Here is a 72089-nt window from a genome sequence, read left to right on the forward strand (position 1 = left end):
TTGGAAGGCGATAAAAAAAGGATTCTTCCAGGAGTGCGCCAAGGCCCCTGTAGTAATAAGCTACTGTATTATCAGCCTCAGTCGAAAGGACTCTATTATTCTCTATTACGTTTGTTAGAGACAATTCTATTTTTAATAGCAATTCAGCCTACCATGGCCACCCAGACAAAGGTTATTAAAGTTCCATCGGAAATTCTAAACTACCATCGGAACACTAAGCTACGGCCTTCCATCGTTTTTGAAAGATTTGTAAACCCATGATTTCATTTTGCTATAACTGTGCCCACCCCTTCCCTTTGTGTTTATATTATAGGTGGTCTGAAATAAGCTTTATAAAAACGTAAATTCTAAAATCCCAAACTAAAGCAAATAGCATCACTCAAGAGAAGTTTGTGAATAATTTCTGTGCTTCTGAAAAGTAAAATGAAAGCTGTGAGGCAGGCTTTAACATACTCATCATTAGTCCACAGTGCCGTGTAAGGATCCCAGGAATCAGAAACGTCGAAAATAAATCAGTTTTTAGGGGAAGCTAACGAGGTAGTGTTCCACTGTTTTTTCTATTGCTTCTGATGTAGACATGACAGACACTGGTGTTTCAGTTAAAGAAAATAAAACCTTTATTAATAAACATTTTTTTTTTTTAAATCTAACAAGAAAATCTTTGTCAGTGAACACCAGGTGTTTATTTCTTTCTCTAATGGCATTGTTTTCCTAAATATTATTTATTCTCTTTCCCTTTAAAAAAATGGTTAAATACCTCTTACTGTGCTTTTTCACAATGATGATAATCCCAAGAATGCTGGTGCTCAGAACCCAGGAAAACTCTTGAAAATACACTGTTCATAAGGGAGACGGCTGATAAGAAGCGATTTCAACAAATCATACTAAAGGCAGAGAGAATTTTCCATTTGTATCTTAAGGCACTTCTTGGTTTGTAACATATCATAACGCACACATATGCTACAAATTAAATGTTCACAAAGAGTGTTTAAAATAACAAAAAAACAAAAAAACAACAAGGTTAAAATTCACCGTTGACACCAGAAGTGAAGACAAGTTTAGCTGTTCATGATTTCATTTTCTTACTCCTCTGGCAGTCTTTTTTAAATGAAGAAAAAAACAAGGCATTGTACTGCTTGGTTTAAACTAGAGCCTGGAGATTTGTATTTGTCTTTTATAATCATGTGACTTGTACGTCCAGCTAAAACAAACTCAAGGCATTAAAAATAAGGAATAACCTTCCCCCCCCTCCACTAGAAATAAAATTGTCTTATGGTAAACTAGAGTTGTATAGCTTAAAAAGGACATTTACATTGGAGTAAATTCATCCTTGTAGGGTTTTCTGCCTGTTCTTTGTGTTTAACATTATGCTGTTCAACTGTCATTATTGAACTATAAAATGAATCTCTAGGTGTTCAAGAGCGTACAGTACACTATTTTTTCCAGCTTCCTTTTTATGGTGTTTTTTTCTGGAAAAAGGAACCAGCTTTCTCCAATGCGAGTACAGTGCAATTCTTTGTCATTGTTTCTCCTAGAAGTATTAATCTATGTCAATTAATGTGCCAACAGCAATCCCAGGAGCTTGTAGTGTTACCTGTGAGGACAGACTCCTGTTCCAGGTGTAAAACAGAGGATGACAGACAGTGTGGCAGCTGTTGCTCTTTTTCACTTTGCCGATACAAAGGGTGTAGCAGTAAAACTTGAGCTGATCAGGAACTCGTAATTCCCCCACCGCAGTGTGGCAAACATTCGCCACTTCTAAAGGCAAGACTAATGCATAATTGGAAGAAATGATCCCCAACTGATCACTTTGATATCACCACTTCCACAATGAATATGGTACTGTCTCCTAGAAGTAAAATAATTCACACTGTGCCAACCTACAGGCATCCTAATGCCCACATTTGACTTCAAAGCCAGAAAGTGCCTGTTTATCAGCACCAGAATGGATGAAATACCCACAACACCCTGCAAATGTGACAACTTGAGGGTCAGGGATAGGAGCTGGTTTGGACTGAGGAACCCCAGGCATGCAATAAAACGAAGACAGGCTTCTCAGGGGAAAAAAAAAAGACACTGCAAATAGTTATTTTTTATAAATTAGAAAACTACAATTAGTGTCCTGTGCTTCAAGCAGCATCTATTTCAAGTTCCAAAAGAAAGGTGTTCGGATCCTTCCGGGTCCACTGGGTTTCATTTCATTCCAGCGCTGGGGACTGGGGGTTATTCCTATGAAAGCATTCAAGAATCCTGGAGCCAGAGTTTTCCCCAAAGGCTTTTGTTCAGATTTGTCTAGAAATACACTTGCTGCTGGCAGGGGTCAGTCAGTTTGAGCCAAAGTTAAGTCTCCATTTCTCATAGAGGCACCTTGCCTCCTATAATGGCACTATATAACTCCTCGTCCAAGGTCTTGTAACCCCCGGCTCGTGCGGCCAAGAAGAAAATCCTATCAGATGAATGACGTGGGTCGAATCCCTCCTTCTGCAGCCTTGTCTTCTGGATTTTGAAGGTACCTGAGAGAGACACACTACTGTGAAAAAAGCTGTAGACACCCAATATGAATAGGAAGGTTTTGACTACTGTAACAACTTTGACTCTTACTGCAGCATAGGTTCGAAACCATGCTTGTCATTAAGGAGCCTTTAACTGATCTTCACAAGCTTAATCACAACTCCAAGGAACATTACTCACGAGCAGTCATATGAAGTGTTGTAGCAGCTACCATCACATTTTCCAACCATATTTAAGTGTCAGGTGATCATCACTTCTCTGTACCCAAGCATAAAGGCTACTTTTTGTTCTACAGAACACAGATCAAGTGTCTAGATTTCATTAGGAAAGCACCATAGAATTGTAAAACAAATCATTTTAAATGATCTAATATTCACTTGAGTCATGTCATTAAAATAAGCTGATTAAGCCCAACCAAACCTAAGGTCTTTTCCAGTTTTGATCTAGGGACTTTTTAAGTTTCAATGTTTCAAGTTTCAAATGTTTTTAAAACAAGAAATCTACAGTACCACTAATAAAGTACTGTAGGCAGTTCTAGATGGAAGTCTCAAAGGGTGGTGGGAGTGTGGAACAAGCTACCCAGCCATATTGTTGAAGCGATACCCTGGCTTCTTTTAAGAAATGGTTGGATGAGAACCTCTGATCAATATCTACTATCAATGGAGCTGGCTGGGCCAGACGGACAATTCATCCATTACTAGGAAGCTGTTTAAACCTGGCAAGGGCAACAAAAAGACTTTTTAGAGCAAATCAAATCATTAGGTCAATTAATTTGAGCTGAGCTCAAATAAAAAACAGAAAAGGGCCCCACACTCCAGGAATACTAGACTATGGTGGTTCAGGTGGGTAGCTGCATTCCTTTGCAGCCTACACATGCAGAAAATTTAGAAGCAAAGTAGTCTGTCGTTAAGAGAAGGGGGAAGTGTGTACCTGCAAGTACATATCTAACACCACTCTCATTCAAGTCCCCTCAGGACAATTCTGGATCACCCAGATGGCATCTTGTACCTCCAGCAACCTTATTTACTGCATCTCCTGCAGTAAATGCCCAGCCATCTACATTGGAGAAACAGGAAGGAGACTTGGAGACCGCTTCAGAGAACACGTCAGGGCTGTGAAGATTAAAGATCGCTCCAAGCCCATTGTTTCCCATTTCACCTCTGACGGCCATGACCACTCTAATCTCTCCGTCTGTGTTCTCAAAGACGGTTTTCCGAACTCGTACATCAGAAAGACTACAGAAACCAAAATTATCCTGCAGCTAGGATCATACCTTCCCCCTTCTCTTAACGACAGACTACTTTTCTTCTAAATTTTCTCCATTCATTGAAGGATTCATTTCACACCTCTCTACACCTATTCTGACTTCACACCTCTTGATTGGCCTCTCTTTCTGTCCCCTGCTCCTGCCTCCTGCTCCTCCTCTCTCCCAGGCTTTGTTCTCCCACTACATTACCTTTGCCTACTGCCTTGTCTCTCTCACACCTGAAGAAGGCTCCACGGCCGAAACGTTGTGTTTTCTTTCTTCTTTTTTTTCAGCATGGAATAAACCTATATTACTTGTTCCCATACTAGACTATGGACAACTATATAGTTGGAAAACCTTGATAGTCCAGTGTTCCAGCTCCTGATGAGCTTTCCTCCGCTTTCCTGCATTGCCATAGGAGTCCAAGGAGGAGGGTGGCTGCTGGGCTCTCCCTCACCTGTAGTGTCGACTTGGGGGGAGATCCGCAGGAACACAGGTCTGGCGTAGGGGGGCAGCACCTTCAGGATCTCCCTGTAGAAGCGTTCTGGGTCAAAGCGCCCATCTCCGTCAGCGATGGCTGCCATCCCTGCCTTCCCTTCCACTCCTGAAGAAAAACAGTTACATAGATTTCAGTCAGACATGTCCAGCATAGCTATGCATCCTCCAAAACTGCCCCTTCTGTCTGTGAGAGTTTTGGTTTCTACCTTCGACTCTGACTAAAAGAATTCTGAGAAGCAATGTGTATTATAACTTTGGTCACAACAAAATAAGCTCAAGCGTTTTGTGCTAGTCAACGTCCCTTCTTTGAGGCCAATGGAATACTTCCCAGTTTCTGCAGAGAAAGCAGCTGACTCGTGTAACACTGCCAGCTTCTTAAAACAAAAGTCTTCTTTGACAAGACTCTCATTAAAACTCAAGGAAGTACTGGGATCCTCACCTTAAATTGACCTTAAACTGCTTGGAACCCTTGGTAGCATTCCAAATCTGTACAACTACACTTTCCTTAGGAGACCTCACTTCTCACATGAGATATACCGTCACTATCAGCCATTTTCTAACAGCTTCTCCCAGTTCAGGGTCACAGGGGAGCCAGAGTCTATCCCAGTAAACAGCGGGCACAAGGCAGGGTACGCTCTGAATGGGACTCTAGCCCATTGCAGGGTACGCACAGTGCCAAATACATACACAGTCACACCAGGAGCAATTCTCCCCGAAGCCAATTAACCTACCAGTGTGTCGGGGCTGTGGGAGGAAAACCATACGAACACGATGAAAAGAAACAAACTTCACGCAGAGAGCACCCCAGGTCTGGAACTGAACCCAGGGCCCAGCACTGCGAGGCAGTAATGATAACCACTGCATCACTGGCTGCCCATCACTGTCGTTTTGTGGATTTAATAAATACAGGATTTGAAATTTCCAGTATTATTTAAATAAACACCATCAAAACGTACAGCATTTAGAAAATTGATATTCTAGGTTTATAGAATGGTCAAACTCCATGATGGCTAAACATTTTAACAAGGTTAACAGTGCACTAGAACTTTAAAAAAAGTGATATTCAAAATTCTAGCAATGTACAAAGACTGCTGACCAATCACCAAAAGGTGGACAAGGGATGCAAAGCAGAAAGATTATGGCAAAGAAAAAACTTAAACCTGTTTGTAGTTACTGCAAATCTGCAGTTCCTGTGGTTTCTGGAAAAACTGAAGGATGGACTGCCAAGCATGTAAAATTGATCATTTTCATATTATGAACTATAACATTATTATTTGCTTGACAGCAGTACTAAAATAGTAAAAAGAGGTGCTCGGGCTCAAGAAGGGATTTAAATTTTAAACATAAATTTGAATGAGCAGGTATTATTGCTATTACCTTTTTAGTCACAATTTGATATCAGTATCCAAACGTTGAAGCATTTTTAACTAAAATACCCAATGAGAATTTGATACCCACACTGAAAACAAAATGAAAACAAACTATACCTAAATATACATATACAGTTGTCTTCTATACTTAAATAATTGCAATAACTGTTCAATTCTTTGCTGATGTCTGGTCAATTCCTGCGGGCGCACTCCTGCAAACAGACTGGTCTCTGATCCTTCAAGCTGACTCTACGCTACTCCGAAGAGGACATTTGTACTTGGCGGGGCAGCAGGAGGGCCCTGCTGAGTTTGAAGCCCACCTGGCACGGGTACACCGTACACAGCCACGTCGGTCTGGCCCAGGATGGTGCTGAGGGTGCCCTCTACCTCCGTCGTGGAGACGTTCTCCCCCCTCCAGCGAAACGTGTCCCCGCTGCGGTCCTTGAAATACATGTACCCCAGCTCATCCATCTCCAGCACGTCACCTGGGGTGAGGGGGGGGAGAGATGCCCTCAGGTTGGGCTGGCATTGAAGCAGCTCTGCCAGTATTATAAGGCCCGCCGCCTTGTGGCTGGGCCTGAGCACAGCCCTATCTGCCTCATCCTCTGCTAAACGGAGCTTGTGTAGAGTTTGTACTGTACAGATACTTTCAAATCAGCCAGTTCCATAAACTCCTTTCTCCATCATTCCACTATGTGAATGATGGAAAAACAGAAAACACTTTTTAACTTTGAAACCTTGTTCTTTTCTATCTTCTGCTGTACACTTTTTTGTCTGTTTGCTAATAATTATGAGAATAATGATGGGAGTAATGCTATAATGAGCAAAGGTGTCGCTGAACGGCTTCCACCATCTGCAAGTATTAAGTACTGGATCTGGCTGGGTATTATGATGTAGTGGTGAACAGTAAATGAGAGTCTATACAGATGCAGCCATTCAAAGTGCGCGTCACAGACACGTACCGCAGGTGACGTCGCTCAGTATGACGCAAGATGACGCGTGGCACCGCAGTAAGTGATTGGTTGACCAACAGGGGCACTCGTGGTTCGTTGGTCTGTCGTAGAAAGACTTACAGTAAAAACGTCTTTGCTGTGCCCGTTGTAGATATTGAATTTTACCACTGAAGGGAAATCTTAGTAGCTGAGCATAAAAAGAATAGGAGCATACTGTAACGCGTGTGAAAGCCATAAACGATATTAATTTTGGAACATAAACATACAGTATATAGCTGGTCTTGGTACTTTAAAGAAAAAAATACACACCGGTATTCCATTTCTCCCTAAACATTGTAAGCTTCGAAGTCTTTAACTAACGTGATACCGGAGTCAACAAGCATACTTTTAGAATTTGATTAAAAGGGAATATAATATGGAATCGCGTGTCTCAAGAATTTAATAACGGTATGATTATATCCGTGTACTGCGGCAGGGCTGTGTAGGGCTGTTTCGCCTGCCTGCTCCAGCGAGCTGACTGTAGCCGACTGGTCTAGGTGCGTGCCTGCCAACGGGCAGGCTGTGTGCTCGAATCCAGCTGGACCTTCTAGTTTTATTTATTTATTTTTTAATCGCGTAACATAAACATATTACCGTATGCAAACTGTACTGTATACAGTATGTATATGTATATTTAATGTCTTAACTGTGCCCGTTTAATTGAATTTAAAAAAATTATTTAACACGAACATTAAGCTGTTTACATCTTCCGCCTGAGAACAGTCACCCGTTGCTACCCAACGCAGAATGGTGATTGGCTGACACCATCTGACACCCCTCTGATTGGAGAAAAAAGACGTGCTGGTTTGCTATACATACTGTAACAGGAAGAGGATTTCTTTCTATTCAAAACGTGTATTTTAAAAGTTTAAGTAAAAACCTTACAGCGTACACAGATTTCTAAACTGATCAGGATCGTTATCTTTGTCTTATGCATAATAATATTCACCGCTCTGTGCAGCAAATTAATAATAAACTTTATTTTATATAGCGTTTTAAACGAATAAGTAATTAGATTGCTCATAAACCTAATCACTTGCTTTTTCTTTTTATTTAGGCTCAGATTTCAACTATAGATCGTATTATTAATAACCATAATAACAACCAACCAACAAAAACAACCATATAAACATAATACCAACCAAAAACATAGATAACAACCACAATACAAAATCAAATATATCAAACCATTTTACTCTCGCAAAGTCCTCCAATTATCATAATCCCGCCCCTTATGCAAAACCAAACCTTCCTCCCATCCCAGTTTATCCTGTTTATCATAAACAAAATCCACCTCAATTTTCAACATAAAGCATTACACAAAATCAATACCTCAACACTCCATACTCAACAACGATAATTCACAAACAGCCAGAACATGTAACTACACATTCCCAAACAGACCTAATTTCCATAGCCCCGCCCCTTATGCAAAACCAACATCCCTCCCCTGTTCTCTCTCTCCCCTGGCGGTTGTAATTGTTTTTATTTTCAAATAAATTTTAGCAAAGTCATGCATTTTAAAAATCTTAAGATTTTTATATTTATGTCTTTCTTTAGTGGTTTCATTAGTGACAAAGGCTAAACTTTCTTGGAAAAATGTCTTTTATGTAAACCATGTTTGCTATTTATTCATTCAGGGCTAAAATATGTTCATTGTATTCTAATGAAAGAAGGGTTCCTTTCGCCGTAGTCGGGAGCCTAGCCTTTAACTAGTAAGTACTGTACTTACTGGGTTTTTGAGGGGGGGGGGGAGTGTCTTTCGCTGGAAATCTCGCCTCCTACTTTGAAAATACCCGTGAGACGGTTCAATTCGTCACAGCCAGCACTCCTGCAGAGAGGGGGGTTGTACTTGGAGTGTATACAGTACACGCGTTATGCTCTTCGTTAATGTCTAAGCCGGAACATATCATTATATCTCATTTTGTATTTCTTAAAAAAAATCGTTTTCCCAGCCTAACAGTATTGTTTTTAACCTGTAAATTTGCTGGACAGAGAGGTGAACATTATTACACAGAAGACAAAGATAGCGATTTACGTTGCATTGTGTATCGTGCTGCTTTAATACAGTTTTAAATAATTGGAAGTCTAAACAGTATCAGCTTTATTTATGGGTTTTAAATAAAGGTGATTTAAACGCGATTTAAATCAATATAAATGTTTATATTGTAACGCATAGGTGACTATTCATTGTTATTAAAATGACTTAAATTCGATCATGTTGTGATATTTAGAAATATACATTTGTTTGGTGCGAGTGAAGTTTTATTTAATCTCTGAGCCATACTGATTCTTCTGGAAGCGAGTTTCCGCCAGGGAGTAAAAAAAAAACACACTATGGTATTCTCTCCAATGCAGTGCAGTTAAAAACATACCTCTGATGCTGCTCCTAAATGAATATCGTTTATGACCATCAGAGGCTTTATGCTCCTTTTCTTTTTTCCAGTGGATTGAACAGGGAGAGGCATTTCATGATGTACTTTTCACTGATGAAACAACAGTGGCTCTGGAACAGTTTTCAACCATGTTGTTTTATAAAAAGGGGAGATATGTACACGTTACTGAAGCTAAAAGTTTAGCCTTTGTCACTAATGTAAACACTAAATAAAGACGTATAGAAATCCCTACGTTACAGACTGTATATGGCTGGTATTGGTAGTTTAAAGAAAAAATACACACCAGTATTCCACTTTCTCCCTAAACATTTTAAGCATCAGAGTCTTACATGTGGTTATTTATTGCATAATTTAATTTTGAAAGCCACTGAGACATCAGGTACTACTGTTGTATTTATGAAAAAGAAACAAAACAAAAAACATACTAACAACTGTGCCATCCTACTCCTTAGTTAATACATTTTATTATTCATAAACAGTTAACATTGTTAGCAAAATATTTTGAATTATATTTATCCCTATTTTTTCTTTAGTTTTGTATTTAACTTATTATATGATAGTCAGACTTAATGTATATTTGAACAATGAAATGAAAATATATTTTTACAAGATTTTACATTAAGCACTTAAAATTAATATGGTTAATAAAAGTAAACTGTAACATGCTGTAACAAGATCGGTTAAACTGCGAAGAAAATGCTTTCAGAGAAAATGTTTCAGGTGTGAAGAACATAGATCTCTAATGCAATTTCAACCAAACCTGTTCCCACACACCCTGCCCCCACTACCATTAGAATATACACAAACATTCGCGTTTCATTCTGAGCAGAAGACCCTCACACCTGAAGAGTGCTGGCTGTGACGAATTAAACCGGTCTAACTGGCTTCAATCACAGACCATGTGACATGGGACTCAGTAAACTAACAGCGCCACTGGATTTGATAATACCTAACCAAAATCCGCAATATGGAAACAGAACCTGTGTGATTGTTGATAGATGATGTACTCGTAACATTTTTTCAAGACGAACTACAACATTTAAAAAATGACTTGTATGTACTTGATCTCTAATCAATCCACGGGTCCCAGCACAAAACGAAAGTAAAATGCATACCGTTTCGCGCTTCTTATTAGTTGCTCAAAAGTAATTTGACCGTATGAAATGCATAATATAAACCTAGAAACATATACGTGAGCAGTACTTAAGCACTGTAGTATCGGTGTTAAGACATACCTCTCAAATACTGTAAATCAAGTTAAAAATATCTCAAGACCGATTCTGGTCGTAATGAAACCATGTTTCGTGTATGTTTTCTTTTTCATCTTGAAATAACTCATTTCTAAATACCTTTTTCACTGTTAACATCTTGCAGCAACTTTGCGAGCAAAATATACACTCTGACAGTTCATCCTGCTACCAACATTAAATAAAACAAATCTTAAGATTTCTATATTTATGTCTTTATTTAGTGGTTTCATTAGTGACAAAGGCTAAACTTTCTTGGAAAAATGTATTTTATGTGTTGCAGAAAAAACTGACTTGCTTTAACAAAATATGTTTACAAATCCTTTCACCTGGCATTTTCGTAGTTAGAAATTATGGAACGCTCTGTTAAAAGCAAGGGAGTTTTTATGTCCGTTGCAGTTCTTTTGCAACATGAATATAATTATATCGTTATTAATTTCTTGAGATACGCGATTCCATATTATATTCCCTTTTAATCAAATTCTAAAAGTATGCTTGTTGACTCCGGTATCACGTTAGTTAAAGACTTCGAAGCTTACAATGTTTAGGGAGAAATGGAATACTGGTGTGTATGTTTTCTTTAAAGTACCGAGACCAGCCATATACTGTATGTTTATGTTAAGATTTCCCTTCAGTGGTAAAATTAGATATGAATATTCAATACTTAAACGGGCACAGTTAAGACATTAAATATACATATACATACTGTATACAGTACAGTTTGCATACGGTAATATGTTACGCGATTAAAAAATAAATAAAACTGGAAGGTCCAGCACCTTCCACCTGGATTCGAGCACACAACCTGCCCGTTGGCAGGCACGCACCTAGACCAGTCGGCTACAGTCAGCTCGCATGAGCAGGCAGGCGAAACAGCCCTACACAGCCCTGCCGCAGTACACGGATATAATCATACCGTTATTAAATTCTTGAGACACGCGATTCCATATTATATTCCCTTTTAATCAAATTCTAAAAGTATGCTTGTTGACTCCGGTATAACGTGAGAAATGGAATACCGGTGTGTATTTTTCCTTGTGATATTTTAAGCTCTAGTTGAATGATAGGTGTCGCATTTTAAATCATTTTCGTAGTTAGAAATTATGAAACGCCCTGTTAAAAGCAAGGAAGTTTTTATGCCCGTTGAAGTAAAACAAAATGCCTGACAAAGTATGGCTTGGACAGATTCCAAGTGCTTGTACAAATGTGCTAAAGAAATTATACTTTGAGTATACAGCTTGTCCAAAGTCATCCATTATTAATACTATTAGTAATATCTTCGGTAAAGGCTTTGATGCATAAATATTTCTGATAAAGGTAGGTTGTGTACTTTTGTCCAACTGAGCAATCTTGCTTTCATAAAATATACCAACATTTTAATGACTGAAGATTAACATGCTGTAATACACTGTTCAAAATTAAAGGCTCAAATGCTGTACATGAGAGGTTAAGCTCCCCCTGGCGGTTTTACAAGGTGACGCCGGATAGTTTCCGGCAGAGCGTCAAATGACGCGCGATTAACCGCGTGACACTGCGTGATACCGCGACACGCCCACCGGGGTATGCCGCAAAATAACGCACCCATTTTGAATGGCTGCATCTGTACAAGAAACTCCAGATAATCTCTCTATCCTTACAAGATAAAGCAACACTCCTGAGTGCTGGCTTTGGCAACAAACAGTACTTGTCAGTTTTGTCCTGTGATCTGTACACTATATTAATGATACATATATCTAATATCTGGGTACGATAACTAAAAAATTAGATGCACTGTATATGAGTTTGACCTGATATTTCAGGAATGGGTACTGCACACTGGCAAATGTTTGCTGCCAGTACACAGGGTTGTTTTTTGTGTAACCCATTTAACACCCGAATCGGCTTTTTAATAGGTTGGTATGAACAAAAAAAGGAGGTCGTGTGAACAGGCCAGCGAGAAAGAGGAAACCCAGGATACCCGAGAGGTAGGCCGAGTCGCCCTTCTTGAAGACGTTGTAGGCGATCTTTTTGGTGGTGGCGGACTCGTTGGCGTAGCCGTCGAACCTCCGCAGGGGATCCTGCTGGTTGATCCGGCCCACCAGCAGCCCCGGCTCGCCTGCAATGACACACAGCCGTTGGCACCTCCGGCCGGTCGGCCCGAAAAGCCCAGCGCTCGGATGAGAGGGACGGGCAGCGGCTGTCTCACCCGGCCTGCAGGACACGCACAGCCCGCTGCGGTCCCGAATGAGCTCCATGGTCTCCTCGTTGACCTTCACCAGCCGAATGGGGTACACGTTGGGCAGGATCCGACTGTTAAACCCACACGCCCCCACCTGGGAGCACAACACACAGGAGGAGCAAGTGGATTATCAGAATGGGTGTGAGTTTCTAAAAAGCCTAGACTAAATTCTTGATGGGGCAAACCCCTGGCAGATGACCTAATGTAGGTATGTGCAGAATATTACTGCAAAGCATCAAAAACAAACTATAAATATAATCAGGAAGAAACTTGAAGAGCATACTTATGAGAAAATCTTAGGCGTTTAAGTTCATGGATTGTTTTTATCTTCCATGCAATTTTGAAGAGATGAAAAAGGGCCAACAATATTAGGAGATTCAGCTAGCAGTGTGGAATTGAAATCAAGGGATATTATGCCGAAACTGTTTAATGCACCGCTGGAAGACCTCATTTCAATTACTGGGTGCAATTTTAGTCACAAAGATTCATAAACCAAAGAGATCAGAGCTCTAGTAGAATCAATCCAGAAAAGAGTAAATAGATGCATTAGCAGTTTTAGAGGAAGGTCCTGCTCTGATAGGTATGAAGAAATGAATCTTTTAAATCTTTAAACAGAGAAGACTACAAAAGGACCCAATTTAAGATTCCAATAAGGATGTGCATTTAAAATTGAAAACAGGAGGTTCCTCTTTACACAAAGGGTTGTGGGAGACTGCAACATGCCATTCAGCCATGCTGTCCAAGACGATGCCCTGGTTTCCTTCAGGAAACATCTGGATGAGATCCATTAACTGGATCAATTAAATATAGAAAATACACACAAAAGAGCTAGACAGTCCTAATAGGCTCCTCTCGTTTATAACCGCTAGTACGTTCCTATGTTCCCTGAAATCAACACTCAATTTAGCACTGATGCTGCTTAATGTCTTAATTCATGGCCTCATTATAGTTACTTGATCATCTAGCAAAGTAAACAAGCTCCACAAAGAAAGCTTCCACCCACCGGCATGTTTCTATTTTCCCAAATTTACTAAACCCAAGCCACAATCTGACCTGGGATGTTTTACAAGCTCTGAACTACCAGGCCCGTCTTGAACCAGAACAGCTCCACTGTCCTCACCTTGCCATCCATGTTGGCGATGCTGCAGTTGCATTCGGTTGCGCCGTAGAACTCGCCCACCTGCTTGATGTTAAAGCGCTGGGTGAAGGCCTCCCACACGCTGGGCCGCAGGCCGTTGCCCACCGCCAGCCGCACCCGATGCTGCCTCTCCACCTCCCGGCTGGGCTGGCTTAAGAGGTACCTGCAGATCTCCCCGATATACTGCACTACCTATCGTGGAAGAACACAGCATCCGGGCCGTATAAGTTAACTAGCGCACAGAGCCCTCCCGTCCATGCTGGATTGATCCATGACAAATTTCTCCTCTTGCGGCGAACTCCAGGCCTGTATTATAGGGCCATCACCACCAGAGGGCACCAATGAGGCAATTCAGAGACTGCTAGTTTACCTGTTGCTGGAAACTATATGAGCGCTAACTGCATGTAATGAATGTTCACATGGTGGATTACAAGACAGTAGTTCATTGGCTGCAAGTATACAAGTGGTGTGTTAGCAGTGTTATTGTACAGTAACGTCAATAGACTGTATGCAGATTGGATAGGAGGATCGCATGCTAGTTCATGTACTGTGTTGAGGCAGGCTACTGAGTTCCTTCTGCTTTGTTCTGAACATACATAGAGGCAGGAATCTTCCTGAACCTTTACTTTTCATCTGGCTGATGTGCAGAAAGGTCCCCACTACTATGCTGTCAAGATCAAGGATCCTTGATACAGTGGGCATCTCCACTGTAAACTGGAGCAAGGCAGTTTGGCCTGAATGCGTCAGTCTCCAGAAGAAAAGGCTGGAGGCCTGCCCTGCACCAGGCTAGCAGCCCATCCAACCTGTTCTGCACAGACAGCGGGGTAAAAAATGCCAAAAGTGGTGTAAGAAAAGAAGATCGGAATGCTACAGTGAAATTCCACAGGAAGGCCACACCGTGCAGTTGTACTTGACACAGTCCTCCCAGAAGCGGCTGGCCGAGAACTTCTTTTTAATGACCACGGTGAGGCCGTTGACCAGGCACTGGCCCACTCCCATGATGTTACCTGCAGCGAAGGGGGGAGAGGAGAGGTGATCAACTCAGCAGCTTCAGGTTTAGAGCCAGATCATACAGCTCAAGCCCAACTACTGTTATAGTAAGGGGCAATACCCAGCATTCATTACTGTTGTCATTGCTGCACGCTTACAGTCTGACAAACAGACTCAGCTGTACCTGCAGAGTGGTAGAGGGGAAGGCAGTCATAGACGATGTCATCTGGCCGCATTCCAAATGAATGGTACCCAAATGCTGCAATGCGGTAATACCTGCCGCGGAAACACAGAGCAATGAGCTGTCGTGCATAAAGGTGCAAACCAGAAAGAGACATGTTGTTGTGGAAAATTACCTGGATCCAATTTAGATTAAGCAGAAGCTAAAAGCTTTAGAGGTCTGGAAGCACATTGCTGCCATCAAGGAAAAAAAAATCATGTGCCATCTCATAATTACGATAAAGTTATCTCATTATCACTAGATAGTACATTCACGCATACTTTATGTGATAATCACACAATAGCATAACTGTCATACAATGATCATCTAGAATTATCATTAGTTGAGTTTCAGTTTAAGCGGCAGAAGACAGCACAGTCCACTCTTCCTTGTTTAAGGATAAGTGTGTGTATCCTCATGCTTATAATGATTGGGTTCAAATTGTAACATTTCATTATGACTAAACCCCAGTCGAAAGTCTGTTGCTGCACATTCTGTAGCGCTGGACATTGTCACAAACCCTAAACCCACAGTTCCAGCTGAGCGATATCGGTAGGTTCTAGGTGCTATCAGTGCACAATGTAAAAGGTTGTTCATACAGTCAAATGATCATGTGTATTTCGTAATTGTGCGATAGTAAATAATGCCTTGGGACATTATCTTTTAATAATCTCATAATAATTAGATCATTTTCTCAATTATGAGACTGCACATGAAAGATCTTTTCCTTGATCATCCAACTTTGTTGTTTTTTCGGTATCTGTAGTGATCTTGGAAACTCCAAGAAAATATTCAATATTCCCAAACCCTATCATTCAAAACCTTTAACTTTAACTATGCCACATGTGAAACAATATATACAGTAGCACACTTAGTGACAACTTGTCTGTGTTTTTAAGTCAAAATCTCAGACGTTGCATGCCAGTTTCATCTTCCAAAAAAAAAGTTTTGTTTTCAAAAGATGAGAAAGTTTGCAATTGCAAACTATACAAAGACAATGCTGTACAAAACCAAGAGCCAAGTCTTACATTTAAAGATTTCTGTTGAGATGTGGAAATCCAACAGAAGATGGTTCATGACTCACAGACATACTACACCGAGCCACTAGTTATTCACATTGATGTCACCAAAAAGACCTCGACGTAAACCTCATCTCGTAGCTGCGCAACAAACTCATTAACAGAAAGATCAACTTCAACAAATTGCTCTGTGCGGAAGCAGCATACTGACTCGTTCATTGCTCTAGCTAGCAGGTTCAATATTCTGCACCAGCTGCTTGCAATCTGATAAAGCACCCTGTTAACCTAAGTGTGGAAGTGATCATCAAGAGTCAGCTATTTCTGAGTTTATATTAATAGCAAAGTTTCTCATTTGTTATTCACATGGGCATCCCTATTTTATAAAAACGGTCTTCTTTTGAAGGATTAGATTCTTTAGGGAGTGATTTTTCAAAATGTTACCTGAACCTTTCTTCAGATATCTACAGTTGGTTTCGGAAATTAATGAGAAATGGACCAAATAGGGGGACCTGTATCAGCTGAACTGAGACAAAGATCTTGTAGAAATGGACCATCACTCACCTGCTGTGAACTACAATAGCAGCTTTGGGAAGCCCAGTTGTGCCCGAGGTGTAGATATAGAAGAGACGATCTAATGAAGGAGAGAAAACGTGGAGATGACACATGTGAAGCAGACGTAACAACTGCAAATACTGTAATTATTGGGAGAGGATGGGGATATTTAATTCGTCACATGCATTATTTGTTGTCCAGGGCTGCAAATTTAATTCAAAATGCTAGGGAGTATCGTCCATAGGCCGCATATTTAAGCAAATTTGGGGAAATGTAAAAGAATGAGTAAATATGTCCCTCCAAGTCGGAATACAAAATTTCTTCAATTTGCCCGAGGCACGGATACCTAATTCAAACAATCTCTATCAAACTGAGCCACTTGTTTTCTGCCAGTTTTCTGCCTTAGATAATGTAAAGAACATTATCTAAGGGAAGAACTCCTCTTTAGAAATATTACAGACCACAGCTGTATTTAAATGATCATCCTCAAGAGACAGTAGAAGCCCAGTTTTCTTACTGTGGTAAAATGTCTGCCTTCTACTTTTGCATATCTGTAAGGGCCCTACACCACACTCGAGGCCAGTTAGTGGTGCCTGTGTTTATCCTCTGTTGCAAATGCACTCTTTTCAAGCCAAGGCTGGTTATTGTGATCAGTGCAGTGGAAAAATACATAACTCTTGTTTTTGCATCCCACTCTCCTGTGACCTAGAAGTGAAAACTGAAGGTGGACAATCTTCTTTCAACCACTGAATCTGCAGACTCCACAGTTCGACATTTTGGCATTTCCACAAACACACAGTAATACAGAAGGAGCCCAATGTGCGCGTGAAGGTTTCACAACCATGCAAAACACAAATCTGCATTACTCTGAGCAACTTCTGCAACAGGCTGTAGAGATGCATACCATCCAGACAGATGGCCTTTCTTCACGGTGTCACAATTCTCTTACACTTTCTTAAAGAATGCCTGCATGATCAGTCGTGATTGAGGCATTACGCGTGGCATACTACACAGCTGTCCACAAAGCTGACAATTTAGTGAGCATCTTTGTTTTCGCTATGTAAAATAAAAAAAAGTTTTGAGACAAGGTTGAGTTTTATTTACTGTGGATATTTAAAAATCACAGTGCTTGCAGTTCCCCCTGTGGAAGGCCAGCGCTTTAGTCTGTTTTCACCGCTACACAGACCCCATGCTACTTGTGACTCAGAGACAGAATGCCTATCTAACGGGGCGAAAGGTTTTTCCAGCGCTCTCAAGCGGCTTCTTGCCACCTCAGGCACTTCTCCAAAAACCTTCGGACTTCACAGGCTTTTCTGAATAGGAGGCAGTAGAGGACTCGCGAGCTGTAAGGCAGATCGCAAAATTTACTGTGGGAATTTCTCCTTGCAAAGAAAAGATGCCAATAAAAAGTAACCCGCAGGAACTGCAGAAGGAACACAAAAACGATAGAAACAAGGCCCAGGTGATACACAGCCGACATACGAAACACTTGGAAGTGAATACTGTATGTATTTTAAGTCTGGCGTTTTGCGTTTCAAAATTCAGCATTGCCTCTGCTGGCCAGTTCTTTGTAGTAGCGTAGGACAGGGTTTCCCAATCCTGGTGATGGATTGACCCGATTGATTTTACTAACGAAATGCAGTAGTTATAAGGCAGCCACCAACATGTCTAAGAGCTCAACACAAACAGTTCACATTATCAGGCCTAGAACTAAAGAGAGAATTTTCTAAGTATAAAAAAGTGCTTCTGCATGAAGTCTTACTACGAAGACAGTTTAGTTAACCGTGTGCTTTGCTGTAGCGTTTATCGTCACGCACAGAAGTGCGCTGCCCACTTGAGTGACAGATGGGCGCTATTGTGCACCAGCTGCCACACGACACAGCAGAACAGATGAAATTGCGTCCCTTGCTGAACTGAAGCTGAATTTAAGAAAGCCAGACTGCAAACTCATAGTGGTATTTAGCAAGAACTTTGGGGTTAATAAACATTTATTTGGTCCAAACGAAAAAGCACCACCTTCCAACACCATTTGCCTTAGACATCTCCAAACCTGGTACTGACTAGGCTCTACCTTGCTCTGCTGCCAAAACCCATTGAAATGAGAATACAAGGGTGATCCATAAAACCCACTGGACTCTGGCTCTCCAGAACCAGACCGGGTCTCTTTCCTGTACAGCTTGCCCTGCAATATTTAAGCTTTGAGAAGTCAACTGATTCAGAAATGAAACCCAGCTTTTAATGCTAAATGAGCTACAGTGCAAGACAAAGTTACCCAACAATACGGTGTTAAAGGTGATCACTCTAAGATCCTGATATGTGAACGCAGGGATGGGTCAGTCCTATTTTGTCCTTTTACTAAGCAGTTAGTTGGCCAATGTTCCAGCCGAGAAAGGAAGAGTGTGTAATTATAATCGGGTTACATCATGAGATTTTTTTTCTTGTGAGAAGCAGGGTGGTAAAGGATAAGAATAATTTGGGAAAACAAAGGTGAAAATAATTACACATTTTTAAAAACTATTGATACCGACACACTTTGATTTTATTTTTCTGTACGAGAGGTTTATAATACATACATTATGAAGTTGAAACAGATTCACCGATAGTCTGGGTTTTTGAGGTTAAAATTGACATTTTTTGAAAAGCTTTGATGACAGCTTTAAAACTTTCAATAGCTTTATTTTAGTTTATCCAGCTTCAAAATAGTCAGAGTATTTGAAAGTACATGTCCTGAAACTTACGATGGAATTTGAGAATTTGCCAAGAGTTACGAAACGTTTGCAAGAAGTGGGTCCTTGCTGTAGCATGAATTTATTTTAATCAGTCATTAAACTCAACTTAACTAAGCTCCACAACAGCTGCCCACTGTGGTCAAGTTCAGCTACTGGCCCTGTTGCCTGAATGGACTTTCAGCTCAAAAGGATGTTAAGCACAAAAAGATAAGAATGAACCTGTTTGGAGGATTAAGAAGGACTGTGCCTGTGTTACGACAAGGCCCTATTCCTTCCAAACCTTGAGGAGCTCCGATAGCACAAAGCTCTGTTGCCTGAATGGACTTTCAGCTCAAAAGGATGTTAAGCACAAAAAGATAAGAATGAACCTGTTTGGAGGATTAAGAAGGACAGTGCCTGCGTTACGATAAGGCCCTATTCCTTCCAAACCTTGAGGAGCTCCGATAGCACACAGCTCTGTGGTGCAGAGGGCTGTTCCGTAATTAAGCAGCTCATGTTATTGTTCCCTGGGTGAAGAGTAGGAGCCAGCGTCAATGTCGATGTGTCTGGCCACAGAGACAGAGAAAGGGAGGGTGAGGGGAGGAGCCAGGAAAAGTGGGGGAAAGGTTACATACCATACACCAGTGCAGACTCGCTTCAGGAGTAAGGGAAAGAGAGAGAACTTAGAATAGCCCATGCTACTAAGAATCTTATACACCTGCAGAAGCCTCTTACTGTACGTACTTGAAAGGGAGATTTCTAAAATATATAAATGTCAAAGAGAAGGAAAAAAAACATCCTTTTATGTAAGATAATAAAGGGTCAGGACTTTCACGATGTGACACTACAAAACAGACAACACTAGAAGTGTATTTATTTCTACCTAAATAAACTGAAGAGAACGTTTGTCCAGCATTAGATGAAACACATGATTTTAGGCACTGAACAGTAGATGGATGGTATTTACTCCCCATTTCAGAGTTAGGCACATGCTTCCAGGTTATAAAACCTGATGGGAAAACAAAATCGGATTAACGCTGTTGCGTTGTTGCATTTTGGGTACACTCCTGGTTCACATGGTCTTACATCACAGACACGCCTGGATTAGAGTAAAACACAGGCCAAAGCAAACTGCAAATGTGCAGACAGGCTGAGGCACGTATCGTGAGGCACGAGGAAGAACGTAAGAAATTAAAGGCTGCACACAAGAGGGAACTGGGTCATGCTCTATTGAGATGTGCCATTTTCTTCCTCCCAGTCCTGCTCTCTGGCTCTCTTTGGCAGTTTTGTTATTGATGCAAATAAACGATTCAGAAATCGACAGCTATGCCATTAAACAACACTAACAGCAATCTTGCAGCGGCTGGGCGTTTAAGATCTGGTCTTTCTTTTACCCGTTTTCTTTCAGATCCCAGTACGAGACTCCGAACCCTGGGAGACCCTGCTCTCTGCTCTGTTGCTCCACGACACTGGAATGATCTCCCAGCTCATGTTAGACACTGAGTCAGCCAGCACTTTCAAAAATTCGCTTTTAATCTTATAATTCTGTTCAATTCACAAATTTAAGTCGTATACATTTATCTAGTGCTTGACTTTATTGTACAGTGCCATTGAGCTGAAGTGCCAAGTGAAAAATTGCTACTGAACACATGCAATACAGGCTATTATTGTAGTACGTAAGTAAAGCACAGCAGGCCTGTGTTTAACAGCACAAGAACAAAAGACTAGTGTGATACTGTTACTCTCATTAATTAAAGCTGCACAATAGCCAAGCTGAGCTTTTCAGCACCCTCACTATCAAAGACTCACGTTCCATTGCCTTCTCCCTGAATTACAACTGGACTGGTTAACAGCTAAATACTGCGCTGATCTCTGGAACAGAGCTCTCTTGTGAAATTAAGACCACACCTGGCATAGGAATTATGGCCAAATGGTCACATTGCTTTAAGGGCTGTAACACTGCAACGTAGGACAACAGTGAAACAAAATTCTGTAGGACTTGTGATGACCTCTGAGGAGTGATTATTACAACTATAATGCAATGAAATGAATGGAAAAATTAATGAAGGCATAGATTTTAATTTCTCTTTTCTGGGTCTTGGTATGCAATCAGGACTTGTTTTACAACAGCTTGTGCATTTGTTTCTAAATCTCATTAACCGCAATCTGTTTTTGTTCTTTTCCTTTGTGTGTGAGCTACAAATGGAAAGCACGCAGAGACAAAAAAAAAAGCTCTGCATCCCCAGCTGTGTGTGAAACTCAATTCTTGCATTGGTTCTTCCAGGTATTGCACTGTCAATTTGGGCAGCCTTTTGATATTTGATTAATAAGATAAGATCTGATTAAATGAGGAACATGATTCTTCTACAGGGCACACTCTCCTATAGCTCACTTCAAGAGCAGGACAGGCCTCAATCGCTCTCTCTGTAAATGCATAATAAGATTTCACACCAATTGCGCAATGCCTGCAACTTATGCTATCTGCCATGGAAAAACCACCAGTCACAAGTCAATGTGTATATTAGTGAGACTTTCAGACTAATTTTGGCACAATAACACTCACGTAATCAAATCTGCTTAAAACCAACTTGTTTTGCTAATCTGTGCCTGTACTGTAGCTCTACAGGATCAAGAGCTGAATTCATCACTCTAGACCAGAAACAACATGACCTTCAGCGCTGGCGTCAGCTAACTTGAAGTTGAGAAGCTTATACTTTCTCTATGCTTGTCTTTAAGACAGAGATGCGTTAAAGTAAGTTGCCCTATGGAGAAAGATCCATGTTTTTCATTTCAGTTTCCAACACTACTTACTGTATATGAGTTTCATTATACAGCATCCCAAGACAAGATCCCAATTGATATAGCATATACATCTGGGTATGTAGCAGCGTTGCTGTACCAAGATGTTAGCATAGCATCAGCTCTGCTTTGCCCTGTCTTGTCTCAGTGAGGGAGAGTCAAAGTGCAGATGATGCAGACCGGATTGTCACACAGCTGTAGGTCTCAAAACAGACAAACTCAGCAATAATTCAAAAAGCATTCCTCCGGAATATTTCACAAAGATAGCATTAGGTCTCCAAATGGACAGACCCTGGCAGGGAATGACACTAGTTCAGATGGCTAACCTATGCAAATGTCAGAAACAGTGCTTCGATGAAAAGTAACTACTGAACCAAGGTGGTCCTAGTCTAACTCACCAGAGAGGCAGGTACCTAGCATCGTGTTTAAAGTGATTGCTCAAGTAGAAGTTGGGACATGCTTCAGAAAGACTTCCAGTAGAGGCTACCCTACTGGTTGCTGTACAGAGGATTAGTGAACAAGCATAGTCGGCAGCGAGGAGACAGCTATTGTTGAAGGATTCCTTAACGCCATCGCACACTTTCAACAACAGCACCCACTGTGTTCTAGTCAAACAGTGGAGCTTCACAGAACCATGAATGGGCAGCACACAAGCCACTGATCCAAGCGTTTCTTGTCAGCCACTGTAGTGTTATTAAGGCAATTTTTCATCTCGCTGATTGCTAAGACACAGACCAAGTTATGGGAAATGAAACTCTGTTGTATACTTCCAGAAATGGCCCAAAATTCAAACACTTGCAGGTTTTGTGAAAAAAAATAAGGCAATTCATATTCTCAAAGTACTGCAAATATTGCAAATCCCTATGTAATATGTGCCACATTCCTATTCAAGCTCTTTGCTTGGCTAGTATTTTATCTGTTCCGTCACCCTTAATGAGTTATGGAACACACCTGCACTTGGCCTTCAGACAAACTAAGGGCCGATGTACAGTTTACAGCAGAGCTGTCCAATTCCTATACCAGAAGGCCATACTCCAGCAGGGTTTATACAGCTCTCCCATTCTGCAAAAGCTCCAAACAGGGCAATAATGAGCATAGAAGGTCAATGCCATTATCTGCTCTGTCTGATCCTATATTCCATGTAGGTATGGAGGTCCCCAGAGAAGAACTACTCAGACTGAAAACCAGCAACTTTGTGAGGCTTGGTCCTGGTCCTTTTGTTCCAATTGCGCCTATAATGACCAATACTAACTATTGCCAGAAACTGATCTGCGTGCTCGTTTAGGCTTTTGTTTTGGACTCAGGCCGTGTTATTGATAACACCCTCACTCACATATCATTATAAAGTGAAAGCGTGGCAGCGCTACCGGGGTAATGGAAAAAGGAGATGAAACAGCCTCTCTGGAGATGGCATGTAATGCTAACAGCCCAAGAAATAAAAACACACCTCTCATTTTTGCACGAAAACCTTGCCCAGCTGCAGAACAATTAATGCAATTTCTTGGGATTATATCTGCTATACCAATTTTATAAGACCTTAAAGCATTTCTCATACGATTTAATTCCTAAAAATTCTATTAGAAGGTGGATGCTGCAAAACTATCCAATGTATTTTTTTCCTGTAATGCAGAGAACAATAAAGATGGGAAAAGGACAGTGTCTGGGATAAGGATTTCCTGTTTCAAGGAGCATTGTCAGATTAAGAGAGTGTTCTACACTGATTCGGCCTCCCTCTCTGGTTTCAGCTAATCCTGTATTACAAGACACAAGAGGAAATCACTGTCTCAATCATGCTCTTCAATTGTGACAATTGCAACAAACTCTCCAAGTTTTTTTTTTTTACTGATGGGCACTGTCGGGACATGTATTCTTTTGTAGGATATAACCTTAGTGAAGTTATCCATTAGCCCATGGAGACAAGCCAATTTCTGATCACATCCAAGAATCACGCAATTATGTAGGAGAGCCATGCCAATTTTTCAGAAAAAGAATTTTAAGAATAGCCTCAAGAAGTGTGCCTTTTAGATTTCTAACATCTTGATTTTCTTTAAAAAAAAACGAAGCATCAGAAAACACTAATGAATACAGCCCTAAAGAAGCACATTCGTGGAAAGCCTTTGCAATAAGTCAAAAGGGAGGGTTATAATTTTCCTATTTTTGAGTAATCCACACTTCAGTTTCACTAGGCTATTCTTGACTAGGAGCAACTTCACCGGCTGAGTCTTCAATCTGGGTTTAAACCACAGGAGCAAAGTTGAACAGGAAGCTAATCTTGAAGGTGAATGAGGATGGCGTTTTCTAAATATTTTTCAGCTCAGCAAATTCTCTGCATCACATATCTAAGAGCTTACTCAGCTGTTTCCCCAAAGAGATCAGTTACAGTTTACTTTCTAAAGCATTTAAGTGCTATTCTCTCTGTTCCACATATCAAACCAAATGCCATATTTTTACCTGAAGTCCATGAATGTTTCTTTGCCACCATACTGTACATTTACAACAAAATCCAAACAATTAATGAAGCAACTGAAATGTAGGGAAAGAGCAAGAGCATAAAAAAATGGGGTGGTTTGACTATCAAGTGCTGGATGAAATCCATGTCAGCATTCTGCCTCAATTAGAGGATAAAATATTCTGCAAATGACTTGAATTTCAAGTATTGCTGACAGCCCTGCCACTGCCTTGGCACAGCAGAAGAGCAGCAGGCAGTGTCAGCAATTTGCAAAACGTGCTCCAGTTTCATTTTGAACCGTGGCTGAGCTTTCCGGGCTCACTGGAGTGTTTTAGGAGATTTCGTCACACTGTCACCTCTCTCCCAGTGTCCAGAGTCAGTGCAAAACGTACCAAGCTTCCTGACTCACTGCGCACATGCACAAGACTCACATGCACAAGGCTGAGCAGATTGGTGAAACACTTAACTGTAAAATACACTAAAATGTTGAAAGCCAGGCTGGTGCTTTAAAACAGTGTTTAGTCAATTTTGGTCTGGCTTTTCAGGAAGAAATCCTTCTCAGTGTAAACACAAACCAAAGAAGGCTACTGTAAGCACCGTCACAGCAGACCTGCTCAGTGAATGTTGACTACACACACTACTCTCGAGGTGCATGTGTGGTAGGGGCTTAAAACTTTCTCTTAGTTTCTGGGGAGCCCCTGGAGATGCCCCGAAGTCTCCAGAGCCCCGATTGAAAACCCTTGCTTTGAGAGCCTGGACATGAGTACCATGACAGCGATGTGATTTATATAAGGACAGCTGTGATGGCTGAGTGGTTAAGGCTCCTTTGGGGTTTTTCCTCATGCAGGCTCGAGCCCTGATCTGTTGCTGCTTGAAACCCTGAGGGTTTGTTCAAACAATTCATAAATGTATGTATCCATCCGTCCACCTAATTTCGAAATGCTTTATCCAATACAGAATCCAGTACGGAGGGGAGCCTGAGCCTGTTCCTACAGCTACGTGCACAAGTCATGATACACCCTCTAGGGAACACCAATCCATTACAGGACACACACACACACACACACACACACACACACACACACACACACACACACCAGGCCTATTTTCCCAAAAGCCAATTAACCTGCCAATATGTCTTTGCAACTGTGAAACCAGAGCACCCTAAGGAAACCTATGCAAACTCCACAGATTGCACCACAGATCAGGAACTGAACAAGGGCCCCAATGCTGTGAGGCTGCAATGCTAAGCACTGTGTCACCAAGCCACCAAATATGTAAGCACGATCAAGGGAAGAATAACCAGTAAAGCACAATCCCAATTACATTTCAAATGGTATTGTGGCCCAGTGAATTACAGGAAGGTCCATACAAGCCTTCTCTCCTAAATCATGACTCCACATTTCAGCAGGCTGATCTTGCAAGAGGGATGTTTTAACTCTATTCGGATAAGCCTGCGGATTTTGTCAGAATTCCTGCGTATTACCGTGAAGCTGAACTCAGAGGAGGTTTCATCTTGCAGCACATACCGTTGAAGCCCTTGTGGTGGGTGCGAGGAGGGTGAACTTGGGACGCAGAGGCCAGGAGAACATCCAGGGGCTCAGCCCCCAAGGCGGCCAGGCGACCAGGGCTGATATCGCCCGTGCAGAACCGCACCATGGCTTTATTGAGAGAGTCGCTCACCTCCTCTACAGCTGAGGGGCAGAGAGACAGGCAGGTTAATAAGGAGGGGAGTCAGAATACTTTCCGAGCCGGAAAACACTCAAACAAATAAGGTATTTAAAGTCCTTCAAAAAAAGGAATGAGTAATAATACTTACGTTGTTTAGAGATGAAGCACTGAGGTAAAAATATTGGCTGGTAGAGCAAAACGTTTAGACAAATAAATTCAAAGCAGATGTCTAGGTAGACACAGCTCCACAGCTGAAATGTTGCGTCTCCTCTCTTTTCCTTTTAGCATGGAGTAAACCTTTACCTCTTCCTTTGCGGCTACCCTACTCAAAACATTTCTAAGCAGATCGGATAAAAAGAAACGCATCCCCGGTGTTTAAAAAGCACTCACCATCGGCCAGCTCCGCCCCGAAGATGAAGACCCGGGCTCCACACACGCTCACGCAGTGCAGCAGTGCATCCCGGCGCAGGTTGAAGTTGATGAGGGCTGCCTCCACCCCCACCTTGGCCAGCCCCAGCCACAGGGCCACCATCAGCGGGTGGCTCTCCATGAAGATGGCCGCCACCTCCCCCGGAGCCAGCCCCCGCGCCAGCGCCCACTGGCCCACGGCGTTGGAGCGGCGCTCCAGCTGGGCGAACGTCCAGACCTCCCCCGTGGCCTCGTAGATCAGGGCCGGCTCGTCAGGGCGGGCCCGCGCCGTCTCCGAGAAGATGGACGGGATAGTGCTGCCGGCCCGCAGGTGCCGGCGGAGGGCCAGCTTGACCCGTAGGAGGACGTACAGGCCTCTGACGGGACAGGGAGAGAGAGCAGCAGCAGCCATCAGCAGGGGAGCGGGGGAGCGACCTCAACCTCACCCAAGCTTCGGCTTTCAGTAAACACACGCTTATGAAACATGGCAGCCGTACTTGACAATTCGGGAAACTTCATTCTAAAGCACTATAAAGCAAGAGCACGAGTCGCACATAACTGGGAGCGAACTCTAGATTGTCTGACATCATCCCCCTTCACATTCATGAGCCCGAAATGCTCCGATGCCGAAGGCAAGGGGGCAGTGCGGTGTATCTGCGCCTGTGGCTAGAAGGTTGCCGGTTCGTATCCCACTGCCGGCAGAGGAATCCTACTCTGCTGGGCCCCTGAGCAAGGCCCTTAACCCCAGCTGCTCCAGGGGTGCTGTATAAATGGCTGACCCTGCGCTCTGACCCCAAACTTTTCTCCCTGTCTGTGTGTCTCATGGAGAGCAAGTTGGGGTATGCGAAAAGACAAATTCCCAATTCAAGAAATTGTATATGGTCAATAAAGTGATCTTATCTTATCTTAAATATTGGACTGCAGAAAAAGGGAGCTTCTTACTGAAACTTCAGGACTTAAGAACGGAATGGTCACAGACATGAAGGGCAAATGGAAATGGGATTCCACATTAAGAAGAGGACCCACTCCACACACAGGTTCGTAGAGTCTGACACTCTGTGGGACTCCCAAGGAGCCCCAGTGGTGGTCCGATGTGCCCCAGTGAGAGGGAAGGATGGGAAGAACAGGGACTGTGAGTAAACAGGATTTAAAAACATGGTCTCAACTTCAATATCATAACACTCTTAGCAAAACACAGTCATTTGACACTTCTTTACGAGAATTCTAATTTTTGTACTGGTACGTGGTCTACCCAGCATTTTCTCCTGACCGTGTCTCGCCGCACGGTCACAGCTTTGCTGTGAGCACTCTTTGCCCGTTCCACGTCTCCTGACCCGCAGGGTGCCCTGGTGTGGCAGCACACACGGTCGGGGACTCGCCTGCAAATGTACAGATGCCCTTTCCAGAGGCGGCGCTTACTTGAGGTCCCTTTTAGCTGTCCTGAGCACGATGTAGAAGTAATGCCAACCGCCCGTGCCCAGGTAGACCCCCAGACTGGCTGCCAAGCTCCAGGACCAGGGGACCCCAAACAGGCGCAGGAGCCCCAGAGAGCCCAGGGACAGTGTGGCACCAGCCAGGCTCCGCATCCTAAACCAAGAGAGAAGGACATCTTCTAACGCACTGCAGATCACACAGATTTACACCCCCACTATCCCATGATCCTCCAAGGGTTTAGAAATACCCTCTTGCACATGACCTTTAACACAATTACAGAAATGGAACAAGTGTCTGACATTGTTGCTAAAAACAGAGGATGTGTTTTACTTTCACTTCAATTTACTTACTTTGAAGATTATAGATGGTGTCATAATGCCCTTGTTTTTTTTTAAATCCCTCTTTGAAAACGATGTGAAAAATTACAATAAAGTGAGTCGACCACATCAGCCATGTGTACTGCTGACATTCGTAGCTATATATCCTGAGGCAGTTCACAATCATTCTAACAACTTAGGACAATTTTCTCTGGCATTCCCAATGTGAAAGAGTTACTTATTATTACACGTTTGAACATTTTCAAGCTTGTTTTGCATGTTGACAAAAGCTCTCTTACGGTTACTAATCCGGTTATTTAAATATAATACATTAATTCCATTTAAAATGTAATTCAATATCTGTAGCTCTAGGGTACAACAATATATAACAACATGTATTTGAGGCATATTGTACACTGCGTTTTGTTAACCGTTTAGAATGGTCAAGATATCAAGTGTTAACAATTTTGTTACTGGTTATACCCGTGTAGTTTGCGATAGTTAAATAGGGAAAATGTATTTTTCTGTATCTTTAAGGCTGTTCGGTTACAGCACAGCAGCAAACCTAGTCGTAGAATATTACCGGTGTTTTGTCAAAACAGCCCTAAACTGTGAACTGTGACTACTGATCGTGTGCTTTCTGGATTCACGTGTTATTTTAATGAGCGTTTAAAGGGTACACATACCTCTTCGGTGTAGAAGCTGCTTTTGTCAAGTCTCTTCCACCCCCTCCCCTCCCCGACAGTCACAGCCGACAATCTTCTCCGTCTCCCCCCAGGCTGGGAATCGTCCGCCGCCAGTCTCCGTGCGTCCCCTGCCCCGGTTCCCCTTCCCAGTGGCCCCACCAGTGACCGGGGGATCTTCCTCTCCGCGGCGTCAGGTTTTCCGTTGGTCCAACACCGCACACGCAAAGCCCCCTTAAACAAAACTATTCAACCTTTCCCGGTCCTGCGGTTGTTTTTTCTCCTTCTGAGCTCGACACCCAGTCGCTCCCGACTCAGGCGGACACCAACGCTCTGTCCCGCGGATGGCACCCCCCCCCTTCAGCCCAGCAATCCCGTTCACAGGGTCCACCTGATCACAGTCACCCCCGGGACATGACAGTTCATAGAGAGCTCCCCACCTTTAAAGACCCGCCTTCTGCCCTCAGCGCCCACCCACAGAGCGTTTCTATTTGCTCTCGCTGACGTCCATCACTTACTTTCATTGGTCTAAAGGCCATGACGAGAAATGTCATTGTGTCCAGGACTAGCTTTCTACGAAGGCGTCATCTAGTGGTGGGAATAATAGACTCTAGTCCAGGGATGGCTCTGAAGAGCCATTGTAATAATAGTAACATTATAATTATGACAGTATTCGCACGTGCTGACAATGTGCATATATTCACAACGCTACGTCCCACCTTCTTCTGGGCAAAGCACATCAAAAGAAAGGAAAAAAAGGAAAAAGTCAATCTTTGATCTGCTTCTTAGTAAACTGAACCTTTTTGTGTCTTGATCAGATGTATGGGAGTGATTCAGTAAAAAACTCCATTATAGAGAGAAAAGTCACTAGCTGGTGAGTGGGGGACCCAGAGCCTATCCCAGCAAGCAACAGATGCATGGCAGGGTACACCCCCGATGGGACGCCATTCCACCATAAGGCACTTGCAGACACAAACACACTCACACCAGGGCCAATTTTCCAGAAGCCAATTAACCTACCAGTATGCCTTTGGACTGTGGGAGGAAACTGGAGCATCAAGAGGAAATCTATGCGAACACAGGGAGAACATACAAACTCTACACAGACAGCACCCCAGGTCCAGAATTGAACCCAGGATCCCAGCAATGTGAGGCAACCATGCTAACCACTGTGCCACAGCGCCCCCTGGGAATACATACAATTATTTATTTCATGCTGGCAAAATGTAACAGTTTATATATATATATTCAATTTACCAGGCAGGTTGGTTAATTAGTATCATATCAGTAATCAGTAAATAAATATCAGTAAAGGTAATAGTGTGAAACAGTTTTCATGAGCATTGGTCCTGGGTTCAAATTCCAGGAGGATTCTGTGTTTGTGTACCCCTGAGCACACACTACACAGAAATGAACACACAGGAGCACAACTCCCACCAGTTCTCTAATCACACCCCCGCAAACACAAATCAACAGTTATCATCTGAATGCAAATGCCCAGAACAATACAACTACATCAAGTTCAGAAAGAGAACGGCTCAGGTTATAGTAATGCTCCTTTATTGTGATATAAGTGAGCCTTTACATTTACACAACGTACTGTGTTTCAATTTGCATTCCATTCCCATAAATAAAGAAACTCTACAGTCTGCCTGTTGGGTAAAAGTGCTGAGAGGAAGGAAGTTAAAGGAGAATAAGATCATGACGATCAGTTTTAGTAGTGTAGTCCGTTCATCCATTTTCTAATCAATTCAGTGTCCATCCAATTCAGTGTCCAGGGGAAGCCCGACCTATCCTGGCAAGCATCGGGTACAAGGCAGGATAAACCCTGGACAGGATGCCAATCCAGTGCAGGACACACACAGACAGACTCACTCACACCTCGGCCAATTTTCCCAGAAGCCATTTAACCCACCAGCATGTCGTTGGACTGTGGGAGGACCAGAGCACCCAGAGGAAACCCACTCAAACCTGGGTAGAACATGCAAACTCCACACAGACAGCACCCATGGTCCACATTTGAAGCCAGGGTCCCAGCGCTGAAAGGCAGCAATGCTATCCACTGCCCCACCATGTGTAGTATGAACAAGAAGTCCTTCTCCTTCATTTTGTTCTGCCTCCTGTAGTAGTGCTTCTCCTTGTGTAATACAGGTTTCACCTGTTGCAAATACAAAGATGACTCCTTGTCATTCAGTTTTGTACACCAAAGGTTGAAACAGATGTATGTATACTGTATATATATTTGTGATGCAGCATGATCTTCTGCCTAATGTGTAGAGTAGCCATTGTGTGAAGACAATAGGATTAAGGGAAAATGTGACCTCGGCACACATACCCTCTGCCACACAAAGACAGGCAAAACCCAGGGTGTTCCTGATGCCTGCAGGTGACCCCTCCCTCAGATGCAGGCTCTCCTACAGATTTGATTTCTACTGATTTCACAGTGCCAAAGTGTGTCTGAGTGACAAGGCAAAAGGCACCACCAGATTAGTTTAACCCCCCCACTCACATTACAGATGTAGTGTTTTTTGCTTATTCAGCAACGGGAGAAAAAATAGAATGCGATGGCTTTGCCAAGTGTGTGCTTAATCTTTTAGATCTTGACTTTGTTCATGTGCTTCAGTTTTGTAATTCAAGGCTCAAGTTTTCTCAGGTTTGGCAAATCATGAACAATGATTGAGAAAACACATGTAAATACTTCCAGCCAAAGAGCCATAAGTACTGTAGCTTTGAGATTGTAAGTCTGAATTGAGGCAGGGTCATATAGAAACCGTGGTTAAAATCGGACGGGGCCTATCCCAGAAGTATAGCAGGGCACAATGCAGGACTGAGAGCACATGACAGCCCTACAGTATGTCACTCCAATGCAGGGCCACCAAGAAAAGGAGTTTCCAAATACCAACTAAGCCCAACCATTCCATCATCGGTTTGGGTTTTGGGAGGTAATACCCATGCAAATTTGAGGGGGGGGAGGGTGCATGCAAACTCCTCACAGGTTCCCCAGTCAATGATCTACAGGGTAACTCAAGATCCAAGAGCAGTGATGCAGCAGCTCCTGTCGCCATGTCACCCTGCCACCTAGGATGATGGCTGTAGCTCCATTGAGAATCAGTGTAGCCCAGAAAATCCATGAGTCTGGATCTTCCTATGCCATGCTGTTTGAGGCCTGCAAGACTGTGCAGGTGAAGTGAGTCTCTCATCAGAACAGGGAAAATGACACACAGGAGCAGAAGCACTTGCAGCTGGGCCTCTTCAAGGTGCTTTTTGGAGATTCCCATTGAATTACCTTCTGAACTGTAGTGAAGCAGCTGGTTCTAAGGATCCTGGATGCCTTCCTATGAAAGACCCCTCCAGCATCATCAGTTTTCTGGCATACAAAGAGAATGGCTGGCTCCTTCTGGTTGACCATGTCCTCTATGTTGCCAGGTCTAGGCATGATCAGAAAATTGGAAAATGTGGGTCTTTGCACAAAACGTGGAGAGGATGTTGAATGCTGGAAATGTGTTTTTTCGAGATCCAGGCATTTTTTAATCTGGTACCTGGGTACAGAGCCGTGGGCGGACCTGGCTCAGTGCAGGGAGGCGTGCTGTTGGTCCTTGTCCATGGTCCTGAAGGAGCTGTGGGCGAGCTGGCGATGGGGGTTCAGTACTCTGTACACTCTCCTCAGGACTGCCCTCCTCAGCAGTATGTAAACCCAGGGGTCCAGGATCTGATTCCAGGAGGCCATCCGCACCCCCAGGAACACCAGCCACTGGTAGTGCCGCAGATCATAGTCTGAGCCGTTGAAGGACTTGCTGACTGAGAGAGAGATGAAGATCTGTAGAGATGACAGAGGTGGCAAATCACACAGGGCATGAGTGAGTTCCAGTGCTCAGATCTCATGTGAAAACAAATCACAATCAGTAAAAAAGCTGGGATACTGCCTTTCAATATCAATATCACATTTTCCTTTATCTGAATGCAACCTTTGAATACAACTTTTTCAACTCAGATGGGAAAAGAGTGCTTTTGCTATCGTTTCCACTAGAGGGAGACTTTGATCTACCTTGCAGGTTAGACGTTGATTAGTCGTTACAGGAAATCTAGTTCTAATGCTGTATTTTCGCTTGTTACACCAAACGCAAACCAAGAAAGGTAGGCAAAAGCACTGAAACAAGGAAGGATGTTACTAAAAAATTAATAGTTAAAATGGAAATTATATCTCTTTATTATGTTTCAATACAATTCTTTCTGTTTTCCCATTCCCATAAGTTATATGGAATGTTTCTACAGATGGCTCTATTAGGTAAATATTGTGGTAATTCTCAGAAGAAACTGAAAGGTAACGTGAAGTTTGAATACCTTTGAAAATGAAAATAAAACACTGGTCATCCCCCTCTTATGATTTTACTCTGAAGGGAACAGGAAATAGCATTTTGTTGAACAATTCCATCCAATTTTATCATCCTTGTTCCTGTACAATTTGACTCATAGGGGGCACCTCTTTACAATGAGAGTTGTGGGAAGATGGAGCAAGCTACCCAGCCATGTTGCTGAAGTGGAAAGCAGCTTCTTTAAAAAAACCTAGCTGTCTGAGATTCTCGGATTCATTAACTAACAACTACCAAAAGGGCTTGATTTACCGAATGGCCTCCTCTTGTTTGTAACCTCCCCTATGCTCTTAAAGCTCAGCTTATTCTTGGAGCAGGCATCTCTGAGCGGGCGCCTTCACAATTTTAATGAAGAAAAAAATGTGAAAATCATCAGAAGATGTGATGATCTCTCAGGGGTAAATCTGGGCTCACACTTTGCCGTCATAGAATTGGTGAATAATTGGTGTGTTGGGTTATCCCCTCCCCCTGTCCCCCAACACATCAGATCACTCACCAGAAAGGGGCTCCAGCAGATGCAGGACACCAGGGTGATGCCAGCCAACTGGGCCATCATCTCAATGTCATGGGAGTGGGTGCTGTGCTGACGGGCACCAGGCAGCTTCTGACTTCCCCCCAGCCTGGCCTGCAGCAGAGCCAGCCCACTCAGGGAGTTGCAAAGAAGGGAGAGGCACAGCGAGGCAAGGCCCAGGCCCGAGAAGACCAGGGTGAGGCCTAGATCTGCCAGAGAGAGAGTTCCATGGACCTGCAGAAAGCACCAGGTGTCTGGGAATTGTCGGGAATACCTTCCTACCTTGGCCAGGGGCAGGGCAGCAACCAGGAGGGCGAGAGTATAGAGGAGGGCCACTGCCAGTTTGGCATGGGTAGATGTCACCACTCTAGAATGAAGCAGGGGCCTAGTAACACCCACACAGCGCTCCACAGCCATGGCACCACTGAGGAACAGCGGGCACAGGCCAAAAAACACCATGCAGGCCCCAAACAGCTGGCAGAAAGCCCCCGAACGGTCCACAGCTGACCAATGCATCTTGGCCAAGTAGAGCCGAAGTGCAAAGGCTCCTGGGATGATGTGCCCTACCAGATCGGTGGCCAGCAGTGCGCCAACCAAGAGCAGGAAGGTGGTCTTGGATCGACGGCGGAAGCGGGCATACGATTTGACCAGGATGCCCAAAGCAATCAGGTTGGAGATGGCGCCCAAGGACATGGTGAAGCAGGGCATGGCAATGGAGAGGTTGGCTTTGGGCTGGCTGGCATTGAGAGCTGGCAGAGGTGAGAAGGTGGTGGAGTTGGGCCTAGGGTAGAGAACGGACACAGGTGTGAGCTCTGCGGTTCGGTGTGCCATTCTGTGGTACAGTGGGAGGAGCTCATGCCACAAGCCATCTGAAAAAGGAGGAGGAAGGCAAAATGAACAGAGATTTTTGAACAGATATTGTGTGAGAGAGAAAACAGTCTTATCTCATCAAACATGATACATTTTCTGTGTTTATTTTCAAGTAACATGCCTCCCGTTTGACTAAAAGCACTGCTTTTCAAAGCAATCCGAGTTCTAATTAGGTTCAGAAAGGAGTGATTAATATAATCTGTCAGTGGCCTTCCAGTTACAAATAAAAGAGTACCAGTCAGCAGTTTTCTCACAACATGGCCTCATGAGCAAGCAGCCTTGATTTCTAATTATTAACTCTTCAGGTTTTCAATTGTCAGGCTGGATCAGTTCACAGTAAGTTTAAAAGGTGCATGATAAAAATGCAGACTACTTCAAGTCTTAACCGTATATCAGATGACATGACTTGTCAAGTCGGTCAGCAGTAGTGATAGATAGATCGTTGGGTCTCGACATTCAGTGGAGAGAGCCTTCATGAATAGTGAAATATAACCAAGTCAACCCCTATAACATTGCATAATGTACTACAGTATATACTGTATTATGTATAGTTAAAGTTCTAATGCATTGGCTATAGGTTAATTATGACAACACTGATCAACTAAAACAAACAACACTAATAAAAAAAACCTAAAGTAGTCAGCTAAAATAAGTTAAACAAATCACTCCTCTGTGTGCAATGGATGCCTTCTCATTCTCTGCTTGATTAGCCCACACCCACTGTGAAAAAGGCAATAATACTGTCAGAGAACCTGTAAAGTCATCTCCAGTGTGTCATTCCTCATGCTGCTGACACAGAACCTGCAGTGTCTGTTACAATAAAAAACCAGACCACGCTGAGATGTGGATGCTGGGTACTTGGGCAGGCAGCAAGGAGAGGCTCACTCACATGCTAGATTTGTCTTGGGGTTCGAGTTTGTCGTGGAGCTAATCTGAAAGTTTTGAAAGTTGCAGTTAACCTTCAACTCGGTTTCATCCCTCTCTGCTCTTCTTCCATCCAAGACCACGTCGTCCAAGACCGAGTTGTGAATAAGCAAATGAGCGAATGTTAAATTCACAGGTGTGGAGACCCACTTGTATTTCAAAATAACACTGACTGTATATGACGAAACAGAATGGAATCGGTTTCCCTACCTACCACTTACCGACCATTGAGTTTGCAAGTGTTGTTCCTGTTCCTTAAAAAAAAATCCACTTTTTTAACCCAGCATTCTCATGTCTTGCCAGTTACTATAGATCTTGGATGTCCCCATGTTATATTAGCTCATTGCAATACAGCTATTTTGCCATTTTTTGAACAGCAGTTCAAAACCAAGAGGGCAAACAAAAAAACAACCTAAAATATCCCAGCGCTCTAACCAGAATGGTACAGCATTTCAGGCTGTGGAATTCCAATAAGACTTGGGAACAAAACAGGAGCAAGAATTGCCCTTCTTCTACTTTCCCAAGAATTGGAAAAATAAACAGAACTCCCAATTACACAGATGAAGTGTGAGGAGAGCACCCAACTGGGATGAGTTATCCATCATCTTTAGTAGAGATCAAATAAGCCATGGTGTCAGGCTTGTGCCAGTGTCCTGTTGCTGTGGTGAGAGTGCCCAATTGATTCTCTGAATTAAAAGACAGCCATCTGGATTCAATCAGTTTATGCTGGATACCTTATAACTAAGGGTAAAGCTTATCTGTTCTCCCAGACAGTGATTTGCCAAATATTACCTTTCAGCACCATTTTAAGGCTACACCGAAAAGTTATCCTCAAACAGACAAAAAAAGGTTTAACTTACACAGTTATAGAAAGCATGTAAAGAGAAACACTGAGGTGCTATACAGAACCGTGCATATACTTGCTTGCTATATACTTATAATATACTTGCTATACAGAACTGTGTGCCACCTTTATCCTTCACATATAACAAATGTTGACTCCGGTTTGTGCTTTCTAACGTAATTTTGGTTTTTAATGCTTAGTCTAGTGATTAGCCTAAATTAGAGGTTTGCAGTCTTGATGCTCCAGGTTCTACTGTTGTTTAATACCAAATGAGTTCTGAGTTCTGTATGCTCTCCTTCTGACAAATAATTATTTGAATTAAGTTCTTTATTCAAAGGATGCCTGAAATCAAAAGATAAACCATGCCTTGACACTAAATTATGGGGCTCCAGACACAAATGCATGAATGAATGTGGCCAGATTGCAGTTACTTGCAGTTACTGCTTTACAAAGCAAATATCTGGAATACTGAATTACTGTAATTTAGCTTCATGCCAGAGAAAAGTAATTAACATATTTATCTGTAGAATTGAGATGCATGACTCCCCTATGCAGCAAGGGAATTCTAGTATAATAAATCCAAGCAAATTAACTTATATTTAATTAGCAATTGAAATGAAGGACTCAAGTTCCAAATACTCCAGTATTGCACTATGCAAGAAGAAACAGGCTTCAGATGCATTTTAATACGGAATGGTCAGTGCCGTTGTTTGAAATGCACAAGTATTTGCAACGGGAATTTAAGCCTCCAGATTGAAGTCACTACAATCCTACAATACTTACTGGCAAGGCTCACTTGACGACAGCAACTGATTGACATTGATCTGAATCTTAGCACCCTTGGAGTTCAAGTATGTTATGTATGTTAAAAGCATTGTCACAGTCACACCGCCAGCTGGAGATAAATGGTCTCCACCCCCAGAAAATGTCCAGTTCCATGGCACAGGGCATTGAAAAACTCGTGGGGTACTTGGTCTCTAGGTCTCTCACAACAGGGTTAAGATCTGTTATACCCACATTGTCTTGAACAAATCATTACATAGCAATGCTTTCCTCATTGCACATGACCATAAGATAAAAAGTATTTTGGTGACAAATTTCATGCTCAAAATATCACATGTGCGGATCAGACTACAATCTTGGAAAGAACCATTGCAGAGTTTGCAAATATCATGCTACAGATTATAAGTTGAAGTTTTTCACCATGTAAGTGTTTGTATAACAAAAATTCTCATAAAAAAATTTCTAATTGAGCTCCTTACAAAATACTTTGGCTTGGTAGGAGATTTGTTAAGGATTTAACAGACACCATGTCTACTGCAGTGCCTATCTGATATCTGAGGGTATTCATCTTTGTAACCAAATTTGAAATTCTTGAAGTTTTAATTCCCCAAATGTGGCAGCTTAGTGAGGGCTAGATAAATTCTAAAAACTGAAAGAATTATTTGTGATCTATGAATGGATTACAATTACACTGAAGGCCCTCAAAAACCCAATTAACTCTCCCATAAAAGTATTCTCAATATAAGTACAATGCTTTAGGATTTTAAGAGCCTTTGCTTCTTATTCAGAGTATTTCTCAGCCCATAATGCACGATGAGCTGGAGTTTTGGAAGAAGTTTTTAATAAGAAATGTTTAACAAGCTCAATAGTTGGTATTGCCCAGGGGCCCTGGGTTCAATTCCTTGGGTGGGATATCTGTGGAGTTTGTATGTTCTCTCCATGTTCCTATGGGTTTCCTCCGGGTACCCCAGTTTCCCCCTGAAGTCTAAAGACATGCTGGTACCGTAGGCTAAATGTAGTTTAAAATGAAAGTTTAGGAGGGATGACAGCAGCCAAGCTCAATTCACAAGCAGTAATTCACAATCACTTCTGATGTCATTTCCTTACCTAAAACATTATAAATTCTTTGTGTCATCCCCTTCTTTCCATCTTTTTGCATCCCACCCTTCTACTCCTCTGCAGCTGCCCCTTGGTCACTCCTCACTCTTCATGGGGTTCCCAGCTCCCTCAACCTCTGGCCAAGAGGTTAGTCCTCAGCTTAGCAGGTTAAGCCAACTTTTTTGACTAAAACTTGCCATAAACCTTTCACTACACTTAATATTTAGGCATTGTTATTCCTAGGGAATTGGCTGCTGGGAAGATTGGTCCTGGTGTGAGTGTGTGTGCCCAGTGGTGGACTGGCATCCTTTCTAAGGCCTTGCGCCTGTTGCTTGCCAGGATAGGGTCCGGCTCCTCCATGATCCTGTATTGGATATGTAACAAATTCATGACCTCACTAAACCCAATTTATTTCAGAATCAAGGTACTTGTGTGCGGCTGTACTTACTTGCTCTCTGCCTGTTTGTTAGTGGGTCAGGTCAGTTAGAAACTGTGCCTTTCTACTGCTCCAGTATCATCCCTGATAACACAGTTTCCTATCTGGTACATGTTTCGCTAAGCTCCCAAATGTGAGTTATTGGCTGGTGATTATGACAGAACGCAAACAATATGGTCTTTTAATTACAGCCTCAAAGGGAAGGTAAAGTAAACTGTTTATTTGAACAAATGGACGAGCTAAAATTTGTGCCGGTGAAAGATAAGATATAAGGCAGTAGGAGAGGTGGCAGAAGTGTGGGCTAATGGTTTGAGCAGAGACATTAGGAGGAAATGGGGGGTAACTGGTTTGAGCTGAAACACTTGGAGATTGAGAAGGAGGGAGACAGCATGGATGAACGATTAGATCTGAGAAACTGAAAGAAAGCAAAGAAAGCAAGGTTACTATTATAGGTGAGGAATATGTGGAAGTCAGACTGTTTCACCTGATGGCTGGGACAGATGAATGTGGATAAAGGGAATGCCGCAGTGAGGCCCAGCTGTTTACACTAGAGACTAGCAAGAGACATGAGTGAGGGAGGAAGCCAGACTGAAACAGAGTGCTGGGGTGGCTCTGCAGCAATTTACAGGCTGGAGGGGTGAGCTGAGGGGCTAGGAGAGAGTTAAGGTGATGATTCAGTCAGGCACCAGCCAAAACACAATAGAAGAAGCCATCAGCAACAGATTGTTCCTCTATATACAATAGCCTGGGAAGATTTTATACGTGCATCACCTGATAATAAATTTCATAACAATGCATGCTGAGGAATGAATTTGAGTCACTGAGAGAATATTAGCAACCTCTATTTAATTGTCTTTCTCTTTGTTTTTCTTTATTAATATCTAGGCCTCTGAGCAGTTTCTGATCCGATGTTTAAAAAGCAATGTTTTTCTTGTTAGGTAAGTGCAAGCATGACAGATGGAGAAACATTTTAGTCATTTCTTGAACGGATAAGCTACTGAGCAGACTCTCGTCAAGCAATACACAGTGCAATTACAATCAGGGGCTCTGCATCCCAGTGTTATAACCCGCTCCTGGTTGCTTAATCAGGTTTCAGTGCTACAAAGACTCTGCTTGCTTGGAATCAAGATGTCTTACAAAGCAGACTTTCATAATGTATGCACACTGGGCACCAAATCTGCAATGCAACAAATAGGACAAGGATGGGTGATTAAGTAACAGACAACCTGCCAAAACCTAAATGCAACCCATTTACAGATCCCTGCCTGTTCAAATGAACAGCCTCAGCACAAATAGCACAGCTGTGGCTAAACACTATACACAAAAAGGAGCAAACACCAACCCACCTGTGGTGGCCTGACCTTCTGCATCCTGAGGATAAATATATAAAAAATGTGAGAATATGGGGGAGGGTATCATGCTTTTTTCATAGTTTACCCATCTGATTTCGAGCACCCCAAGATGGGCTTTTGTGTGGCTGTTAGCAGCGGGAGTGGTGCACCCCCGGGGGTATTTTGAGTTTGGTGCACCATGACGACTTGGTTTCAAAGCTCCATTCGAGCTAATGGGTGCATAGCAGGTTGTTAAACGTGCACCCACACTGCTATGGGATATCAAGAGAGGAGAGATTGCTGCCAGTGCCAACTTTCATTTCCTCTATTTTTATTTTTATTCAGTGGACACTAAGTTGGCAGCAGCCCCTTTTCTTGGGTTTGCTGCCGTGAGTAGAAAAGTGATGGCTATGTTAAAACAAGATCATTCTAAACGCTGACATTGCAATGGATGAGAGGTTGATACCTGCAGATGATGCATGGTGACGCTTCAGAATTCAATATAGAGGCTGACATCTCTTGAAGATGGAGTATGCTTCACTGGTGTCCATATTTTCGCAGCTTCCTTTGTCACACAGGAAGACAAATGTGACAGTACATGTCTCCTGGCATTTTGTTTCTTTTGCCCCAGGGATTTGCCAGCCTGTATGCCAACTGAAACATTCTCCGAACAAAGGAAGGCAGCCTGCAACATGGAGATTTCCATATTTCTAAGAAAAGATGGATGGCAACTGACGTCTGGGCAAAGAAAATCATTCTTCAAGCCTTTCACAAGGTATAATTCTGAGTGAATAGAGTGTTCTTTCACAAGGAATTGATATCCACACAGAGGATGAAGCTGAATAGCTGGGCTGTTCTATTACTTTAGGTCAAGCACTTGTGTAGATAAGGTCAGGAGAGAGACTGAGATCCTGTCTCTTTGCGGAGGAAAGAAAATTGGGAAACAGTGCCTCTGTCTGTATATTCTGCCCACAACATGCCATAAGTGAAACTGTAGTGCTTCATTTGAATACAGCCCACAATATTCCTTCATAAAGGCATACAGTACCACAATATAATATATGTTGTGAATGACTTAATACAGTATATAGAATTCAGACACATTCATCCCAATATTCATTTCAATAACCACTTAATCCAGGGGTGTGTCGAGACAGAACCTAACCAGGGTGACAAATGGCACAAGGCCAGATACCCTATGGACAGGATGCTAGTTCATTGCAGGACACACATACACATACCAGACAGACACTCCCACATGCATGAAGATATACAGTAGAGATTCCAAATTAAGTTTCACCGTATGTTTTTGTTGAAGGAAACCATTGGAGGGGCAGCAGTGTGGTTAGCATTGCTGTCTTGTAGTGCTTGGGCCCTGGGTTCTATTCTGGACCTGAGGTGCAGTCTGTGTGGAGTTTGCATGTTCTCCCCATATTCCCGTCGGTTTTCTCTGGGTGCTCCAGTTTCCTCCCACAGTCCAAGGACATACTGGTAGGTTGATAGGTTTCTGGGAAAACTGGCCCTGGTGTGCGTTTGTGTATACCAGTTCTGTATGGTTTAGAAACACCATTCTGTCAGAGAGTCTACCAAGAAAGGCAGTGAAAGGCTAGACTAATATACGTTAGACAAACAAGTCAGTGTAGATGGCATCCATGAGTCATAAACAATGACAGGAGCACACATTAGGAGCCTGTCGTAAAATATTAGTGCATTGATTGAAGCCCCGAAACACTATTTTCTGCCTGTCTGCTCTAAAATATTTTGTGAATCTGAAATATTCATGACCGAAGAGATGCCAATCCACGGAGCTCTCGTCCAGCACCGTGTAAGTTCAATTCAGTTCCATTTATTACTGAGCACCCTGATAATGTTAACTTCTACAGAGCTGAGTAAACGTCATTTTCAGACAGTTAAGCAGGCAATGTGTCCAAACAGGCCATTTAGAGATCGTTTGGAACTTGGAACTCATTTGGGGGATTTGATCAAAGAAATGCACTGGCTGAATTGAGCCAGGTCTTTCGAAATTGACTTAGAGTGACCTGTTTAACCGCCTGGATTATGGTGTTCTGGGTAAAATCCAGGGGCTCATAAAGTAATGAGAAAGTGTGCAAATCCTGCATTTACTTCAATATCACATTTTTACTGCCTGTAACGGAGTCCACACATTGCTTGAACTTAATATCAAAATCATTATTCTCTTTGGAAACCGGGTCGCAGCTGAATGCTCCAATACAGATTTAGCATTACCCTCAATTTTTGTTTTCTGGTTAGAAAAAAAAACAAAACTGCCATACGACAATTTTAATCATTTCGAGCACCTGATTCTTCTTCTTTCGCAGTGACTTTCAGGAAGTCATCTCTGTCAAGGTTAAAACAGCAGTGAAAATAAAGACACCCTTCATGCTGCCGATGTTAATAACAGTTTTTATGAGGTGTTTATCCCCTAGGGCTGGAGGAAAGCTCTAAAACTGCCTTATTCTTGAGATTGCGTGTCTTAGATTTGAAAGGCTGTTGGAAAGCAATTTAACTTTGCCTTCAATTCTTTTGACTCTGGTTTTGCATATTGCTATTGCACTACTGTACATACATAATCCTGAAATTTGAGTCCTAAGGCATACCACTGCCATACCTAGGCCACTGGAGCAGGGCAAAGACATTATAAAACAACTTCGTAGCCTCCTCTTAAAAGAAAACTCTCAAAATAGCTGTGTATTACAATTTTCTTATCTGTCAGAATTATTTTTCATTTTCTTCAATCAGGGTTCAGACTAATTCGTATCTATTGTCTGCAAAATTAAGGATAAAATAAAAAAAAAGATCACAATGCTGCTAAGCTGTGAAGAAAAAAAATGGTAACCTTCTGAACTTAATTATACATTTTTGACTTGCTAATTTTAGTACTTCAATGCTAGAAGTACAGTAGGTTTTAAACTCTGTACTGTCAGCCTGTGCCATGGACTGAAATCATAGTGCATTTTGGAGTACAATTACCCACTTGGACTTTATCTGTCTGTGACCAATGTTGTTAGGAATGTTAGTGTCACCTGAACATTCAACCATAAATGTATGTAAATTGGTTAATAGTCATCTGGAGCAGAATGTCAGCAGATGAAAAAAGATTTAATTATAGCCCAGACTACTTGCTTTGAATATTTATTCATAACCTGGCTACCTGCTTCTAAAGCTATAAGCGGTACTGTTAAATTAGGCCCATGTTTTAATTAAATTGCAGATAACTGATGATGATAGAACAAGATAACAAGCATTCCATCTGCAGGTTGAAATGTTGGAGGTAAAATGTGAAGGTTAGAAAAGAAAAGCAGCAACAAACGTGTCAGTGGGTGTACCATTGCTTTTGGGGTGCAGTTTAAAGAGGTTAATCGGTCATCAGTCTTGATTTAAATTATTATTTCCTGTACGCATTTAAACGAGGTTTGAAAAAGGAATGGAAAGCTGAAGCTGGAAGACAAAACCCTCATAAAGAATTGATATGAATCAAGAAAACACTGGCCTGCTTGGCCAGTGAGGACTGTGCAAGTCCCTGAAGAATAACATAAGGAAGAATAAGAAAAGCAAGCCAATGACCTCCCATCCTACAGGCTTGCTTACAAGTAACTAATTGATCTTTCTCTTTTTATTTGTTATTTTATGCTTATTTAGCCAACTGAGAAAAAATTCATTTCTCATTTGAAATAATGACCTGGAAAATGCCCACATATACAGGTTTTATACGTTTTTGACTGCAGTTTCTTGCTCAGGAGTTAAAGAGCCCCGTCCCACTTGAGATGTGAATCCAGTGCCTACTGGTCCACACTGCTGCCCCAGAACCTGAAGATGTCACTACCTGCCAAGCGATCTCATAGGTAATATTACTGAAGCTCAAGCCACACAAGGAAGGAGCTTGCACTGGAAAAAAACACATAGGTGGAGGCATTTCTAACATACGGGAGAGCTTTACTGCAGACAGAATTAGCTTTCTGAAATAACTTTGTTGTGCTCTATTTCTCATTTCACTTAGTAATAGAATAAAAGAGAAAACTGAAGAAATTCCATTTGTTAATAGCTAGGCATCAAATGTATTTGAATGGATGTTTGTCATTATACGCTTTTTAAGATGCATGTCAGCACTCTATTGGCAATACTATTTTAAAATTTCAGGCTTAGAACAAATCAGCATTGATAAGTGCATTTCAAACCACAATAAAAGTAAAATGTGCACAGTAACTTTGAGCAGTAGCTGTGATTCAGAACGAGGCAACAAATCTTCAAGTGACGTGTTGCGGCCTTATTACATTTGTAAAGAAGCAGGCTTGTGAATACATCTCTTTTAATCCAATAGAAATATTGGTTTCGACTTTGAGATGGTTTTGTCGACAAATGCGACTTAGTTGTTAAATGCATGCAGATCACGTTGGGACATTTCTGTGGTGAAATGCCTGCTGCACAACCTGTACTTATTCACTTGTACATTGCATTACATTAGTCATTAGAGTGACTAGTGAGCAGGAAGGGCCGCTTCACATTGCATTTTGTGGCAACTCAAATGCGAATTTGCGACAACATGGTTACTTAGAGTACTTACACAAAGTACATTTTTTCTATAACCTCAATTAATTTATTTTGTTACCGAGATTTAATAACTGGTCTGAGAAATTGGTACTGCAGTTCCTCTTTAACTACTCCCCTTCAGCTCTCTGCCAGACATTAAGCAATATTTGAGGAAGCCTGAAAGACATTTCCATTACAGGACAAGTCCAGTCTGGCACTAGCCTATCATGTAGCATGACATTAGAAAAGATTAGAAATCATCAAGATTACAGATGTTTTTTTTTTATTTAATGCTTTGGCAGCTGTCATCCAAAAACATAAGACCCGAACATTTATTCACTTCCAGACATGATAGAACACATTCAAGTGCTCTATTTATTACAAGCACCAACAATTTTTTACTAGCAGTCAGCTTCTCAGTGCGATTTTTGTAGACCGTAGATAATTTGCCAGCTCTCATGTGAGTGCATCAAGTTCTCCAGACTCTTTTAAATTTGGTGCATAGGTTGTCAATAATATAGTTCAGTTTGTACCTTTCAGTAGCCTGAAATACCCCAATATATTATACCTGTAGGTCCAGTACAGAGTTCTCAACCACAATATGCTTTAAATTAATTGGCTCAAAACAGTAGACTTCTTTGGTAAAAGGCTGTATTACATCATACAATCAAAACTTACAATTTTTGAGCTAGACTGAATTGCCAATAGCTTGTGTCAAACATTTAACGTTTGCAAGGTGACACAGACTAAACCTACAGGTGTTAAACAAGAAAATCCTCCAAAACCTTACTTTTTAACAGAACACAAACAACATACTCTACAATCCCAAGCCACAGAAAGAATAAATGTACCTTTTCCAGTAGTTGTTTTCAGTAGTTGTCAAAGTAGTGACTGACAATTTTAATGTTTCCTTATTGATATTTTATGGAATCGGAAAACTTCTCAACACAGGCACGTTAAGGGTGGAGCAGTGGCTCTGTGGCTAAGGATCTGTGCCTGTGACTGGAAGGTTGCCAGTTCAAATCCTGCAGCTGGAAGAGGAATCCTACTCTGTTGGGCCCCTGAGCTAGGCCTTTAACCCCAACTGCTCCAGGGGTGCTGTATAATGGCTGACCCTGTGCTCTGACCCCAAGCTTCTCTCTGTGTCTGTGTCTCATGGAGAGCAAGCTGGGGTATGTGAAAAGATGAATTCCTAATCCAAGAAATTGTATGGGGCTAATAAAGCAACATTATCATTTTTATGTGATTTTCTCAGTTTAGAGTAAGAACCTAAGGAAAAAAAATCATGTGTATCTTATAATCACTGTATGTGAAAATGCTCTTGTTATTATAGATAGTACATTATTGTGTAATGACGTGATACAAATGATCATTTGAGTATATGGATAACCTATTACATTGTGCACTGACAGCACCTAGAAGTTATCAAGAGCTCAGCTGGAACTGTGGGTTTAGTGTTATTGACAGTGTCCAACACTGCAGAATGTACTTACTTTCCACTTTCCTGTGAGGTTTAGTCAGAGTGAAATGTTACAATTTGTACCTAATTTGAACACAATCATTAAAACCATGAGGACACTCAGACTTATCCTTAAACATGAGAAACTGTACCACACAATTGATTCTACTACTTAAAACTGAAAGACTTCTAATGATAATGTAGGTATTCTATGACAATTGTGCTATCACATAATTATCACATAAAGTGCACGGTAACGTACTATCTCATAATAAAGACATCATTTTCTCTAAATCACAAAAAACACTTTTTTTTTCTTGATGGCAGAATTGCGCTTCTGTAAAGATCAACGCATGACACCACAAATTTCATAAACAAAAACAGACACAACACAGTATTAATACTAAAGAGGAATCCACTTTGTTGCTTACGTCATGCTAAAATGTTTATTAGTAAGCTAATAAACTCATTAGATCTATCCTGTAACAATTTCTATACTATTAAAAAAAACCCAGTCTCCCTGCTCATCTGTATGTTAGTGTCACAGATGGTGCAGGAAATGCTTTGTAGGTTTGTAGCTTTGTAGCCAACTATACTGTCTAGCAATTCCAAGGGTGTTAGATTCCTCTTTACCCCATAACAGGTTCTTTATATAACCCAGTACCACTAGTGCACAGACCAGACAAGACAGTTCACCTACATACAGTAGTTGCCCTTTTTATTCTGTAGCACTTACAATATCAAACCCTGTCTACCCATCACACGGAACCCAAAGCACAAAATATGCACAGGTGGCACACCCTAACAGACTACTGTAAACAAACAACCCTGTTGACCCCAGTTACCAAAACCTAAATATCCCACGGAGCAGTACAGCATTGCTGGTCTCCAAAAACAAAACATCTCCAGTCCGTGACTTGGCGTGCCTCCTTCCACTGCAGAGAAGTGGCAGTCCAGTTGCCCTGAACAATGTGGTCCTTTTTTTCTCCAAGTCCAGCTTCTTTTAGAGGAGATGCTGAAGCCTTCCTCTGCTGCTCTCTGTAGAGTCCCTGGGTCCTCCCCTTGCTGCTGTGGTGCAAGCTGTGTTTCCTCCAGTTTCTACTCTCTCCGTTTGTTCACAACTGGGGTTTTTGAAGTCCCCTGAACCAGGACTCATGACTTGTTCTTTGGGGGGGTGGAAGTGTTTTTTTGACTGTATACAGATGACCAGGTGTAATGATGCTGTAGAAATCTGATTCTGGCCCAGGGTCATTACTCCTGACCTGGCATGCGGGAATTTTAAACAGACACCCATGGTTGTACGTGACTTCTCAGGACAAACTGAAAGGCGGGATAACTTCATCAGGAAATAGCCACTGGACCATAAGGAGAATGGTCACTCATAAACCACCATTCATGGTATTTAACATCGGGTGAACATGGCTGAACTCTCTGTAACACTGTTGCAGTTGGGGGCACTATGGGAAAAACACCTTGTGTGCATCTCCTTCAATGTTCTCCAGAAATGAGCATTTCCTTTACAATTAAACTCATCTCAAACCTTTATGGGAGTACTCTGTGACTTCTTGCAATGCATTATGTATTCACACACTGTTCCAGAGCCCTTCCCTCAGTTGAGTCTAAATTAGAACTCTCATTCCTGTATGCCACCTCGGAGCTGTGCGGTGATTTACTATTGTCTGAACAAGGGAAGCTCCACAACAAGGACAGACGAATGCACCACGCTATGGAGACATTAGCTATCCTACACAAACTTGAAGTCGACACAGTCCATGACACCAGTTGTCCCACACCATTGATTTTCACTCTGTGACGTTAGTTGTAAAATTACCATCTCATAAATGGGACTATTTTACTCAATTAAAACATAGGGCAGCGGTCCCTGGAGTTTCCCTCTGCACCAGCATTGGTGTATTAAGAGAGGCAGGAGACAGAGAGGCAGAGACTTTGATTGCCCTTTCTAGGTACACGAGAGGCTGGTAGGAGGCAAGGAGTCAAGAGAGTAAAGGCTGCAACTGCTCAGCTTTGGGGTCAGGCAAGAGAGAGAAAAGGGGAGAAGGGCTGCCAATTTATAGAGGAGAGGAAAGGGGAAATGAGTCAGCAAATTTTGAACACTTAATGTCAGATGCAAAGACTCACAGGCAGCCGAGGGCGGTACGGTCTATTTTCAGTTTCAGTATGCGCTTAATCCTTAGTGGGTCTCACTTGAATCGGATATTAACCCGTCAGGCAAAGAATAGACCCCGGTCTGGACACCAGTCCATCGCAGGGCTCGAGGACACGAGCGCACCTACAGGAGGACAAATCAGAGCAAATTAGGGTTTCTCAACCCTTTTCATCTCGCAGCCGCAGCACTAAATAAGTGTAACAAAATTGCAGCACACTGCCCAACCTGCTCTCACGCGTCACCGGCACAATCGCGCTACTATTAACAATCGAAACAAAACGTATTTCGTGGTTTAATCGGAGCTTGCTTCAGAAGTGACGTACTGTATCTTGGCAGGAACTGATAACAGTCAAATGCGGGGCCCTTGCTCAGATGCTCTCAGGTGCTCCGTTTCACGCCCGTCCAATGTGCAAAAACTAAACACCTAATGCACGCGATTCCTACGTGAACAGTCTTCTATATAGAACGTGCAACACGACACTTCCTGCGCAAAACTTAGATATGTAAATATTCTTTTATTATATACTGCAGCACTGTCCCACATTTTCGTGGCACACGGGTTAAGAAACACTAAATTAGAGACACCTGCTAACCTGGACACCATCCCCTTGGACTATGGCATGAACACGGAGAAAATATGAATTCAACAGTTGCTCTGTCTCCAAATTTCATATCCAGAGCCAATAAAAATATGGGAGAACATCCAACCATTTTCTAACTGTTTCTTCAAGTTCAGGGTCATGGGAGGAACTGGGGTCTATCCCGACAAGCAACAGGCACAAGGCACAGTACACCCTGGAAAGGCTGCCAGTCCATTACTGGGCAGACAGGCAGAAACTCATACCAAGGACATATTTCCCAGAAGTCAATTAGCCTACTAGTATGTCTTTGAACTGTGGGAAGAAACAGGCGCACAGAGAGGAAAAGCACGTGAATATGAGGAGAACATACAATCTCCACACAGACAGGACCCCAGGTCTGAATTGAACCCAGTGCCCCAGCTCTGCGAGGTAGAAATGCTAACTACTGCACCACTGTGTATGGGTGGACATTCCCTTATAAAAGTTATTTTCTAGTAATAACAACACCCAAGAAATAACTGTTTTGAAAGATTTATGAAGCATTGGCTGAGGTCTAACCTCCTGGTCACAGTGGTCACAGGATGAGGAGACTAGGACTCCCATGAAGAGTGAGGAGTGACCAAGGGGAAGGTGTAAAAGTGAAGACAGGATGGAGGAGGGAGAGAAAGGGATTGTGTGTAATATTTATGATGTTTTAGGTGAGGCAATGATGTCAGGAAAGATAATGAATTACCGACAGTTGAGGCTGATTGAAATTTTTGTAATCTTTTGTAATACCATCCGAACTTTTGTTAAAAACTGCACTTATCGTCTTTTCACATTTTACTGTGGTTTTACCTTACTTTTACAGTGGCTCGTTATTATTTCAATACCATTAAACTTTACTACAATGGTTTGTGACAATACCATATTATTGCAGTTTCCATGCTTACAATAGTACATCATAGCACAGCAAATTATATAAAAGAATGTTGAAACTATAGTGAAAATAATTCTGTCTCCATCTTTGACATTTTGTCAATAGCTAATGCTATTTGCCCATGTCTGTTTATCCTTTGCTTTTTTCCCCAAAAAGCGCACAAACCTTTTTCTCTTCTTGTGATTTCCTAAATTTTAGAACTGAGAGCTCTTAAAAAATTAATTACATTTTTCGCTTCTTTGTCTACCCAGTTTGTCCTTGAATGCACGGGTAATATTTGTGGTTTCCTAGAAAACCTGAAATAATGACTTGTCCTGTTGTATGGAAATTACTGGCTCTTGCAATCATTACAAAATGACTTCATGAGTTTTCACATAGATTCATAAAAAGAATCTCATTTGGTTTAAAGGCTGTGGTGTCCACTGACCACTGACTAGGAATGTGTTCAGTAGAGAGACATGTCAGCCTCTGGACATTCTTTAATCTGTGAGATATCACTTAAATGAGGTGACACTTGACAATAATTCAACTGATTTTGACTTTCAATTTGTGTGGTATTGTTGGTGCTTTTCCAGTGCCTAGTGACACTTTACTGTACATTATACTTTTACATGAAGATTGTTTACAAGTGCTAATATAACATATACTTAAAACTAAGAATATTAATATAACTGAGATTAATTCAATGCAGCAGAGCTATTAATTCAACAGACAAGTGCAAAATATTGAATAGTTTAAGAATCTAGTGACAGATTTAATGGTGTAGAAAAATACAATGGATTTTAATCTTCTTTAGTGTAAGCAATTTCATTGATTCATACCACCTCACAGATCAGGCACAAAAACCACTTAACCTGCTTAAAATTCATGAAGATCTCTATTGCTTTAGAAAGCATTTCTCAGTTTCAGAGACTGGCCTGTTACTGAGATCAAGGCACGCACAGGCATAAAGAGAAATGGAGTAGATCTAGCTTTCCAATTAATGTGTTTTGAACAAAGTTTTGCTTCCTTTTAAATGTTACATTCATTGTTCAAGAGCTGACATGTGGCAATCCCCTAATGTATGCCCTGTCCAGGAGTATGGCACACCACTGTTTAAAGTTAAGATAGCTTCACATATAGTTACTGTCCCATCAAAGATGGACAAAAGCTTTTTGTTGTCAATAAAAAAATTCAAATGCATATACTAAGCACAAAACAGACATTTATAACCTAAAATATATATATTCTACCTATTCACAACTGGCCTGATTTTGTTGTTAGAATCCAGTAGGAAGTCTAAGGTGACCATGAAATCATTAGTTCCTGAAGATATTGAATAGCTTACATTTGTTACAGCACTATTTAAACTTATTGTCAAAGAACACCTAAAACCTCTGTAGGATTGTGACTCTCCAGGACAAGAATGTGCCAGTATAAATTATGTAACAGATAAAAATTTAATATATATATTGCCCCTAAAAATAACCTATGTGCTAAAAATCTGGAGAATTTAGAAACCTATCATCCAGTTACTGTTTGTGAATGACATATATATATATACAGTACGTACTGCAAAAACATGTAAACTGGTGATACAGGGAAGTGTTCAAGCATGCCAACATAAGTTTCCTTGAATTGCACACAAGGTTCAATCTTTCACTGAAACTCATGTAGGAGTTTGATGGTGTTTCTTGAGACGGGCTAGGTATACATAGTGAAATCAAAATTATCCAATAACAAAAGCTGCTTCAAGCTGAAATGTCCTAACAAGCTGTTACGAACTTGTTCAGTTGGTCACAAAAACACCTCTAGTGTCCTTCTGAGAAGTTGCTGTCGCAATCAAATCACAGTCCACCGTAACCTCACTGAGAGGACATAAGATGTCCACTGTAACAACAGCACATGGTCATGATCCTCTCTAATGGGCTTCAGAAAGCAGCTGTAACAGTCAGAACACACCTCTACAAATCCAAGGCACCTTCTGGTCACCAGTGCTAATGGTGGCCATACAAGGTCCTCACTTTGAACTCCCTTGAGGTGCTAGGGGGCAACCAAAATGTAGAAGCTGAACATAGGGAAGACTGAGGAATCTACATGGCTTCAGAAATGCTTCAGTCATCATAGATATCGTTATGTGTCTTGTACCTCAGTGGATCACCACTTCATCATTCTGTGCACTCGTTTTCTATGGGACAGTACACATAAAATGAGACCATGTTCTTTGTCTTTCGGCTCCAACAGTCTTAGAACAAGGAACCTACAGATATGGACACAGGAGAGCCACAGTACCTTCTGGATTCTGCTCCAGCTTGCTCATCCTTGCTTCCAGTTAACACACTTCTCAGCTCTTGATTCCTTGCCCGTTTAACTCATGCCATACACAAAAGATCTCCACAGTGGGCAAAACTTGAACTTTCCTGAAGGACACTCAATGGAAATGTGGAAGGGGGTGACAACCGAAATGAGATCATTCAGGCCCCCATGCTTGCTTAATAGCTCACTGAAGATCTCATGCTTGATGGATCCCAGGGTCTTGATGGATCCCAGGGTATGAGCTTCAAGAGCATGACTGGGTATCAATGGCTTTGAAGCATGGAGAGTACTAGAGCAAAAAAGAGTGATCTCCAGTCAAGGCCGCAGCTTTTTTCAGTGTATATTGTTTGGCTCCATCTGTTGGTCCTATGTCCACTAAAGCAGAGGTGGACAACTCCAGTCCTCAAGGGTCAGACTCCCGCAGGCTGTACCACTGGAAACTGAATAGGATCTGACGTCTTAGACACTCACATTAATTAAGCAATGAAAAGCAGAGGAGAAATACAAACCAGTAGATTACTGGAAAAGTACCAGAATTGTTTCAAATGTACCCGAGCAGAATGGGCACAAATTTTAACCCCCTCTCCAACACAACCATCTAGACTTTCACTTTTTGTTTACAAAGGGGGTCAGATAAAAGCTTGTTCTTAATTAATCCTGTAGCATATAGGTAAAGGGACAAATGTGATGCCATTTAAAGTTATTTAAAGAATATTTATGGGGTGATGTTGAGTAATTCCACATGCTGTATTAGCACTGACAGCATAGCTCGAGATGATGTCCTTGCAGGAATGAATATAATGAGGAATAGAACAAGAAAACAGTTCAGTACTGTGCATTATCGGGGTTGGGCTTGTCAGCTTGAACTTCTGTGGCTTGGAAATATAAATCTTCAGACAAACATGAGATGAGTCAGACCCTGACATTGTGTGCTGCAAACTAACAAGGCATATTAAATTAATGTGGCTGCCACCTCTTCAATAGATTTGATGCAAATAAACATTACAAGACGTGTATAAATCACAACTGCTGTGGAGCAACAGCTGTATCTAAATCACATAAACTATATGTGATTAAATGAATGTCAAAATTTCATTCATGAATTAAAATTATAAAACAGCGAGTGATATACCAAGAAAACAATGCAGTGTGCACATTGGCAAATATTGTCACGCAGTGTTTGAGTGTAAGACCTGGGGAGAGCTATTATTCTTTTTTAAGTTAGTGGAGAAGTTCTTCACATTTCTGAGCCTAATAAAAAATGCACACATTTGCTTTCAGGAAATAACTGGAATCTGGATAATAACTGGATAACTTAAAAAAAACTTTAAAGCAGGTTTTGAAAAAAGAAAGTTATGTTTGCCACATTATTTTCCAGTTTCAAAAAATTCTTTTAACATTAGCGGACCAGGGTTGATCTCAGACTTCCAGTCTGACAAAAGATCCTCAGTCCTCAGGGAAATTTAATTACTGATGAAAGCTTTGCAATATTACATATCCTAATGTAATCTGCAATGTATTGTCTTCATAAATGCCTACCAAGTTGTGTACTGTGCACTGTAGTTCCAGGAACAGAAGGGCAATTCTTCTATATACTGTACAGTAGGTGTTCCCTTTGTAAAACCTTTCCTGAAGCCAACTAGTTTGTACGGTGAATATACTGCTTTACAAAATGCAAAACTGAAGTCTAATGTAACCAAATCAAAATCACTAAACATGAGAGCAAAATGCAGATCAAAGTAATTTTGTAATACAATCGAGTTCATTTTTCAAGGTGAAACATGGCACAGTTTCAGAAATCAACAGTTCCAGACTGGCTTGTAGGAATAGAACACCTTGTAGGCTCAAGGTCTTTGCCAGTGTATCGCTGAGTAGCGGGATTGGCCTCCATCTGTACCAGAGGCGTTCTTGTGTGATGATGTTGTAATTTGGATATTCTACTATTCTATCATCACTCTTTCATTGTCCCACCAGTTGGCTTGCAAAACTTAAGTCAAGACAATGATGTTCACGATGTCGCACCAGTGCTGTCTAGTTCCCAAAGGCAAAATGACACTTATTGGTGAACAAGGTGCTCTGTCACTGTCTCTAGATGTTCTGTAACTTACAGAAAGTGGCAATTTTCTGCCAACACTCTCAGCTGTCAATGGCCTTCATTTATCACAAAGCAACCAAAGTAATGTTCATTCCTCAAGCTGGGAATGGATGAATCTTTCATTTTCCTGTGTAAATTATAACATTGTCTATCGGAACATCAATCTTGATCAGCTCAAGTTGGCGATTTCAAATTAGCTCAAATCCCAGACACTGGCATTTTGCATGAAATCACATGACCTGTACATGGAATTTTGTTATCTCAAGGAGCAATATGACATGAACAATCAATAAACTATCTGATCACCGTTTAATAAGAAAATGACATTATGCATATACAGTACCTAATGAGCTGCTTTTTCTTTCTGCAGCAGGATATACTAGGTTTGGAATGGTGCTCTACAGTACTGTATATGTATCACTGAAAAGCAGTCCCCATTGCAACTGAAGTAGCTGCAGTTCGAAGTACAGTACATCTAAAATCCTTAAGCTTAACTGCTGCTCAGCAGTTCACTTCTAAGAAGCTTTAAAAGTTAAATGAAGGCCACGTCAAGGAAATGCTAATGCCCATCATTTTTAATCCAGAAACAACACAGATATTTTTTTTTCAACCTATACTACAAAAGAAGTTTTCTCTCTGTTCCACAGCTTGAAGACTGTAATTTGCACACTGTCAGCACATTGTAATCATATGGTAGATCTTCTGGGAAATTACTGCTGTAACTACAGTTCACCACAGTAAACGTGCACAGAACATGATTTGACCCTGCAATAGTCTGCTTTATCACTCTCCTTTCAGGCTGTATCTTACTATACTACACCTCCCAGCACTCTATCGCTGTTCTGTTATTATTGTGTGACATTAACAAAACTTTCTTCTGCTTTTGAAATAATACACCCCAGTAAATATACAGTATGACAACTAAGTCTACTACCTAGACACATTTACTGTACCTTAAAAGTGGTACAAAATATATAATCTGTTTTAATAAATCTATAAAGTTTTTGCAGAATTGACTGACGTTTGGCACCTTCATATTGATACAACAACAACTTTCAAATTGGATTCTATGAAAATGTGCTTTTCAGAAAAAAATATTGTTCATGGGGTTTAGGGCGGTTTCATTTCTTAAAAACATTTGTAGCCAACCATCATGGCCTCTGTTTCCATCAGTGATCAGAAAAGAAATGGAAAATATGATAGACATTTTGGAATTCAAAGATAAGGCACAGTAAATAGTAAGGAGAATTAAATATTTAAGAAAGCAGACTGAAAGGCAGGAGAGCAGCTGAGATGCAAGGAGAGAAGTATCTATTCATTCCTGATCAATACTAACCTTTTCTTTCTGCAAGGCTTTGATTTGCCCTGGGGTATTTATAAATGGTCTGTAAGCTTAAATGCATGACTACAGCATTGAGAAAATATTAATGACTGCCAAGACCTGCCACGGCTTTGTTTGCAAAAGAACCGAACCATGGATTTTCAACATTTCAAAGCACAGAACTTATTCAATGGTCCAATAATCACAGTCCACCTGAAATCGGTATTCATTGTTTCTGATCAGCAAAATAATAGTGAAAACAAGGCATGGCAAGCACACGCACGCACACCTGTTTGTGCTATTCCATTAATAAAATGGGTGAAGTGAAGCTTACAATTAAAAATGATACAGCTTTTGCACTGGAAACACAATAGTCATATTTCATCATATTTCATTATACTGTAGCTGTCGCTAGTGTTGAATTGAGTTTGAACTGCATCTTCTACCCTCCTTTACTTACCTGATGACTTTCAGCTGATCTGTAGCAGTCTGTCTCCTGGTTTTTAAGAGCATATTCCTGCTGGTAGCCAGCATAGTCAAATATTATCCAGCTGTCAGATTCTTGGGATTTCATTTGCAGGTGCTTACCAACCGGTGTCTTACAGATCACATATCATTATCTCCCCCCTCTCTCTCTCACTCCCCCCTGCTCTCTTTTCTTACCTCCCTGTTCACTCTTCTCTCAATTTTTCTCTGGGTCTTCACCAGACTGATTTCTCACTCTCTTCCTCTTTGCTTCGTACAGCAGGTGAATGAAGCTCACACTTCGTGGAGCACAGAAAAAAGTCCATTGAAAAAAAGGCATCTGGATGGCTGCCTCACCCTATTACAGCAGAGAATATCCATTCCGAAAGCACAGCTAGGAAAGAACAGTCAGTAACTGCTGAAACTGCACCCTGATGAAGTGAAGGACAGAAATAAAACATGAGTCTTTGGATTGTACTGGGTGAGCTGCACCTTTAAAAGCTTTTCCAACTGAAATGCCTTTAGAAAATCCTTCTCTAAAAGCGCAAATAGGAAACCTATGGCCTTTGATAGGAGGGGACGCCCTTAGGAGACATGAATGGGATTTGTAATGAGGAATGAACATGTAATGAGACTTTCTAATGGAGCATTGTGAGGTTGTAACCTAAGATCTAAGTACAGAGGTCATAGCATGCCAGCACCTCGCAATGTGAAGTGTAGAATATATAATATGTATAATAGGGAGATATTCAGGCTGGCTAGGCTGAATAAAAGCACTAGAAATAGCTCTACTGCTCTTGTGAAAGAGGCTCAATGATAACTGAGCCCTTCGTTGACATAAGAAGTTACTCATTGTACAGCAGCTGAACGGAAAAAGAGGAGAGCGGGATGAAACTGAGCTGAAGGCTGTTAAGCGCAACTTTCAAATTAGCTGCACAAAACTCTCAGATCGCGAGATGAATGTACAGTAGCTTGTGAGTGGGCCCCTCCTTGCACCCTGACCAGATACCCAGTATGCATCTCAGCATCTACCTTTTTTTATATTGTAACAGAACCGGGATTGCTCATGTAACAAACACTCCAGGTTCTGTGTCAGCGGTGGAGGGAGGAAAGGACTCTACAGGCTTCCTGACAGCTTTATTGTTCTTTTCATTACAGTGAGAAAGTGAGCTTATCCACAGGAAATAGAGAAAGGGCAAACATCCACTGGATGAGGAAGAGGGATTCATGTTGTTTGACTGATTAGTGCAAGTTTGTGATTGCTGTTGTTTGTTCTGGTTGATCAATGTTATTTTAATTAACTTAAAAGCAATGCATTAGTACTTTAATAATGATATAAGGGAGGGTTACTTACAGTAAGTCCGTTTACTGTACTTACGAATAGTACATTACACAATGATGAAGGAGTGGACTTGGTTATATGATAAGTTCAGCTTTCCCTTAGTCTCTCCTTCTCTCTCACCTTCTCCGTGATGCACCAGTGTATTCAAACCAAAAGTATGTGCACTGTATGTTTCATTTAATTATAATTCAATGACCACAGGAGAACATGTTCAAAACAGACTGAGACTGTCTCCTGGGCGACCTCTAGAGGTGACGCTTTATAATTACAGTCTACTTCTACACAATACGCTACCGTGCTGGCTCACAAGGAAGCTACCTGCTACTCCACAGTGTACATACTGATCTAGGCCCAGGCTTGCTGGGTTTTTGTGATCTGGTCAGACCAGGCATCAGGGGAGTAGTGCTGGATAAACTGTATGCTGTCAATCTCGGCTTCAGAGAGCGTGTCCCCTTGTGTTGCCTGAGGAATGTTCAATTTGTCGAACTGAGGCAAATTAATCACATAAAACAGTCCAAATTTATTTTTGAAGATGGCATTCAAGAACAGGATTCTAAGCAAAAAGATGAAATATCAGCTATATCTTGGAACATAAGCAAAAGCGTGTACAAGCAGCAAAATAAAAGCTGGTAAATAATAGATGATATAAACCCAGTAGTGTTGCTCTCCCTGAGTGATAGGCCTTAAAGAAGACAATAAAACCAACCCTCACAGAAAAGTGCAATATGTTTTAATGAGATTTTTCATTGCACCCAGCTTTAAACTGAAAGAGTGTCAGTTTATGGTCGCGTAGTCACCCAATGCTTATTTTGGATTTTTTTACAAAAACAAAACCATTCTGGATTGGCAAACTGTGAATGACAAAATGCAGCAGCAACAGCAGAGAGAGAGGAATCAAATGTCTTTGGACGTTGGTGTCGTTCAAGCCACAGGGGAAAAGTGTTATTAAAAAGGACAGCAGACCAGATGAACATCCAGCGATCTGTAGAACAGAAGCTTGCATAAGATGTACCATCATACAGAGCCCCAGAACTGTGACGCCCAGTAAGTAGTTACTCCTGAAAATTTCTCCCTCGTTATGGGTTTGCAGTTTTGTTCTTTTCTAACAGCCAGGTCCTGCAGGTTGGGGTTGGGTAGTACAGCATGTGACTGGACCCTTCTTTTCCACCTTTAGTGAGCTTTAGCTTAGAAAATGAATCTGCTCTGCCCTTTTTATAGAACCAAGACATTCATTGCTTAATCCAATATTCTCAGGCATCAAAAGATCAATATTATAACAACACCTATTGCTTACAATTAAAGGAGTGAATTACTACTACAGTTACTAGTTTAACCAGGGGTAGAGGATCCTGTAAAAAAGAAATATACACCATGTCCTAACATGAAGTCTCACCACTGGCTACGGTGCAAAACTATCTGTGTTTCTGTGATGAACAATACTGTTTTCTTACATACTGGTACTCACTTCTCACCTTAGCAGACCTCATTCTGGTAACTCCAGCTGATAAATGTTGGTCCTGGCTTTTTTTATATGTGACAACCTACCTGACCCTAAAACAGCTGTTCACAAGGAAATGGTCCTTTCCAGATTTAGAGTTTAAAGTCTTTATAGATGTTATGATTATATTGTGAAACCTTTATGGACTGCTTCTGAAAAAAAATCCTGTCTGTTGTGTTGTGTCTATATTCCAGGTCTGAAGGACTCTGAATTGCTATTAGGCTCTTATATTTTGTTTCTCAGGTACGAATTTAATAAATGTGCAGAGTAACCGAGTACAGATTTCTTCAGAAGGAAACTTTGTCCTGGCACCCCACTCAGCACATTTGATAAGGATTCTAGTCTCATTGTTTCTCGCCATCACTTTATGTGTCTGCTTTCATTTGTTGATGTTGCTTCTTGCCTCGGGAGACCATGGTTGTATCCCAGCCCTGGAACTGAGAGTGCACACAGATGGTAGCAGTGACTGGAGCAATCGTTCAGACAGGGCCAGGAAACAAAATTGCCAGGCAGTCAGCTGTTGTCTGAGCTGCCACTTTTATTACAGTGGTAGCTGTGATTCCAAGGGGCTTTGCTGGAAATGATTTTTTGTTGCTTCTATTCTGAGAGATAGGAGGTGACATACTGGTTAAAACAGCTTTGATTTTCATCACGAGAGAATGCATGCACACGTGAGTGTTGTCCTCCGCAAATATATCGGTGCTAGAGCACAGTTCCTGTCAAGATGGGGAAATGTCTTGTAGACCAGCGTGATTTTCTTTTCTCAGGGGACTTTGTGTCATTTCTACATTTTATGAGCATTTTGAGGAGGACACAGAAACAATGTCTAATGAGCCTATATACTCTTTGATAACCCCATCCTTCTCACCCTGTGAGCTTTTTGGCTCCATGGGCAAAGGGAGTAGATGGAAAAACAAACACAACAGAGGTCAATAAAATTTGTCTGAAGGTCTCAGAGCAGTCTGTGGCCTTGTGGAAACTTCCAGAATGTCCCTTTAATATTTTCACAGGGGTTGATATCTTAACATGGGGTGTGAGCCGTGTTCCATGATGTCTCCACAAGACAGATTTCAATGTCATCAGAGAGCCAGTGAAGAGGGAATAAGCTCTGGGTAAGGAGTAGTTTGGCTGCTGTGCTGTTTCATAAGTTGACAGTTACCAGATGATCTCCGGACAGCACACAGTAGGCTGGGCATCACCAGCATTGTGCGATTCTAAAGCTCAAGTTCTGCTGGCTTGTTCAACAGCAGTTCCTGTGGCAGGACTTGGTTTTCTGTTTAAAGAATACTGACCCTTGGCCCAAAAATGCTATTCTCATTCTTTCCTCACTCCTGGACTATTGCCACAAGTATGTTAACCCGAGTTAACTTATGCCAGAGGTTAAAAAAAGAACGATCAGCAATTTCTGTTTTTCAAAGACAAAATCCAGACAAAAAAATCTTGCAAAGCACATCTAATTGGAAACAAACACTGTAGGATATAAAATGGTTACAATGGGCCATGCCCAATCTTAGGTACCTCCACAACTGGCGTTAAAACTAAGATTTAAAAAGTCAAGACAACTAGTTTCCCCTTCAGAATGCTGCAGAAGCTGTTGCATGTTAATGACTAACTTTGCCCCACTTCCTCATTCTCCAAGAGGGTTCTGTCTAATAGACATGGTTCCATCTGAACAGATTTCCATTTCCCTGAGACCTGATGCATACATTTAGACATCTGGCCTCCAAGCGCTCATCACAGATTGCAAGGTGGTGGGGGCGTGTTTCCATTTCGACTTTGTCGCTCCCCGTTAGTACCTGCATAATTGCAATCATAACTCAAGGTCGGGCTGGTATCAAGGCAGGTATTTGATATTCCTGAAGAAAAACAAATCCTGCAGTTTAGCTGCCAGCCCTGAGGATGCAAATAGTTTAATTATGCAATTTTTCCATTCCGGTCATACAAAACACAAAAACTATATACGTCACAAAACTACAGAACAGAGAATTGTATGCTTACATTTTTCTCTAGTATGATTCATTGTAATTGATTTAATCATGAATGACCACAAGAATGAAATAAGAACAGAAACTGCATGCTTTTGTTTTTCAGTCTTATATTCTTGCTTACAACTCACAGCTGTGGAACTATAGGACCAAAAATGAACTTTTCTACATCAGATGATAATTTATTTAAAAAATAATATATGCTTACACATCAGCCAAGGGGAGATTATGGAATGAAAATGGAAGTGGTAGTATTTACATAACGTGCCAAACGTATCCTCAACGCTTCTTGAGATCCTCCTCTTATCAATTAGAGGAGTTTGGCTTTCCACGCACAACCAGACTTGAAAAATAAATCAATCAATAAATGCAAGCTCATGATTAAGTACACCAGAATATATTCCCTCCAGAAAAGCAAGCTGGTAGTAAATCGATAAGTCTTTCACTTTCAGCTATAAACAGCCCAGGCTGAAGCACAGGATCAGATGCTAAAGATAGCATGAATACCCAATGCTTTAAACCATTTCACTCCTTAGGGTTCAGAAGCCACAAAAAAAGAAACATCTCCAGTTATATTCCAGTCAATTTTTCCCATAAGGTGCTGGAGTTTTATAAATTCTACACAAAATAACTTGCAGTACTCCACTGAAATCAGTATCATTCTTAAGGGAAAGATTATCCATATTTAATGCACACTGAGGCCTTTGTGGTGGTTTTCCGAGGTAATACAGTCTTCTGATCTTACTTTCTAATGAACCTCTACTATGTTTCTGTATTTTTCCTTATATAGTAATATGATTGTTATCTATAGTAATATGATTGCACATACAAAAGAAAACACAAAAGAGGAAGAATTAATGATTAATGAGTAATCTCCACTACTACAGGGAGCTAGTCAAATTATACTATAAAGTGCTGCCATTTGTATGTATTGTAACTTAGATAAGGTGTATTTCATTGACTCTAGTATTAGAGATTCCCCGACGTCTTTCTTTTCTTTTCAGTAACTGTGGGAAAGAGTGGACATCTCCCATCTAAACAACATGCACCATATAGCCAACGAAAAGGTAAAGCCCAAGCTCTTACTGCTGCTCTGCAATATACAGTATATTGTCTCTCTGCGACATCAGAGGCTGGAAGTAAGATAGGTAAGATACTGTAGGTTTAATAGGTTGACCTTAAATCCACAAATCGGGACATGACCATTACATATGGATAAGACTAGAAGAAGCCAGTCTCTCTATTGCACACCACTTAAACTCAATTTATTTTGCGATTTAAAATTTACACAAGCGAATATGATGCAACACCTTAAACAGCAGGAAATCAAGGTTTTCTTGAACAGGGGAGGTGTACACCTTTTGGAGGAAACAGGGCATCCAATATCAGAACTGTTATTATGCCAAATGCTAAACGGAAGATATAAAACTTCCTAGTCAATTTAATTTTTGCAAAAATTAATAGGGCTCTATGTATAAGTAATTTACACCATTAGCAGTAATTTATATTAGTATTACATCCATTTGGTTTCCAGCAATATTCTTAATTGATTTATTAATGTTGTAACAGAAAGAATAAGGTTCTGGATCCCGAGTTGAAGTTAAACAGATGAGTTTATTGCATGCAAGGAACAATAAAGCCAAAGTCTTGTTTCCCCGCAAGAAACAACAAAACCGAAATATTGTTCCAAGTGCTGGTACAAACTTTAGGTTTATATATCCCTTCCGCTTGTGACGTCACTGTTATTATGGTAAAGGGGGGAGGTCACGTGTTTGGCCAGTTTACAGCTTTTTGGCCAAATGCCATAAACTCCTGTTGCTTAGAAGTCTAATCTTCAAGCAGAAAGGACTTAATTTAACCCCCATGTTTACTTTTACTTCATTAAGCTTAATGAATTTTGAAAACTTAAATTGTACATGTACAAGGATATACTGAACACTCACCCATTGTAACAAAAATGGTAGTTTAGGTTGCCAATGAAAAGTGGGAATACTTATTTCTGTAACTGCTCAGATGATTTATTATACACAATGCAATATTTGTTAATAAGATCACTAGAGTTGAGGGGTACCAGTATTTGAGCCGGTCATTATCTGGCCAGGATTACCCGGATTGAATTGACCTGTTTAACTGAAACAAAACCAGACACAAGAAGCGTAATTAGGTCAAATTACCATATCTCCTTTATGAAAAAGCAAGTGATATATACTGTAGTACAATAATTCACACATGACTTAATGTACTCCATAACCTATACATGTATGCGATTTGACAGTGGTTGTGTTTTCCAGCACTCTTCCAGTTTGGAATCTCCTGCCGCTTATTGAGCCAGCGCACTGCTATGGAACCTGTAGCACATGGGGAAAACTACACACATGCCCACAATACCTCAACAACCCTCATCTGCCCACAGGCCCTTGTCATCCAATAGGCTACAGGCTCCATAGTGCTTCACAGCAGAGCCAGCACCAATTGGATTAGTGATGTGTCTCGCACTGATGTCAGCACACAGCTGAAGCTCAAGCCCAGCAGACACCATGAGTTTACACTGGGAGGATATGGAGGACAACCGGATTGCATCCAACCATGGCCGTGTACAGCTTGCTACTCTTGGGAAAGCTCTGGCACGTTTCTTTACTAACAAAGACCCAATTACAGCTAGAGTATAGGGCTGAGCTTTGAAGAATTCCATCTGATGTAATGCAGTGCCTGTTAATTAAGAGCCATCTCGGATAATGGCATAATCCCAATGAATGACACTCAAGTACTTTTGCTGCAGGAGCTTATTTCTTCAAATGAAAAAAAAACCTTCTGAGAAATAAGCTCTTCAAAGGACAAATCACAGATTTTCATCTTTATGAATAGTCGCAGAAGTGACCCCATCAAGTCAATACTGCATATTTCCAAGCAGAATAAATAATATGGTCACAGTAAGAAGATGAAGCATAGCATAAATGAGCATAATGGACAAGTGTTTGGGCTGGAAGGAGCCACTAATGAAAATAAAGTAATATAGATGTTACATTACAATGGACAGAAGAATAAAGTGTTTTTATTCAATCAACAATGAACTACTGTATGTTCTAAAAAAAAAATCAATGATCAGGCTGTAGGTTATATGTCTCTCCAGACTTTTACATTAGTGATACAGTATTGCTTTCCTCTAAACATTCTCAACAATTTTTCTATGAAACCCTCATTGCAGCATTATCATCACGGCCAGCAGTTATCTCACCCTGCAACTCGCAGCTGGCAGCCCACTGAAGCTCAGCAGGTGTGTGCCTGGTCAGTACCTGGATGGGAGAGTTCCTGCCCATGGTTTGTGTGCACCCTAATGCTCCAGTGCAGTGACGGGGGCACTATACTGTAAAAAGGTGTTTGTCCTTTGTAAAACCTAGTTCCTGACTCTCTGTTGTCAAATCCCAGGTGTTTCTCGAAAAGAGTAGGGGTGTTATCCCGGTGTCCTGGCCAAATATACCCCCTGGCCTTTATCAGTCCTGGCCTCCTAATAATCCCCTTGTATGATCTGGTTTCATTAGCTTGTTCTCTCACTGTCTAATGGGGTCTAAAACCCCTCTCGTGGTCTATGCACAACTCATGCATGCCCAGCTAGGCTTTTGGAGGGCACCAATTGCAATAACAGCACAGGGAGCTGACATGTCCCCCTGGAGTCTATTTTCTTGCCTTGTCAAGCTCCATTGCCTTTCCAGCCCCCCTGTTAAGACTTGCTGAGCTGGAGCAGGTTTTGATATTCACTGCCAAGCAGGAGGCTTCTGTCAAACAGTACTGGCAATCATGAAGTGCCGAGTGCACCTCTTAGTATTCACAAAGGTTCTCCTCACAGTTTATTTAAGATTCCCCTGTAGTCTGTAGGTTATTTTTTGTCCCATTTACAGGTTATTAAACTCCTCCTTAAAAGGAACAGGAAAGCAAATTGGCCCCTGGAGTCCTACAGAAACTCTGTCTGTTTTAAACCTATCTGCTACCTCTAACCATTTGAGAGATAAAACATATTCTGAGAAGTGTTTGCGGATACTGAATCATGAAATTAACCATGTTTTAAGATACTATAAAACATCCTGAAAAAAATAAGAACATAAATGTAAGAAACATTACAGACAAGTGGAGACTAGTCAACCTATCGCTTGTCTGTTAGGACCTTATTGACCCAGGGATCACATTAATGCATTAGTTGAAGGATCTTAAGCTGTCTGCTTCACCAACAGCAGTTTGATTCAGATGCTCCCAAGATTCCATGTATAAGTTTTATTTTCAGTCCTAAATATTATTAATAATAATTGCTTACACTTATATAGTACTTTTCTGGACACTCCACTCAAAGCGCTTTACAGGTAATCCAGACTTCCCTCCACCACAAGCAATGTGCAGTCCCACCTGGATGATGAGACTGCAGCCATAGTGCTCCAGTACTCTCACCACACACCAGCTATTAGTGGGGAGGAGAACAGAGTAATGAAGCCAATTCATAGATGGGGATTATCAGGAGGCCATGATTGGTAAAGGCCAATGGGAAATTTGGCCAGGACACTAGGGTATCAGACAGGGATCTTCAATGACCACAGAGAGTCAGGACCTCAGTTTTACATCTCATCCGGTGCCTTTTTGACAGTTTATTGTCCCCATCACTGTACTGGTGCATTAGGACACACACAGACTGCAGTGTGAGCACCCTTTACTGACCCCACTAACACCTCTTCCAGCAGCAACCTTTTTTTGTTTCCCCAGGAAGTCTCCCATCCAGGTACTGACCAGACTCACACCTGCTTAACTTCACTGGGTTAACAGTTGTGAGTTGCAGGGTGATATACTGTAGGTGCTGACTTGAAATACACAACTTTTAGTTTTTTGTTTCTGGGTTCCCCTTCTATTTTGAATCAAGCCTTCTGATACTATGCTTTGCCAAGAGCTGAAGATCCTTTAACCAGTACATAAAAGACATTTATCACCAGAAAATATTCCTTTTCTTTGAATAGAGGCCAAAGCGGTCATCTCATTGGGAAATTCCTGTGAAATATGTACCCACCTTCTAAATGAAGTCCTACCAATTTGTATCACTTCCATTTTACAGATTTAAAATGAAGGAGTTCTGTATGCCCATGGCCTGTTGATGAAATAAGCTGTACAGCAAGGAATGAACTAGCAGAGTAGCTTACTAGACCGAGGCCAGGATGTCAGATCACCTGTCTATCTTCTAATTTGACTCCAAACACAGAGCTTGATGGGTGTTCCATGTGGTAGAAGCACAAACTCTAAGCTACCAAGAGGGACTGACAGGTAAGACTGCACAGCAACTCACATGTCTGATTTAATCCAGATTTTGAAATGTGATCACTTGCATGGTTGCATGTGGTGTGGCTATGCAGTTTCCATTCTCTCCAGCAATTACAACATTACATGCAATGCAAGTTCTTTTTTTAAACATTTCTAAATGATCACACCTTGTGGTGCATGCTCCAAGCAGTCCTTTCTAGTAGATAGCCATGCATGCTATGAAAAAAAATCCTGCCATCAAAGTAAAGCTTTTACAGAATTTAATATTTTAAATCCCTCCTTATCCATATACTGATGGGATCTTTTTATTTCCCCCTATTACAGTGCAAAATGCTTTAATTATTTCATTATTTAGCTTGGTACATGCTGATGTAATTTCTTACAATGCACTTGATGACCTCCACATTTGTGGTCTTAATAGAAACAGAAAGATGAAAGCAATGATAATGATAATACTTACAGTAGCAGCCTTTTTCCATTAAAGAATTATAATAAAATTAAGCAAGGAAGCATAGCTTTGTGAAAAAAAGCTTTTAAAGAGGGTTTTACTTCAGACTTACACTGTGCTTGGCTATTTTAACTTCAGCTCCAAAGGAACGAAAAAAAAGCATTCCATTTTGCCTTTTCAGGAAGGAATTTTCTAGGTCCAGAATGACTATCGGTAGCCATATGGCAGCTTTACCTCTCAAGACTGAGACTTGTAACATTTGTGGAACAAATACGCCAGAGTTCAGCACGTTGCAAAGAGAACACAAAGTAAGAATACAAAAGTATTACTTAACTTTCACAATTGGGTTAGCCATGAGGCCTGCAGGTCATCTTCTCCCTCTCCGATCTTCAGAAGCTTTTCTGAGCACTCCTTTCACAAAGGTCAGGATCTCTACTGTCATGATAGCCTGCAGCCAGAACGTGTGCTGATCGATCAGCCTTTTCCAAGCTCAGGCTTAGATCTCTGCGTTTTCCCCTTATCTCCCCATCTACCACAGCGCACACCCTGTAGCTTCAAAGACTCCAGTGCCAGCCAACAACACTCTCAAGAGCCAGTGTACCGACCCAGCTTGAGGTCCATGCAGAAAAAGCCCATGGATGAGAATTTTAAAACATTCAGCTTTTCCATTCCTGACGGGATCTTCAGTCTTGCTCACAGAGAACTACCGGGCCATCTGGTATTTCTTCCAGCTGATTTCTTAATGACAACCAGACTATTTGGTTATTTGCCTAATTGATCCATGTTAACATGCTTTCCAGGTATCCGCTATCTGACAGTTTATACAACAGCTGCCTATAAAACATACTGCACTCCAGGAACAAGGGCGCAGACCCCTGGGTTTAGGGGGACCCACCCCTGACTACGTGGGCAAATGAGAACTGATGAAAGTAATGGTTATGGGACAGGGGAGTAACCGTTCTAGAATTTGCATCTATTGTAATAGTCAAATAACCTAAAGATGTACAGCTAATGGAAAAAAAAAATCACATAAAAGCACCAAGGTGGCTTAAAGAAAAGGTGTCATTCTGAAAAAGAGGGTTTAGAACAATGCAAGCCAGAGGTGATGCACTTTTGGTTTCTAGTTACAATAAAGAGATTACAATATGGCTAAAAAACTGGTTCTTTATCACACAAGCAGTTAACTTACTGCAATGAAGTCAGCTCTTTGCAGATCTCTGAATCCAAGTATAGGGAGATGATATGGAATTTGCTTTGGGAAAAATTAAGTGCAAAATCAAATGCAAGGTGAGACTTGACCTTTCCAAAGATGAGTCTCGTATTGCCCTGTGCCAGTATTCATTTTCAAGGGGGCGTGTCTCACAGTCAGCAGCCAGCAAATCACTGATCCACAGTCAATGTGAAAAGGACAGTTTGTGAAAGATCTACCAATACACAAATTGTTCCATTTGAACCAAACAAATTATGATGTTGGTACAATGCTGGGAAAGAGGCAGACAGGCTCATGACAACATTGGGTCAACATCAGTACATCATCGGCTGTATAAACAAGCCAAAACTACAGTTCAAAGGTCTTAAAATGATTTATAAAATATCCCAGAATAGTTTCAGTCATCATCAATTCTTAGGCAACTCTAAATTTAAAGTCTGCAAATCGCTCTTAAGTTTTCACAGGATTTTTGCAAGTCTTACATCTCCAAATACCTTTTAGGTGTCTAAATCAATTGAATGTATCACAAGAAACCTGTGCTCATTTAAACAGATCTATATATCAAACACTTTCCTGTTCATTTATGAACTAGTGAGGCAGTGACAGTGACTCCAGGATAAAACAGAAACCTTGAAAGTGCATTTTGTCACCCAAGGTACTATTTGCATCCATCAAAAAGCATATTCCTTGGACCAATTCACTCCTTGGAACTCTTTAGATTTCATTCATATGGCCACCCTGAATGTAGGCATTGCATATAAGCTCTGCATTTACAAATTTTCCATTTTAGAAATATGAAGGAAAGAATGGGAGAAATTAAAAAAAAAGGAGAAAGCCAAAAACTAAGGGAGAAACATACAGTAAGCCAAATATTCTTAACAGACCACAAACTTGTTCCAACTGTGAACTGTCACATAAGTAGGCACCTTACTCCCATCTGTTGAATTCTTGATCAACCAGTCTTGTCAGCTAGATCAGTATCCATAGCCAGAGCTGAGTCTGACAGACCTTGCTCTAACCTGTTGGCTCAAGAGGCCTCAGTACATGGAAATCACAATAGCCAGCAAAGCTACTGTGCAAGGCAGCTTTATTCAGCCAAAAAGCCTGTCTAAGCCCTGGCCAAAACCTTTAAGATACCAAACTAGCCTTAATTAAGCCCATGTGAGAATGTGGTTCTCAGTCCTTCAGCAGTTAACTTATTAATCAATTAATGCACCACATGTGAAGTAGAGGCCCTAACGCCCTCTAGTGGCAGGTCAGCTGTAACTACCATCCTCATGACTGCTGACCTGCTTCAGCCGTGTAACATTGCTACAGCAATAGAGTTGAGATGAAACACAGAAGGGAAGCTTAAGCAAGCCAGACTTGGAAATGTTTTCTGTCTAGCTGAATAAACAGACAATACATTTCTTCTAATGGTTTTAAAATTGTTAGCAATGAATGACTGTAAGAATGCACTGTATAATATTACCCATTGGTTTGGGAAAAAGTCATCAATTAAGAACCATTCTGCAAGCTTTATCCACTTAAGTTTAATTACAGAGAAGATTTTGTTATCATGACTCAACACAAGACGTCCTTCCTGGCAGAAACAGATATATGGGACAGATTCCAATCATTTAATTAAGCAGTGAAAATAACACATGGCTCTCACAATTAGTCCAATCTGTGCTGTGTAGGTAAATATGATTCATAGTCAGAGCCGAAGCCACATATGTTGACAGAATAGGAAATGCTATTGTGATCACCTTGTGGTGCTAAGGATATTGTAGTAAATTGCAGGAAATTGTAAGGAAGTGTTGGGGTTGGTGATGAGGGTCTCATTAGCGTGTTGGGGTTGGTCGAGGATAATAAGACCTTACTAAAGTGGGTTGCAGGTTCAGACTAGGACTCATATCCCAAAGTCTTGGTCAAGTATAGGGGCTGGTCTTCAATATCAAACCCGTGCAGGACTCTACCTTAAAATACCAACCTACCCAAGAATATTAATCACCTATGAAATGATAAAAAAGGAAGAGAAGTCACTTATAACCACTGTGATCGCTTGTGTTAAAAAGTGCCTCCAGTTCTCAGTTTTAAGAGAACTGATTCTAAATTTGGATAATTTATAATTATTGTATGTAATTGTTCTGTAGCATTTCAGAAGGGTAGATTGAACCTTTACCTACTATGATAGAAATGTATGAATGCTTCGAAAATGAACACCTAATCAGCCTCTATTATCCTGTTTCAGTTATATTATGTATAAAAAATAACACCCTGTTTAAGCACTTTCAGGGATATTCTTTCAATGACTGTTGGGCAGGGCCTAATTAAATGCTTCTCGTGAGTCAATTTTGTCTCCCTGTCATGGCTAAACTGGACCAAACAAACACATGTCTGTTGTTTTATAAGAAGGGAAAGCTATGTGGTTTCTTTTACTTTAACATTGAAAAAAGGATTAACTCAAATTAAGAATCTGCATGGGCCCAAATTAAATATATTTGTCAGACCACTGATGTGAATTGTCATAAAAAAGATGCATAGAGGCAGACACAAACGCACAATAAGGTGTCTTATTAGGAATTTATGCAGTTTTCCTAGTTAGGTCTGAAATTATTGGCAGCGACACTGCTTGTACAGAAAACAGATCACTCTGCTGTAGGATTATAGAAACATGAATGTCTTGAGCGTTTGACGTGTTTAATGTGCTGACTGTGCAGAGTGTTACATTTTGCCTCCCCTGCTGGAATCTGTCTCTCTGTGTGTCAAACAGGAACATTGTGCTCCCAGGTCCTGCTTGGAGCAGACTAATAGGACTCAGAGCTCAGGATGATCTGCAGTTTCAGTCTGCAGCCAGGGAGCAAGATCCCTCGCCTCCGACAACAGCTACTGGGGGGGGGGGGGGATTGAGCATCTAGGTGCCAATGAAGTGCTGTTACCCAAAGCACAAATCTGTTCCTTTGAAAGCAAAGCATGAGTTCTTGTAGTTGTTGTGCTCTCAGTGTAGAGGTGAAAATAGATGGCAAATCTACACTGCTGATGCACAGAACACATACTGGCTAAAGGTTTCTTTAAAAAAGATTTAAAGAAGATTTTCATTCCCTCTGCAGTCCCTATTATATTAGCACAGGCTGATGAGCATTTCGATTTGGAAGAGTGAAAGGTTTCAAGCATTGACATTAAACATGAAAGGGTTACCTAAAACACCCTGGTTTTTGGGGAAACTCTATCAAAATTAAATGAATCACAGTTCTTTTTTGTCTTTGTAGGCAACCTACTGTACTTACTCCATAGTAAATACATTTTATGCAACAATTTTCCCCTGGTAAAATCATACCCTGTTTGCTTTGTAGCTGTGATACAGCAGATTTGAGGACACAAAATGAGTCTCTTGCATTTTAAGATGCATGGTGCTCTCTGGGACCCTGCAAAATCACAAAACTGCACACATTGATCCATGAATGCAATGTATAGCTGAAGATGTGATATGCAGATGACAGCTTCAGCTTTCACAGACACTAGGAACCTTTTTACAATGGGCCAGTTGTGCAGACTAGAGTTCACTAGGAACAGCAATAAAGGGAGAAATACAAACACAGATAAACTAGAAGGCAAAGGGGGTAATCTGAATAAAAAAACAACATGAAAGATGCATACGGAGAAGAGAGTCAAATGGTGACCCAAGGGAAAAGCAAAACTTTAAAGAACAATGATTTACTGTAAGTGCTTATACCTAAATGCCAGAAGTGTTCCAAACATAACACAGGAAATAGAGGATACTTTATTACTAGACTGTGATGTAACTGGACTAACACATGCAACTCATCTGGAAATGATGGTGATGAATAAGACGTTAATTGGTATTCAGCATTTGGGTGAGATAGAAAAGCTTGAAGAGGGGGGTGTAGCAAGAGACATCAAAACAGAGAACTCAGGCACAGGGACCTAACCTACAGATAGATGACTCAGAAGTCTCAGAATCTATATGAGTCAGACGTCTAAATAAACCACTCAGAAGGCATTGTGCTAGGCGCATGCTACCGGCTGCCAAATTTGATTATGCATATGATAATAATGGGCATAAATAAAGAGAGATGATGGATATATAATAAATGAATATTTTGCTTAAGTGTGAAAGAAAGGAAGAAATCAACAAAAATTCCATATGAAATAATCTGAAGATAACAATTCCATATGAAGTATTATTTGCATAAAAGAGTCAAAAGTGCAAGATCTCCCGGTATCGCTTAAGATAAAGACCTCCCGGGGGTCTGATGACGTACTACATGTAAATAAATAAGAGATGTCACTCATAGGCCATTAGTAAAACTCTCACAAAAGTTGCTCTGTAGCCAAGGACTGGAAAATTTCTAATGTTGCACCTACTGTATCCACAAGAAGAATGACAAATCCCAACCAAAGTTCTGTTACTTCTAAGGCAATGGAAGC

The 72089-nt window shown here is 41.3% G+C and overlaps 2 protein-coding genes across 2 annotated transcripts; both read right to left on the reverse strand.

Annotated features, from left to right (window-relative positions):
* Positions 1–593: 593 nt before the first annotated feature.
* slc27a1a (solute carrier family 27 member 1a) lies at positions 594–29299 on the reverse strand. The gene is made up of 13 exons (XM_088931807.1): positions 28870–29299; positions 27852–28019; positions 26415–26809; positions 25883–26047; positions 16407–16476; positions 14791–14882; positions 14514–14623; positions 13599–13808; positions 12446–12572; positions 12218–12355; positions 5946–6110; positions 4215–4361; positions 594–2513 (listed from the first exon to the last, which is right to left on the reverse strand). Exons 2-13 carry the CDS (start codon positions 28016–28018, stop codon positions 2356–2358), a joined length of 1944 nt encoding a protein of 647 aa, XP_088787933.1. The 5' UTR covers position 28019; positions 28870–29299; the 3' UTR covers positions 594–2355.
* A 3135-nt stretch (positions 29300–32434) lies between these two features.
* Positions 32435–34578, reverse strand: ptger1c (prostaglandin E receptor 1c (subtype EP1)). Its single transcript, XM_088933029.1, has 2 exons — positions 33733–34578; positions 32435–32683 (listed from the first exon to the last, which is right to left on the reverse strand). Exons 1-2 carry the CDS (start codon positions 34576–34578, stop codon positions 32435–32437), a joined length of 1095 nt encoding a protein of 364 aa, XP_088789155.1.
* Between the last annotated feature and the right edge of the window lie 37511 nt (positions 34579–72089).

The sequence above is a fragment of the Atractosteus spatula genome, chromosome 14 (genome assembly GCF_055471065.1).
Source record: "Atractosteus spatula isolate fAtrSpa1 chromosome 14, fAtrSpa1.hap1, whole genome shotgun sequence".
Classification (NCBI taxonomy): Eukaryota; Metazoa; Chordata; class Actinopteri; order Semionotiformes; family Lepisosteidae; genus Atractosteus; species Atractosteus spatula.

Bases quoted from the DNA above. Each gene is read 5' to 3' on its own strand.
- slc27a1a (XM_088931807.1), bottom strand. From the start codon at position 28,018: ATGCGGAGCCTGGCTGGTGCCACACTGTCCCTGGGCTCTCTGGGGCTC. The intron at 14,883-16,406 runs GTGAGTGATGGT...TTTCCGCGGCAG, and splicing joins GCTATTGTAGTTCACAGCAG to GTATTACCGCATTGCAGCAT. The intron at 2,514-4,214 runs GTGAGGGAGAGC...TGTCTCTCTCAG, and splicing joins CCCCCAAGTCGACACTACAG to GTACCTTCAAAATCCAGAAG.
- ptger1c (XM_088933029.1), bottom strand. From the start codon at position 34,578: ATGGCACACCGAACCGCAGAGCTCACACCTGTGTCCGTTCTCTACCCT. The intron at 32,684-33,732 runs GTGAGTGATCTG...TCATCTCTACAG, and splicing joins TCTGCTGGAGCCCCTTTCTG to ATCTTCATCTCTCTCTCAGT.